Source organism: Phaenicophaeus curvirostris, chromosome 3, assembly GCF_032191515.1.
Source record: "Phaenicophaeus curvirostris isolate KB17595 chromosome 3, BPBGC_Pcur_1.0, whole genome shotgun sequence".
Lineage (NCBI taxonomy): Eukaryota > Metazoa > Chordata > Aves > Cuculiformes > Cuculidae > Phaenicophaeus > Phaenicophaeus curvirostris.
In genome coordinates, this window is record NC_091394.1 from 58,143,177 (window position 1) to 58,204,124 (window position 60,948).

Below are 60,948 nucleotides of genomic sequence, written 5' to 3' on the forward strand. Positions count from 1 at the left end.
GCACAATTGCAAAATTGTATTTTGCAGTAAAAGTCCAAATATGCATGAATCTTCATGTCTTTAGAAGTGATGAACAAAACAGTCACATTACAGGGTTCACACAAGAGTCCCAGATGAAAAGAAAAGATTAATTAAAATGTCCTGTTATAAAGTGATTATGATCTACTAAACTGCAAGCTTTATGGAATAAAAATTTTGCATTTATACTTGCTCTCCCACTTGGCCTCTCATCAGGTCTACTAAATGCTGCTACCCCATGACTAGAGACAATTATTAAATAAAATGTCCATATGATTTCATTGTTTCACTGTAGTTTTTCTGCTTTACTAGAAAATTATTTTCACATTAAGGTGTTTGTTTTCCTTCAGCAGGAGGGGAAAAAAAACCCCAACACTTCTTAGGAGCTTTGTTTTCTTTTTAAAATTACATATTTAAAACCAACAAGTTTAAAAGATGATTACAAATAACTATATTTTACTAAAATCACTCAGGTTCCTAGGTTCAGACCTATCATTTAAAAATACTGCTTTCATCTTTATGTAATTTTGAAACTGGGTCTTGTGCCATGAATCAGTGTTGTATCAGGAGAAGGCATATTTTAAAGTGACAAGTATAATTTCCAAACATAGCCTCATTGTTCTAAATTAAATAATTATAACCTAGCACTCTTTAATGCAATCTTGCTTGGTAAACTCTCTCAAGCTGTAAAGTCAACATCTAAGGAAAATCATTTTCATAGTGCCTTAAAATGTGTAGTGTGTATTTCACCTGGAATAGGTATTGAGGAATACATTGATAAACAAAAGAAGACTAATTCTAACATTTCCTCAGAGAGACTGTGCCGGTAGCACTCCAAAACCAGAAGGGTATGAGGGTTTCCTTTTCTGTAGCTGAGAGGCCAGTAGTCATGAGAGAAGTGATGGCTTGCTTCTCATGGGTTCTCTGCTCCTCACCTTTGGTTAGCTCCTCATATCAGAAACTTCTGAGATTATTTTTCCAGGTAATCATTTTCATAGTACAAAATTATACACTCTATCTTTCAATTTTTACTGACTGAAAAAGTAAGCGTGGTCCCTTTACTTCTAAATCAGTTTTCTTGTATTTCTTTTAGGAAACACCAGTCACTGTGACAACACCAGTCACTGTGACAACACCAGTCATGGCTGCTGTTGTGGTCAGGACACTGGTGGCCCTCTATCAGTTTTGTAGAGGTAGGAGGGATTTCCCTTGCAGATCAGATTTCTGCTCTCTTAAAGTATTCTCATAATTTTACTTGAAGTTAATTCCTAGGACAACAGTTCAAGTCGCCATTTATCAAGATCTGATGTGAGAATGCTTAGCAGAAAAAAAAAAAGCCACACAAAAGGAAAAAAAATTGTCATTGTGGGAGTTTTCTAAATGGGAACAAGTCTAATTGCATTCAAAGGACCCTGATGTATTGTAAATTTTCCTCATGTGCACTGGGTAGGGGAATGTATCCTGTCCTACAGCAGGTAATTTTGCATACAGCTAGTTTAGGAGATCCTTTAATATTTTGAATTGCCTGACGTCCTTAAGTTAACCTGGGAAACATGTAAACAGTATAAAAATAAGCACCTTGTTCAAGTTGATTAATAAAAGGGATGCTTGCAACGTAAACTCCTATAAAATTCAGTGTGAATTTGTTAAGTTCCTACCTTAAGTTATCAACTTTTATTTCTTAATGTTCATAATGTTTGTGACTGGCTTGAGAGAGGAGTGTTGAGTACTGAAGTATTATACTACTTGAAGACGGTGTTCAGCGTTGCTAAGTGAGAAAAGAGACTTGTCTTCTAATCCCAAAGGTGGGGATCTGGAAAAGAACAAGATTTTCCTTAGCTACATGATATGTGCAATATAAAGAAGACCTAATTAATTTCCTGGGGTATGCTAACATCACGAAAAGGAGTAAATGGCAGGGTTAGCATTTTCTAGCTATAAAAAATATTTATATTACCAGTCTGCATCAACCACTATATGTTATGGAATTGTTGTGTTTGCATAGGTGAGATATCCTATGTTTGACAGAGTTCTACGCCAATGTCTTTCTTCAAACTCATCCAAAGAAGAGAAATATATCTCACTTTCTTTCAGTGCCTGAAAGACTTAATAACTTAAGTATCTAAATTTTTAGCATAGAGTCTCAATGGCACATAGCACTACGCTTCATCTTGTTACAGTGTTGTGAAAACACTATTAAACCTTTTGACCTGTATCAGTTTTTATTGGTTTAAATATCTATTTTTCTATTGCTTAATTAAAAAAGAGAGCTCCTATAGGTCTTGTATAATTCCATGTGAAACTAACAAAAAATATCTCTTTACAGCAGAGTTGTAGGACAAGGAACTAGATTCCTTGTCATTGATTCTGGGATACTTACACTAAAGAAAGAAATTCTGCCCAGGATTATATCTTCACAAAGTACTATCCCATTTACTTTCATTATTATTATCTGCATTGATACAGAACTGTAGGGTAGGCAGTCTGTGCTATTCAGTTTAGCCTGCCATAAATGGGAGTAAGCTACCATGATGAAAAAAAGAACTGCTTTTTCCCTGTCAAAAAAAAAAAAAAACCAACAAACAAAAACAAAAGCTGAAAGCTGCAACATTTAGGATTAGGCCTTCATCATTCTGGTGGGCAGCAGTTGAATGTTTCTTTGAGAGTCAAGACGGCTGACACAAACTTGTGATTATTAGACACAACCTGCCAAAACTGGCTTTTTACTAAAGCAAGGTCAGAAGACTCGAGAAAGTAAGTAAATTATTCTTGTTCATTCTGACTAAACAGTAGTACCTGTGGAACTAATTTTTTAACTGTTTTTTTGTTGAGGTTTTTTATACAGTAATGCTTGTGATTTCATGTAATACAAACTCTAAGTCCCATTGACTTTCAGTGAAATTTGAATTCTGCAATGCCTAGGACACGGCTGAAAGTGGAAAGCAAGTTGTGAAATAATCTAGATAGTTTTGAAAGTGAGATCACCCAAAGTTTCAAAAGTGAAATTCAAATATGTTTCCTATTTTCAGTGTTGACTGAGATTCAAGAATTATATTTTGACACCAGAGAATCAGCCAGTCAGTGTCAAAGTTCAATTGAAAAAGTTGCCCCCCAGGGCAACTGAAAGTAGTTCAAATATTAGTTGATCCTAAAGTCACCAAGAACCTTTTTCTCCATGTAACACAGGAAGGCAAAACTTGTGTTGCTCTGGTTTTTTAATGTGTGTTGTTAATTGTTTTTTTTTAATATTGGAGAGGGTTTTGTGTGACTTCAGGTTTATTATAAAAAAGAAAATATTATATCACAAATGAAAAGAAGTCCAGCATTCTCTTTCCTATTTTACAGTAAACAGGAAACTAAAGTGGTATGGACTTAATGCGTACTGCTTCAAAGTGGAAAACATTACAAACCCTTGAAGAAGGATTGTAGTCAAGATGCTTTTCCAAATCAGCAGTTACTGAACATTCGCTGCATTTTGTCTTTGAAACTCCTGTTCTTTTTGTGTTTGGCTCAGGAGTGAAGCTATTCTAAGTATTTAGAAAGTCTTTTAAAAGTTCTCCTCAATTTGAGAAGCTGGTTCTTGATCAAGCAAGCAGAATCAATATATGAGATGTTTCTAAGATCCTGGAATGTAGCTTTAAGAAATTACAACAGCCACAAATCATGAGCCAAATCCCTGCCTTATACAAAATGTACTAGTGATAAATGAAGGTCTTACTGACCTAATAAAATGCTACAGATTGATATTCCTTTTGTTGAGCAGCCTGTAATTTCATTAATTTTATTGACAGTAATTATAACAAGTTGAATTTATGGCAGCCATAAAGAAAAGTTAGTCAACCACATGAAAATGTCAGCATGCTCACTTTGGTATGAAGGCTGAAGATTTTTTTTTTGGGTGGTGGCTGCTGATCTGCTGTCTTCTTCCTGCAGTTGTGTTTGATGGCAGTTTACAAAGGCTAGATAACAGTGCTTTCGGTGTCCCTCTCACATCTCTGTTTGTAAAATTGAAAATAGGCTCTTGTAGCCTTAGGACTTTGTTCCTGTGATCTCATTTTTTTCTTAAAATTGTTGAGACAGCAGCTGATAGACCTATATGACACATCAAGCTATCTGTTCAGCTGAATGAAAAAGCTGAGAATATAAGAACTAAACTTTAGATGCAGATTTTCAGTTCTTCTTTCTGTAAGTATCACTGTAAGAACGTAATGTAATCATGCATTTTTTCAGCCAGGCAAGTTGCTGGTTCACTGATTTGTTGGAGACTTGCCCATGCTGAGAATACAAGACCAGGCCTGCTAGTATGAAACATGTGCCAAAATTTCTGTACAGACCTGTGCAAAAATTAGCACAGGTTGCTACTGTTGAAAGATTGTACAAACAAGTAAGGGTAATGCTACTGGAAGTGCCTTTGCCTACACAGAGCAGCACCTGCTGTTAAGAATACCTGTGAATATGAAAATAGCACATAGGACTGTGTGCCTACTTCTTCAAAATGAGCATCTTTTCTAAATAAACCTTGCTTGGCATAAACTGGAAGGGGAGTGTGTGTTCTGTAGGCTGAAATTAAGAAAATAGAATTTTGTGCCTCTTAACAAGAAATTAGCTGTAGATAACAAATAACATTTTCTTTGAAAAAATCATAAATGTCCCAGTAGAAGATTGCTTCAAAGACAAAACTGCAATGAACATGTCCTGAGAAAAATGTAGGCAGAGACATGCAAGTTTGAGTTAAACTCCAGCAAGCTGAAGCCAATAAAATATTTTTGGTGAGATTTTAAAATTAAATTTTGTGAGAAAAATGCTTCTAAGACTGAAACATTGACAATGCCATTTATTAAATACAGGGAAAAAAAGAACAGTTACCCACTACCAGTTATAAGGTAAGAGACATGAAAATAGTGATAAATTAATATTAAGGGAATCAAAGATTTTGGGAAACTTCAAAATTACAAAATCTTTGTTCGATTTCCATATTTTACCTCCAGTACAAAACAAATATTTCTTGCTAATTAAGTTGGATAAATTCAGTCATTTCTTCTGCATTGAAACTTCCATCATGTACCACACCGTGCTATTTCAACATAAATATTGGAAAGGCACAGAAATCTCTAAGCTTACAGCTGAATTTTAGTGCATGAGGTCATTTGCAAGCAAGACTGTCTTTCCTGTGAAGACTTTTGGAATTTTATATGATCTAGCATATTCTACCAGCAAAATATTTGTGTCAAAAATGCTTTTTGAGAGTTTACAGATAAGCCATAAAGATATATAAGCCATAAATGAAAATCCAAGGGGAAAATTGTTACGATGGTAAAAGTTGTTATAAATCCTGGGAGTCCTGGCTTCCAGGTTGTTACTGGTTTCGAAGCCTCAGCTGAAATTGCCTGTCCTTCTACCCTTTTTCTGAATGGAAACTGTCTTTAAAGTTCCCTGATCAGCACCACAGAAAGAGACATTGTTCTTAACCTTCCTAACAGATATCAACATGAACCTGGCAGAGTTGAGCATGTTTTTTCTCTGTTCTATGCTCTCAGAGGAGAACTTGGGCAGAACTATGAATGTTATAACTGGGTCTTTCTGTAAAGGACTTTAATTTCTATTTTAACTTGATGAAGAGGAAAAAAAAAGACGTGTAGCGTCTCATTGCAGTAGCCATTCTCTTCCAGCTTTACCTCTCTGGATATGCATACATTGATGGTTCACCTGAAATACACCAGCCTTGTGCCTTCCTTGATGCAGTAGTACAGGGGGTTGCAACAGAAGAAGCAGTGATATAGGCAAGTGCCAATTTAATGACTAGTTTTCTAAGCTTTATATTATCAAATCTTAACAAGACTTTCCTAAAGAAGCCATCTTCCTGGTGGCCTGTCTTCACTGTTCCTACATTTTAATAAAATTAATTAATGGTACTAATTATTATTATTAAGTAACAGGTTGTCTTTAATCAGGAGGTTTAGTGCTGCAATGTAGTGCTCTTGGAAACTATAAAACCATAAGAAAGAGAGAAAATTTGCTTTGTACTTGCATTTTAATGTTTTCTGGGAGTCCTGAGGTGGCCATATTTATCCAAATATGCAACTCTTACTCCAAATTAAATATTAGCTGAATTTCAAAGGTTTTCGATGTGTCTTGCCAATAAGGCCTGTCCTGCACAGTCCTAACTTTTGAACTATAAAAAACATCTTAAGATGAAAAAACAATTTCTATAACTTGTTTCATAAAATCAAGCAAAACAGTATCCATAGACAAAACTTTAAAGTTGCTGTGCGAGTTCTCTACGGGGCATCTGTGTCTGAAAGTAGCATTTCTAAGCCTGAACTGCAGTAAGCTCTGACCTGTTGGTGTACTGTGTGAAGTGTGTGTTAATTCATATGCATCTGCAATCTGTTCATTATTTACTGCCTAAGGAGTTACCCCCAAGGATGGATGAAAACATGCTTAAAGGATGATATGCAGTTTATATCTGGCAAGTTAACTAAATGTGAATATTGTGGGGAAAAAAAAGGAATATTTTCTCTCAGAATCTTGCACATTCATTGTACAAGAAGAGTAAATTGGCACTGCCACATTATAGGTGCTGTTTAGGGCAATAGAACACTTGGAGCAGTGCCTTTAAAAAGATTTCAGTTAATCCTGCATTACTTTATTTCCTTACATTGTAATGCTGCAACGTCTATCAGCAAGTATGTGAGTCAGCCTCCCCCTCGCCTGATTTCATTGTACAGATAAGGTGTTTGAAAGTCAGTTAGTATTCAGTAGAAAGCAAGTGCATGTAGTACAGCTTCTCTAGCAAGATCCATATATATGAAAATATATGGTGCACATGGAGTGAAATCATCATCTGTTACAAACGTGATATTGTTTATTTCACTTTACACTAAGCAAGGATACGATCTATGTACAGAATTGTCATGGAATGTTGAAAAGCAGAAAATATGCATCCTCTAAGTGATTCTTTTTGCACTAAGACATGAAAAACTTTTTTACTCATGTAAACCATCATTCAAATTTGCATTCTTGCCATTCTGCCTCATTTAAAAAGAAGGATTATTTATCTTGTTTCATTTACCTTGTTATGCATGTGTGCTATTCTTTTGATTTTTATTAAACAAGACAATTTTCCACCAAAAATTTTCCTCCCAAATAGGGGAGGCAAAAAAGATAGGGGCAAATTTTTAATATATATCTATCTGTATTTGGCAAGAAAGCTTGAGATTTCCGTTGTTTGGAGGGAGGCAGAGAATTACCATGGCTCTACACCTTATACTTTTCATGAGAAATAAATAAGGAATTTTAGATGCTTGTAGTTTTCCCTCAATTTTAAGTTAACATTTAGTTAGAGTCTTTGCCACTACTGAGTGTGTGACAATATGCAGTAGCAGAGGGTAATGACGGCCTTTTTTTGCAACTAGTCTTGAGATATATAAGTTGGACAGAGAGAGTTCTTATGTTTTTCTTCTCCTTCTGTTATCCTAGAGAAAGAAAGGCAACTTAAAATGAAAATAATTGGGAAAAAAAAGAGTTGGCATAGGATGAGGGAGACCCTAATGTTGAGGGAGGAATAAAGGAGACTTATAAAAAGAGGAAAAGAATAAGAAATGCATTAAATTATTTAAGACTAGAAAGAGAATTTGTAGGAATTGTATGCTATGTAAGTGAAAAGCCTACAGAGTAACCAGAAAAGTCTGTAGTTGATGCAGCATGCCACTTTCTAGAACCTGGAAATATATCCAGTGTTGTCAAGGTTCTGCATTCTGCCTGCATATGGAAGGCGAATGATTTTTCCGTTCATCCTGCTCTCTGTGTCCCCATCATAACAGTCCACAAGAGGGCTTCATAGCTTGGGCTTTCTGAGGGTGATGCTGAACCTACTAGTGGGCAGATATGGAAGAGACAGTAGTACTACAGAAAAATATGGGGCACAGTGAATAGGGATGAGTGAGAAGGCAGCAGAAAGACTTGAGGGGATAGAGGAGCAGAGGAGTGCTTACAAAAGGAGGCAGACCAGGGGAACCTTGGGAACATGCAAAAGAAGGTACAGTTGTGACACTGATGTCAAGCTACAGTCTGAGAAATATTTTAGAAATGCATTTGATAAATTGCCTCGTGTAATCACAAAACATATTGAAGCTTTGATTCCCTACCTTTGCTCTGATTCCATTCTGTCATGTGCTTTATAGGGCTTTTTGTTCCTGATGAAGTGCCATGTGATCTTTGTTACTTGCAGATCTGAATATCGATTTCTGCTCTGTAGCATGTTATTTCCTGACAGTCTTAAACTGACCAACCACTGCAAGACATTGATCACAAAATTCCTTGCCAACCACTTTGGTCTAAAATTATCATTCAGGCTGTCACATCTGGACCCTGTGGTGGTCTAACAGACTCATGTGGGTGAAAGGCCAGAGAAGAAAGAATTCCAACTACATATTGTTCTAATGCTTCTTGAGCTGTTGACAAACATTTATTTTTACACCTGCTCTCTTACTTGACTATGGCTTCTTTTGATTAAAGAACGTTCTTTCTTTCACCATTCCAGCCCTCATCTCTTGGAAAACTACCTGTTTTGCTGAGGACTTTTTGTTTTCTTTCTGCATATTTTGGCAAGTCACTCGATAAATTCTGCAGAAGACGATAGAACATAATCTGGCTCTCACATTCCTTTGAATTCTGTACAAATATAGTCTGCATTGTCATGAGGGCTGCGCAATGTATTGTAATAAAATGGCTTTTTGGAGTTGTTCCAGTAGAGATCCAAATTTTGCCAAAAACTAAAAGGCTTTCACTGACATTTCACAAACCTGGGCTGTCTTTGCATCTAGCCTGGGCTGGGTTGTCTTCTTCGTCAAACTATGAAAATATCCATTTTACATAAATTAAATAAAGTGGGTAAAGAAAAGGATGGTATTTTCTGACCTCTTTCTGATGGTTCAGTTTCTTTTAACTTTTATTTCAAAACAAGACTAGTAGTTTAAAAATGTTAATATTAAGATATTTAGCAACGTGTATCCTTGGTGAAAAGTAGTATATGAGTAGATCGATATGAAACTGCATTCCAAAGTACTTTCTGCAGGAGGCTGCAGAAAAACTGGCGATTAAAGGTAATGTATTAGTTCTTAGTCAAAGAATTTTCAAGGTCAAGGTTTCAAGGCGTAATTCTTTTTGATCTCAGATTAGTTAGATAGGTTCTTGACTCTACAAAGTCATATTTTACTGTAAATTCGTGTACAGAGCTACTTCCCTTCAGCAAAATATATCCCATTATTTGAGTAAAGTATAATTTACTGAAACACAAGTTATTCTGCATTTGTTCAAAATGGATGTAGAACTCCAAAGCAGATGAGGAACCTGCAGTCTCTGAGAGAAAACATTGCCACTACTGTTTAAATAGGATACTTCCTGGATGGAAGAATAGATGCACATGATAAAATTTTTTTTCAGGCATTTCAATAAATTTAACTGCATTTTAATTTGTTCAGTGCCTAAGCTGATAGTGCCCCTTACTGCCTAGGAGTTGTAGGAGTTGACTCCTACAACTAATAGTAGATAGACTGTGTGCAACCCTCATGTTTGCCCTTGGATTGCAGGTTTTTGAGTTTGAGATCAATAGTTACATAGAAATATCTCATCTTCCATCATGTAGTTTCTATCGTGTCCGCATAAAGTGGTAAAAGGCATCAGGAAGAAACAGAGAGGAGGACCAATGAGATACCTTCAGGACTGGAGATCCCACAAGGCTACACTATGGGCAGCCACTGCTTAGTCTCTGCTTTCACAATGTAGATTGGAGTGTGATAAAGTGTGTAAGTCATGGTCATGAGTGCCTGAGTGCCAGCTGTTGCATGGAAGTTGATGTTCACCACTAGCAGCCACTGTTTGTTTTTCACTGTTGACACAGAGCCGAGATGTTGTGTCTTGTTACCAGCTCTATACGGAAAGTGCCACTACCTTACTCTGTGCGTGCAAATATTTACTGGATCTTTGGACAACCAGTTGGATCAGTCCAAAGAAGACAATCAGAGTAGTTCATACAGCAGGGTTACTACAGTGTCACGTCTAGGCTGCTACCAGGTTTTCTGTATTGTCACTGCATAGAAACAACAAGTGTAACAAAGGTTAAGACTCTGACACTTCATCTCTACTAAAACTTTTAGAGGAACCAAGAGAAACCTGTATGTTAGTTTCTTGTTGTCAATCATTCAAAAATAATGTCTTTTTTGCATTGATTGAGCAATCATCTCCAAAACCAAGACATTTAAGATGTCCCAAGTTGATGTCCAGAGTTACTCATCACACTTTTTTTTTAATTTTGGTACATCACTCTTTATAAGTTTTGAATGTGTTGATATATGCAACAAAATAATTGATTTAAAATTTTACCTCTTTTATAATGCGCACAATACCTGTATTGGCTTAGCTGAGAAATGTGAGATAGTTTTATTGCTATTATATTCTTGTAACATATATCTAAATTGTTTAATCAAAGCAAGCTTTAAATAAGTTATTTTCTTTTCCTTTGAAGTCTGAATGTAATGTGACTTAAAAATATGATATAATACTAAAGTATTCTCACTTTCTTGATTACAAAGCAGCTTGCAAATGCAAAACCTAGATGTTCAAAATTCAAAAGACAACTAAAAAATATTTTTTAAATAAGAAATTTAAAGTTAGAGGTATTTTTTATTTTTGAGATATGTGTCAAAATGTGAACTTACAAACTCAACCATAATGGTTTTAATCTGGGCATTTTTGCTACTGCACAATATATCAATTGTACCTCTCATGGACAAGGTCTTCGTTTAGACCACCCTTCTGTAGATCCATGTTAAGTGTAGTGCCTTAAATATAAGACTGCCTTTGCATTTGCTGTTTAGGAACTGAAGGCTTGCTGCTGCAGTGATTTAACTTGATAGACACATAAAAACAGTGATGTAGAAATAAAGTGAACTCCAGTTATGTTGTTAGCCAGAATTATTGCAGTATCAAATATTACTGCTATACCAATTAAATTAGTATTGCTTAATAATAATAGATTCTATAAGATATTTTTATAAAATCAGTATAGGAAGGTACTTCCCCTGTTGAGGTAATTGTTATAATAAAATTAAGTTATGAAGTACTGCATGCTGTTTGAGATTTTAATTCTTTCCAACTAAGGTAAAAACAGGAATAGATTTATTTAGTGCGGATACAGAAATCTGTTTCTAGATTCCACAGATCCACAGATTTTAATAAAAATCTGATATATTTGAAAAGGCAAATAATGGCATTCTCACTAATTAAATTTACCTACTGTTCTTCCATTTGCTGCCTTTTCAACAGAATAGTTAAGGAGAGCCTTAATTACAGCATTATAAGCATTTATGCCTATGCGTAAATATGTGTTCAGAAGGCATATGAGCGGTGCTGTTGGGGAAGCTACCTGGAGTGTAAAATGTTGCTTCTCTAGAGCAAAGGTAGCAGATGCTGGCTGTGCTATATCATGTTTATTTGTTGGCTGGTGGGTTTCTTCATACAGATTTTGTAAAAGGAAAGTTTTTATTCCACTTTTACTATCTTCAATCTACCATTACCAAAATATATAATTTAAAAATACCCTCAGCACAATACTTTCCCTGAGACTTGCATCATTTTTTTCAGACACTCTTAGCAACGCCAGAGCAAATGGTAGGGTGGTAACACACTGATGCCACATCCTTGAACTCCTTTGTGTGTTAAGAACAATGTCTTTTTTAAAAAAAAAACAGAATATATGTCCTAAGTAAGTCTGGTAGAAATAAAGAGGATAAAAAAAATAAATTGGAGAAGTTGCTCGTTGAAACAAATCTTTTATTCTGTTTGATGGGCGGCAGTGAGAGCAATTTGCCACTGTTTAAAAAGTGAGAGGAGTGTAATGTGCATTTTGGGGTAGCAAAGTATGACTTTTCCCAATAATCCTGTCACCAGCTCATTTATTGCTTGTGTCTTTAAATAGTTCCCTGAGAGCCCAGTGTGAATACCACTTGGGAGTGGAAAAAAAAAATATAAAAGGGGAAAAAAAATTAAAAAAAGAGAGGACTCGTAAAGAAGAAGTCATAAAGTCTGGAGCTCCGGCCAGATTTCCTCTGCAAGGTGAGGTGTGGCTCGGGCTGTGCAGCTCCCTCCCCACAGAGCCCATGGCCCGGGCTGGCTGGGGGCCAGGCAGCCAGACGCCAGGCTTTGGGCTCCCAGCGCTGGGAGAGGCTGCTCAGCTTGCTCATACAATGGTATTATCTCAGGCCAACCACCGCTGCAGAAACTCTCAATGTTTCCTGTCCTTAGAGCAGCAGCAACAAACTGTCTGCTTTCCAGCTGCTTGCTGAAACGCTCACCAGCGCTTGGTCACCAGACTAGCTGTGTATAAATGTCTAAAACTCCTTCTTTCCTGGGATTTACAGACAGTGCATGCAGTAATGTACTGTATTTTTAGTCTCTTCTGTCATGATTGACATGACATCCATCATGACTCACAAGGGAAAGAGAATAAACTTCTATTTCAGGTTCTGTAACACCAGCTGAGTCTGAGGAATATAAAATCTTTAATAAAATCTTTAAGAGTGTAATGCTGTGCAATAAATGTCAATTATAACTACATCTAAAGGAAGCAAGATATTGAAAATCAATTTTTCCTCTTTTTCGGCTTCATTGTAACTATAGTAAGGACAAGTTATGAAGCCAAATAACGTAAACTACATGATGGGTAGGAGACATAGAAAACTTACTAGGAAAGAACTTTTATTTTACACAATATCTTTAAAAAACCCCACATAGAACAGGTCTGATGTTGTCTGTCATGGCTGTTTCCAACTCCTTTTTCTCTTTTGCCCTTGCAGTATGTTATGTTCCCATTAGTGATGAGGAATAATAGAGTCTCAATTTCTGTAATATGTTCATGAGATACTAGCAACTGACTTACGAATATTTAACAAACATTCCAATTCATTTTAATTTAGGAAATGAATAGCTGCTTAGTGTAGATGTATTTTAACAACATACTTGATTTAGAAAATCTGAGTTATCATTGAGATATAGATATAGATATAGATATAGATATAGATATAGATATAGATATAGATATAGATATAGATATAGATATAGATATAGATATAGATATAGATATAGATATAGATATAGATATATACAGATATATTGTGGTATGATGGGCCAGATTCTTAGTTTCATTTGAACTTGGTATGTGTCCAGTAGAGTCTTCCTGGTGGAGTGAGGGAATAGGGTCTATCAGCAGCAGTTAAAAACCTTACTTTGATTTCTGTACAGTAACGAAATCTCATTGCAGGAACAAGGAAATATCTTTCAGGATAACTAGCACTTGTTCTTAAATACTCCCTTACATCAGTAAATAAAGAATTGCCCATTAGGGTTAGTGAAGTGCGGAGAGAGGGAATAATTCAGGTTTTATGAAGTGCAAAATTTTAAGACAGTAGCTGTAGCTTTAATAATGTCTATAACACCAGTGCTGGGGTTTATGCAACAGTGAGATTTCAAGATACAAGCCACAAGTTTTAAATTATTTGCCTTTTTCAGAAAAACTGTCCATTATGATCATCAATCATCTCAGTCAATCCTGTGTAAGCATCATGATGTGTCATAGTTTTGTCTACATAGTATAACTCAGACGGCATTCTTTGGAAGAAGGGCAGCTTTTTATTAACACAGGAATGTTTGCCAGATGACACCAAACACCTCAATTTGACATATCAGAGAAACAGAAAGAAATTCTCATATGAGTGTTTATACACTGCTTAATGTCCATTTGATTTTTTTTTTGATCTTCTGTACTTCTCTTTGCATTTTTTTTCTTCAAATTAATAAATGACTGACTGACTTGTATCTCAGGGAAGTTTTAATAGAATTTCAGGTGTAGAAAGTTTCCTGATAATCAGGAAAACATTGACTATTTGCCATATAGTTATCATTTGATCAATAAATCAATAGCTCCCTTTACAGAAAGGAGGGCTGCAATGCTTTTTCTATGATTCAGGGGTCTGAAATCTCCTCCCAGTACTGATGCTTGTAAATAAAAATATAAGATGCCGATGATGAAATCACCTGCATAGATGTACAGTAAAACCAGTGCACATAAGAATTAAAGCACAACCTAAAGAACTAAGTTAGTGCTTGTTCTAAATTGATAATGAAGATCCTGAGCTGTTATATCAGTTGGTTCAATGTGATATACCATATACTCCTTGCTCATCACTTTTATGAATGGGTTTTTCAGTAGTTTCTCTACTTGTCCTATAGTAGCTTATCAGATTTCAACAGATTTCAACATTTTTTTTTAGGTGCTAGAAAGGTAACTTGCATTTAATTTTCTGCAATCCTGTTGGCTGAATTGCTTAGAATGAATAAAGTACAGAAAAATATTTTCTTAGTTGGACATATCTTAGTTTTGCAATTGCCTTGATATGTATTTGTGCTCCACTTAAAACTCATTCCTGCAGTTGGATCTGTACATGTAGCTAGTAAGATCAGATCATTCAACTTGGCTTAAGTTAATTTTACCAGTAAAAGGAACCCATCCTCTCGCTCTACTATCATCACAGAAAAAGCTTATCAGAAAGTTGTTTCAACCTTTATGACCAGTGGAAGTATAGTTTCTGTACTGACATTTCTCCATCAGTCCCCCATTATGAAGTGCCAACTTGAATGTTACTTTTCTCTGTAGGTTTCATTACAAAATGGGGAGTTTTTATGACTGCCTGTATATTGGATATAAGCAAATATTTTCAGCAAATAATTTGTCCATAAAAAAATTTTATGTATTTCTATTTGTTTGCTGAAAATTGTTCAAAATAAAATTTGAAAATTGATGGGAAAACCATCATGTCACGTCCATGGATTCTTCCAGCTCACCAGATAACATGCAACATTTGTATGATTCTTACACTAGTTAAAATCTTTAGAAATGTGTAATATAAACGAACCTCAGACTATGATGTTAATGTCACTTTGAAGTGGAGTAGTAATTCATGAATATAAAAGCTCTTTGGGTTTTGTTTCTACACTTGTAGTTTAAACTCGTAAGTGATGCTAGTTAGTTTGATGACTGTATGTCTATCTGTCTTAAAAGAAAATCTCAGGAATTGATGGGTATTTAGTATGTTCATAGATTTACAGTTTTCCTGTCATAGTAGAGACCTTACAAAGGGGTCTTTTGGCCAGCTTCATGCAGACCTTTCTATAATGCTCAAATGTGCAAGACTGGTGACAGTGAAATAGCTTAGCTCTTTGCTGAAGTGTGCTAGCTGCCAAGTCTGCTCGGATGAGTGAGAAACTATAGCTACTACTTTCTAGCTTCACTGTCTAAATGAAAGACAGAGCTTATCTCATGGGAAGCCGTGGGCATTTCTCAGGAGACAAGTTACACCTAGACTTTATGACATCAGTAAAGCACTTTGGCATCATTTTGGTTTGATTTTTTTTTTTCAGTCTGAAGACTTATAATGCTTGTTTTCTTAAATGAAAACGTAAAGAGAGCTTTTTCACTGATCTATGAAATTCTTCCCTCTTGAATGTCCATCAGTATACTTAGCAGTGTTGTGTATGCGTAAACCCAAACTGTAAGTCTATAGATCTTTCTAGTCTTAATGCTTGGTCATACGTATGACATTCTGTAAGAATAAATTCGTATATGACTGACATGCCCATGAAGGTGTAAATCAAAATCAAAACCATATTTACAAGGTCTGTAGATAAATACTTGTGTAGCGCAAGAATGAAGCAGTACTTACCATCTGAATAATTAATCTACATTTACAGATAACGGAAAAATTAATTAATTAGTTTCATTAAAGGGGAAAAGTTTCTTTTTGTTCCTTCTGTATAGTCTGTTCTAAGGTATCAATTGTATTTGTGCCTACCTCCCTTTCTTCTACCCATATATGCCTTTAGTTTTTCCTGAAGATATCATGTTTGTTCATTTAAATGTACTGAAGCTTATTTTCATGTTGCCAGTTTGGAACTGGTAATACATGATCTAGGCACTCCTTCCCTGGTAGCTTGGTCAGACTTAGCAGCTGATGTGGACTTTTTGTTACTGGGCTGTGGTGTTGGTGGCCTGGGCTGCTTTAACTCAACCCTTGTCTGTCAACACAAGCTACAGTTACATTTTGATGGTAGAGCAGATGTATTTTGTGACTTTCTTTACCCTTGTATGATATTTACATGCAATATTTTCTAAATATAAGTGCATTTTTAGAAATCGGTTTAAATATTTAGCTAGAAACAAAGAGGAATCAGATTGGTTAGAACTGAAAGATCCATATGTTGTATTAAAACTGATCTGAGGCCTTTTAGCCATGAACACAAACTCAGTTTTTGCAGCACTGGATAAACAGAATTGGGAGAAAAAAGGAAGGGAGGGTAATGGACTAGGAGGCACCAGTGAAGACTTTGAAGTTCTGTCCTTAGCAAAACTGTGTACAATGTTGTGCTACAACTTTGTCCTGTACAGTTTGACAAATACTTGCACAGATGTGTTGAAATTGTTGCTTGTTAGGTTTATAACTTCTGTTTTTAAAGGAAAAGCTTGTATTATGCTGCTTAAATTAGAGATCCTCCCTTGAAATAGAATATCTTTCCAAGAGGGGAACAATAATTTCTACTGAATTCGAGTCATTGTTGAAATCTTTATAGATTGAGTATTATTCACCTCTAAAGTTTAGTCAGGAAGAGAAGTGGTCAGACTCATTACATTACTTTTCCTTTTCTAACCTTTGGGTTAGATTTTTTTCTTTTTTTTTTTTGTATAGTGATAAAAGAATGGTTGTATATTTTTGGGGAGATTTCATAATTACAGACAACTTAGGCTGGCAGTTTCATGGATAGTTTGACATCTGTCTGTGAGTCCTCCTGTTTTGGTGGTACCTCCCATGCCCAGGTCAAGGACAAGTGCAAAAGACAGGCTTCATGTGGCTGATGAAGTCATTTTCAGATGATTCCTGCTGTTTAACTAGTGTCTGTATCACTAAGTTATTATTATAAACACATGACTACAAATTAAGATAAGAAAGAATGAGGGAATAAAAGGAAAAGGAAATTACTGAGACCTCATATTTCTGAAAAGGCTCCAATAAAACAATTCTCTACGTGTGACGATGGAATATTTAAAACTACTTTAAAATCCCTACTCCACATTTATCTCTAGAGAAAATTTGAAGTCAGTAATGTCACGTCATATAAAAAATTGACCATTAGCTTTAAACAAACCCATTCTATGCCTCAACCCATTCCTCTTAAACATCCTTCCTTAAAATACACTTCTTGCAAAAGGCTCATGTCTAGTTGCCATGAAGAGATTTATTTGCCAGTTTAATAGTTCATCATCTAAATGTAGTACACTGCAAGTTTAAACATAAAAAAAAACCCATAGCACTTTAATATTATAGTATTTAGTAGTTTCCATTAAACTTCCCTGTACATATTTGGTTTTATGCCTTTCTTTACCTGTGCATGTACATACAATGTATATTGCAAAATTATTCATAGATGAACACTTAGGTGATAATATTTTGGGGCCAGCAATCTTGCTTCCACACAGTACAGCTTTATGAAGCATTAAATTATAGAATCATAGAATCACCTGGTTGGAAAATACCTTTGAGATCATTGAGTCAAACCATATCTTTCAGTACTAAACCACATCCATGAGCACTTCATCTACCCATCTTTTAAATACCTCCATGGACAGTGACTCAACCACCTCCCTGGGTGGCCGGTTCTAGTGCCTGATTGCCCTTTTGGTGAAGAAACTTTTCCTGACGTCTAATCTGAACCTCACCTGATGCAACTTGAGGCCATTTCCTCTCATCCTATCACTTATTACTTGGGAGAAGAGACCAACACCCACCTCACCTACAACCTCCTTTCAGGTAGTTGTATGTAGTGATAAGATCTTCCCTCAGCCTCCTTTTCTCTAGGCTAAACAACCCCAGTTCCTTCAGCCTGTCCTCATAAGACTTGTTCTCCAGCCTCTTCACCAGCCTCATTGCCCTTGAGGTGCATTGAGGTGCTCAATGCCTTTCTTGTAGTGAGGTGTCCCAAACTGACCACAGTATTCGAGGCGCAGCCTCACCAATGCCGAATACAGGGGCAGAATCACTTCCCTGGACCTGCTGGGCACGCTGTTTCTGTTGCAGGCCAAGATGCCACTGGTCTTCTTGGCCACCTGGGCACACTGCTGGCTCATAATAAGCTGACAGTCAGCCAGCTGAAATTAATATCAACTGAAATGATTTTAAAGAATGGTAAAAAGCTGTTTAAAAACTAAACAAAATTTTAACTACAAATAGGAGTTTTTATCTCATAAATTCCAAATTTTTCTTTCTTTAATCCTCAGAGCTTTTTTGCACAACATCCCAGATGAGAGTGAAGGAGCAGCTTGAAATCTCAGGCATCTTGTGCTAAAATTTGGGTACAACTGTCCTGTGCCCATGCAAAACATTGAACTGAGTTGCTTTAGTGAAGGAATGGAGAACTGTTTTATCATTCCAGTGCTGTCTAGATAATATTAAAGCAAGGGTAGTTGCGTTATATGCATGGGGTTATATTGCTGAAATAAAACACACTGGCAATTATTTAATCTAGGATATTTGAATGTCTGAGAGAAGTTGTGGATGTCCCATCCCTGGAAGTATTCAAGACCGGGCTAGATGAGGCTTTGAGCAACCTGATTTAGAGGAATGTGTCCCTGCCAATGGCAGTGGGCTTCCTGCTCCTTCTTAAATATGAGTCCAAACTGTTAGATCCATAGTCGATATGTTTGACAAATATGTTATTTAGCCAGGTACTGAGTGAAAATTAATCACTTATAGAGTGTCTGAATATCATTTTAAAAATATCTTTCCAGTTGTAATTGTTTAGCATAGATTTTGAATTAGGAAAGCTAGATTTTGTCTGTCTAGGTCTATAAACTTGTAGAAGCTCAAGCTACAAGCTGTTGTGATTAGCACTTGATACAGTTGCCTGCATATTGTAGTGATTACCATTTTTTAAGTGATTGTTTTAGATACTCCTGTGACAGAAAACTTGTATCAAACAGTTGCAGAAGATCAAAAGATAACTCAAAACATGACTGCATATTCGGATAAAAAAATATGTATTTGGGACTATGATGTACAAGGATTAAAACCTCAGGAAGAGATGGAGAAGTGCTACATGATTTAGATTGCAAATCTATGTTTTAGTTAGATGATCAACGTAGAGTCCAAATTAATACAGAAGTAAGTCTTGGTAATGCAATTACCCTAGTTATGCTCTTCATATCTCTTGTCTCCCAGATATTTTCAGAACATGAGATGGAGAACATATGAGAGAGGGAAGAGAAAGCAACTCAGAGCTGGATATTCTAATCCTCTGTTTTACATACAAACCAGAACATATTAAATATATTATTCAATTTCTGTCGAAAAATATCTAAAAAGAAGGATATGTGTCATATCAGAAAGAAATTTTATTCTTCTAGATGTACTGATTTTCATCTTTGTAAAATGCATTAGATCCTTAATTCAGTCTTTTAGTCATTATGAGATAGTATTTTTGGATCAGTATCAATAAGTGTTTGACTTCTGTAGTAGTTTTAATGGAAATAAACTATAAGTGTTTACATTAAAATTCAGTCTGTCAAGTAACCTAAAAGTTTTAAAAGAACAAAGCCTCATAAACATGCTCAGCTGCAACTTTAAATTAGTAATGCCATTTGTATGTTTAATCAAAAAGATGCATTTTCAGGTTTGTTGTTTGCATTATAACTGAAACCCAAATGTCTGTGTTTGGATGATACCTATTACATAATTGGTGTCATAGACTTTATTTTTTAAATTCAAGAAAATAATCAGTAGTTCAAAAGAATGAGTGTAAACCAGAATAATCTGGTAGAGTTAAATGTATTACTCTTTTTTTTTAAAGATCTAGATGGAAAAATAATATGTACATAGCAATGTATAATGTCTTATTTCATGCACAAATTATGGACACAAAATCTGGAGAGAGAATAATATTTTAATAAAGCTTTTTCTATTAATAGTATGTTTATCTCTTCTTACATGTCAGCTTTAAATAAGAATGTAGTAATAGGAAGTAATGAAAAAGCTAACCAGCCTCTTTGAAGAGCTTGTAGAATTGAGGTGGTGATGAGGCTTAAATAGATAAGAGGATTCAGCACCAGAACGAGACAGAGATGGACAAATGCCAAGATAAAGAAACTAGTAGCAGTATACAGAGATAATATATCATTTTGTTTTCATAGATTTACACTTTTTCACCTTGGGATACTCCCAATTATTTTTAGGGACCTTACTCATTTCCTAGATGACAGATTAGGGATGTTACATTGTCAAGTCCTTGTGATTAGTGAAAGAAAGTTATGGAAAACCCCTGTGTCCTTCTGCTTCCTTTAATATCCTAGAATATAACTGTGATGTCTCCAGAATTCTAGTCTGAGGCCAAGAGTTGTCCAGCATTTGGAATAAAATTAAGTGGGTTTGTCCATTTGAGGAGCCCTAATTAAAGTATTGAAGATCTTGCATTAAAGCATGATTTGGAAAAGGTCATGCAGATGCTCTTTACCAGTCTTAGTAAACAAGGTGACTGCATGTTTTAGCTTTCAGCATTAAACCAGAAATTGTAATATTCAACCTCAAGCAAAATAGTATCATCTCTAAGAATATGCTGCTGTAACAACACCTTTATCTTTCATTTTGTTGTTTGCAGCTAGAATAAAAAAAATCAGTTTCACTCAGATTAACATCATCTGCACCTCAATTTCTTTGCTGGAGCTCAATTAAGCTTTAAAAAGGAGTTAACATCTTTGGAAAGTAAATTTCTGCAAAAATATGAATAAGAATCCAAATGTGAAGTACCTTATTTTGCTGAACGGACAATGACTTTGGAAAGAGAGTGGTGCTAGTTAAGGAACCTCTACTGAAAACATGAGTGCATCTCAAAACAAAATCTCAGTCTGAATACAAAGTTTGCCTGCTTATTTTCAGTAGCATTCATGCAAGCAACTCAGCATCTTAAAACATTCTTCAGCACAGCTATCCTGCATAGCACAGGTGCTGTTATCTGATGTGGTTTGAAAGGGCTAGACATTTTACAGAAACTTACTGTCTGACTTTAGTTACCACAAAAAAGAAAGCAGAAAAAAAAATATGTTATGGGGAAGCCAAGACTAATGATGTGATTATAAGCTGTGGTAATGCAGGAAAGCTTGATCTTCATAGAATCTTAGAATCACAGACTCATAGAATCACCAGGTTGGAAAAGACCCATCGGATCATTGAGTCCAACCATTCCTATCAATCACTAAACCAAGTCCCTTAGCATCTCGTCCACCCGTCCCTTAAACACCTCCAGGGAAGATGACTCAACTACTTCCCTGGGCAGCCTCTGCCAGTGCCCAATCACCCTTTCCGTGAGAAATTTTTTTCCTAATGTTCAGCCTGAACCTCCCCTGGTGCAGCTTGAGGCCATTCCCTCTCATCCTGTCCCCTGTCACTTGGGAGAAGAGGCCAGCACCCTCCTCTTCGCAACTTCCTTTTAGGTAGTTGTAGAATGCAATGAGGTCTCCCTTCATCCTCCTCTTCTCCAGGCTAAACAACCCCAGCTCTCTCAGCCATTCCTCATAAGGAACTCTTGGCACTGAAGTAATCAAAATGCAAATAAAAGCTCATATCTGATGAATATGAACTTATTTTTAAATTAAAAGGCATCTTCAATGAAGTCGTAATGAGACTTCAGTTTTATTTTAAATAAAAAAGTCATTTTTGCTTTTTAATTGATTACTCTCCTGCATGCAAAATGACAGTTTAAAAAAAATAATCAGAAAGCTGCTTCCCAAATTAAAGTTAAATATGTTTTTAGTGAGATAGTCTGTTAAGGGGGATGAGGAGCAGAAACACATAATACCAACAGGGAGAAGGAGCTATTCGTCTTCATCTTCCCAGTAGACTTTTGTAATTTAATAACTGTGAAGCAAACCTTACAGACTTTTACAGACTCTGTTCAGTAGTCACATTGTCATTGTAAGGGTTATTTTCAATCCCTGGTAGAATTTCTTGTAAGGACTCTTCCTCAAGGAAGGCTTTGGTTCTCCTCTCTGAAGCAACAGTTGAAACAAAAGTTTTCCCACTCACTATTCAACCCCCCAAAAAATTACCTGCATCAATAATGATGCAGTAAAAAGTTATTAACATTTTATTCTGTTATTGTTTACAGATGGTGTTTTTTTCATATGAGAGAGTGAAAACTGACAGATTAATTTGTATTTTTCTTTTCCACATTCCTGTCAAGGAATGCATGTTGTCAGAATGCTGCAGGCACTTTGAGGGAATGAGGGTTTTAACTTATTCAGAAATAGTTTCTCTTGGTTTTGTGGAAACTCACTTTTACAGTATGTGCACTTTAGACCATACTTGTGGTCTATTAAAGGTTAAGAAAAACACAGTTCCTAAAAGCATTATTTTTCACCTTTTATGGATGAGCACCAGGCTTTAAGACATCAGTGTAAATAGAGTTTCCTGTTCCAGGGAAGTTTGGCTACTGCAGGAGCCCAAAGGTCCCTTGGGAAAAGCTTGATAGGAACTATGAGTTGAATGTGACCTGAGGCTCCAGGAACCAAAGAGCCAGAACTGAGGGAAACACATTTCACAGCCCTTTTGTGCAGTCTTAAGTCCCAAAAGCAGTTCTGGGAAAGTAAACCCTTCATCATACACACAATATTTATTGCTAAAGGAGAAGTCATGCTAATGGCTTTCAGAAATCATTCTGTTATCTGTAGATCAGTGACTTCTTTCCTTGAAGCTCGATGTAACTTCAAATAAATCTGCAGATTTGCAGAAATACTGAGCAGGAATATAAATGCTAAACACTTATTCATGGCTGGTAGGCACTGTACAGGATGCAGTCCAAAATGTAGTTTTTCATTCAACATTTCTAGGAATGTTCTAAGTAAAGTGTACTTGAATTGCTATGTCAATTCTGTTCCCTTAGCAATGCCACTTTATCAGAACAGTGTGATTATTCAGAAATCAGTGTTGATTCTTTCCTCTTCCTTTGCTCAGCCTCTCCCATTCACAGTTGTGCAAAACTTGTGCACGTGAATAATGAAGGAGGAAAGCAAGCTGGGTGTGTGAGACTACTTACTCTGATGCAAAGCAGCCACCATACACTTGTGTTAATGAGGTTACTTAATGAGTGTGAATATTGGCTGCTTTTTCTTCAGTTGATCAAGTTTTAATTGGACCACTGCTACAGATTTTCCAAAGTGACAGGAAGTGAACCATCTAACCTCTAACTCCATTCTACGTAATTTTAAAAGGACTAATAATATTTTGTGTATCTTCTGGTAAAGAAAGGTATTATGCTCTGTCTCTGAAGTTACTGCTGTAATGCAAGTAATTGAAATGATAAAATAACTAGGAATATTTGAAAAAAAACTAAATTGTTTCTTCAATGTTTCCATTTGTTTTTACTTAGCACTATTAAAAATAACAGTTCAAATAAATTAATTAATGATATTGAAAAGCCCTAAGTATGTTTTGAAAAACCAACGTAACTATTCTTTCTTTGTGTTGCAAGTAGTAGCCCTTTGGACGTACGAAGAATAGCTTTCTTAATTAGAAAGTAATTCTGTTAGATCACCTCGTTTGATAATGCTGAAATTAAACAAGTATCCCTTTTAATTACCTAAATTTTAAGAAGAAATCTTCTCTCTCATTCTCTGAATTTTGGGTATGCTAGGCAGATTATCTATAGGGATTATTCATATGAAGCAAAACATTGGGTGTGTGCTTTCTAAAGAGCTCTGTAAATCAACAAAGCTATACATAGCACTGTCTGATGTAGTTACCAGCTGATATTTCTGCAAAGACACTCCAACTGAGAGAGGAAATTCCAAACTTCCTTATTATTCCAACATGCTGAGCTTGCTAGTCAATAAAAGTTTTCCAAGTTTTCTTTAGTATATTGGTGGCATTTGGCTGGTTCCAGTGGCAGGTATCCTTTGTTTCCTACATTTCACTAGTGTTGCATTTCTGAAATGCTCCATTTTTATTATAGAAATTTTAACAATCAAGCTACTTCCATTTAAGCACCCCAACTGCATCTCCTTTTGACTAGCTGATTGTAAAAAGAGTATTACAATAAATAACCTCACAAAGACCATGCCACTTTTGCATATGAAATTTGAAGACCTCTGCTTTCAGGATTTTGATTTGTAAAATAATATTGCACATAGAAGGAGAAATTGAGCCCAAGTATTACACAGCTTTAGATTTCTCTTTTCAAACTTTGGTACCATTAATGTCAGTCAGCTTCTGGAAACCCAGGAAATCCAAGCTGAAGAATAATTAAAAATAAATAAATAACATTTAAAAAGGGAAACAAACCAGGTTGATAGGAAAAAGATGAGATTAGTAAATAAAGAACTTTACACTATAGTGGAAAAACTGTGATGCTGGAATAACAGTGGAAAAACAAAAGCAAAATCAGAGTAGTTGTGTTAGTGGTCTGAATTGATGAGAATGGATGCAGATTTAAACAAAATCAGAAATGTATGATCCTATGTCTAATACACAACAAGAACAGACTTGCAGAAAAATGCTAAATAATCTACATAGACCTGATCAGGACATCATAGGAAAGCATCAGTCAAAGAGTGATTAATAGACTGTGGAACAGACACCCTAAAAGACTTGTGTAGTTAAAGTCTGTCTCTCAACTGGAAAGCAGATGCATGTTCTAATTTTGGTATTCCCATCTCTGCTCTCCATGGTGCAATTTTCAGCTCTGTGCTAGTGTGGGTTATCAACCCATTGCCAACTTTATAGCTGTCAGCCAAGCAGATGTAACTTTTTCATCCTTTTTTTTTCCTGCTTAGTAGATGTGGCACATTTTAAAATGTACCTTGCCTTATTTAGTGCATAAAGGTGTTAACATCAGCTTGAAGTCAAATTAAGAAGGTGAGATGACAGGGTTAGGATGTATGAGAAGATGTGGTATGGTATAGACAGAATTTTCCTTTCAAAAGTGCAGGGGTAGTTTAATTTTTCAGACATGAAAACATCCTTAGTTGTTGTGGAGCTAAAAAATCAAGGTTCTGTAAGTTAGCTCTTAGTTTCTTTTTGTGAAGTTATCATAAGGATCTAATATGACACTAATTTTTCATTTCCTTTTATTTTATTCTTTCTGAGGTTTGCAAGCAAAACATTCCTTTTCAGTTTTGTAAGGCAGATGAGCAGTTATTTTGCTGTTATTGATATAGGTGCTCCAAAATAAACAGCTAATTTCTGAAGTTGGAAGTTTTTCAGGATTCTTTGTATGCATTGCAATCCCAGATAAAGGCATGTTTGGCTAAATCTGCTTATCTTTGACACAGATAGTCTGACTGGAATTGCCATACAGGATTGTTACCAGGCAATTCTCAAATAAGAATGTACATATATAGTTCATAAACTCTTTGGATTAAAATTCAGTGATCTGTCTCCTGAAGATAAATAAAAAAAAAATAAAGCTTGTCAGAGTTCAAGAAGGCAGCATTTCAACACAGGGGTCCAACTGAAAGGCTGATTTTCATAACAATGTGTGTGTTAGAGTATGTTTATTGAAGTTGGGCTGAGAGATTTCTGTGAAGTGTCTTGATTTGTCAGATTCCATGAATCCTGCAGAAATATATACTGTGTGCAAAGCTATGCAATTTCTGCTTAACAGGATTTTCAAGAAACATTTTAATATCTGTGTGAAAATAAATGTGGATTTTTGCTGTTTCATTTTCACACTATTTTTTTTAAGTTACTAAACATTCTACATTGTTCTTGAACACAGACACAGCTTCTCCAGGGAAAGGACGTTTAAGCATGACAGATTAGAATAAAACTATATCTGGACCCTACTCCAGGCCACAATGGTACTCCAAGTCCTACAACTTGAGAGAAATTAACCACGCCCTTTAAGAACTATTATTGTCTACTAATATTCTATAATACACTTCATTGTCTGGGATACTGAACTCCTTTCATTCCTTCAAAGATACAGTATGTTTCCTTATTCCCATACTGGTCTAAAATAAAGCTCCCCAAATGTACTGTTTCAGTATCAATTCCATGTCTATCTGTTTCAGTTATGTATTTTTACATATTGTCCCCAGTTAGATTTGTCACTGACTTGATTCCTAACACCTGAGGGCAGTAGACTGAAATAGAGTTACAAACATAAAGTCACAAGATTCTGCAGAAGCCACATTTTCATGTGGGTTTTGGCATTAGTCTCTTTAACAAGTGGAAAATGCAGTGGTTTATTCTATGAATATACATACCTAAGTATAGCAGTGAGTTATTAAATCTGTGAATACTCCCAGAAAGTTGTTTTTTTTTAAATCACTGTATTCACTTGTTCTTGGAAGCATTCTTGGTATGTGCTGGGAGAAAAAAAAAAAAAAACAAAAAACAAACAAACAAAAAAACCCCAAAAAACCCACAAGTTGCTTTTTTTTCTAAGAGAATTATAAATTGTCACTAGAAATTTCTGTGCAATGTTATCAAGTCGGTACCCTTTCTAAATGATCAACAACATCCTGAATGCCAATATATTCTTCTCTTGTATTCATTCCTATGCATCCACCTTTTGAAAAACATATAGCTTTTCCTAATTTAGAGTTACATCTTCACAGGACATTTTTTTTCCCTTTGACTTTTCTAATTATGGGAAGCATGAGAAAACCGACCTTCCCTTTCCTCACCCTCTTCATTGTACATCAGAAGCCAGTGTTCTTGTCTGCTGGAGTTCAGACAATGTCAAAGTGGAGGATTAAAAAACTGAAAAAGAAAAACAATAACTGGAGCTGTCTGCCCATCCTTACACTGTGTGAACAGGGAGAGTTTGAGACAGCATTTTTCATGGGGCACAATTACACCCAGACTTAACATATTAAAAAATTTTGTTTAGGTACCTCAGTAAAGGAAATTATTTTGGGAGGAGACTTCTAGAAACACACCTCAGTTATGGATTAGTGTACACAGACCTGATACTAATTAAATCTTTCTGTTCAAAGTGTAAATATGAATGCAAACCAGGCTTTAGATACTAATACTTAGATTCACAAGCCAAGTTTTAGTTCCTGCTTTAAAAGATCAACCAAAACATCTGAGCATAGTGTTTAGTGCTGCAAATTTCTCATTAATGGAGTTTCTGCAATATAATTTACATTGTTAGGTTAGGTTCTATAGTTAATGTGTGTTGCTGTTCATCTTGGAAAGACATGCTTGAGTGGAAAACTGATATCTATTTCCCAAAATCCTTAAAAAATGAAAAATAGTTTTACTGTTATTTCGCCATTTCATGATACTTGGGTTTTTGGGGTACCTATGTCCATGACTCAATATGATTGCATATTTTCATTACTGTGTTGGGAAATTCCTTTTCAATGTTTTAAGAAGTGTGACTAAAATGGTAGTTATACATTAAGGCATAAGGTAACTTCAAAGATAGCTTTTAGAAAGAAATACAAGTTTAAATTTTCTTTATCTATGTCACAAAGTTTATTTGTTGATTCTGAAGGAATTAAATTGATAAATGCAGTGCTCAGGTAGCACCCTGTGACATTTTAACCTGGGTTCAAAGCTTCTGTTGTAGTTCAGTTCCCTCAGAGAACCTTTGATGTTTTTACATTCATTCACCCCTCATTTACTATTGTCTTAAGTATTTACCTTCTGGAGTTTATTTAGGAAAGGTATCCTAGGGTGTAGCAGAATATCTTAAAGAATATGTTAAGACAGAGATGCTTGCAGAGATGTTAATCACATGTGATCTGTCATGTACTTAGATATAAATTGCAAGGTTGGTACCAACCATGTATGATTCTGGATTATTAAAAAGTGAGGGAGAAACTGTATGCTTTCTTGAAATATATCTCTGTCATTTTCTTTTTGTGGTGGTTTCAAACTTGAGTATTGATTTTATTATTTTTTAACTCCAACAATTAAGTTAAATTAGAAAAATCCTTGAAGCTTGCTTAAAAAATAAGATTTTCAACATATGGTAATTTTTGTATTGATTGTAATTTACATTATTACTTCTCCACATCTTTATGTGGGCAATTAGTGATATGTGCATGCAGAAGATTTGTTCTGCCCTGTTCCCTACAAGCATCACACAGCTCATAAGGCAGTGATATCTAATATTACTGGAACACCTCCATTCTCTTTGTCACAAGCCTGACCAATGGAACTAATGTACTTTATGCATGAGGCTGAAAACTAAACTGTGAAGAATAAGCATAATCTGAGAGTACGATGTGAAATCAGAATTTCATAGTTATAACTTCTTCTTGAGGGGAGCACTGCTGAGAGATTATTTGTTTGCATACTTCCTGGGTATAAGATTTGTTTATTGAACTTTATTTTAGAAATATTTTTTTTAATTCCATGGTAGAAACATTGCAGTCAGCTCAGTCAATTCACTGTTTTGGTTTAGGGACCTACAAAGGGGGACTATTAAATATTGTTGAGGACTGCGTGTAACGTAGGACATGATTTGTCTTCTCTGCAGTTTACGAATAGCAGTTCCTAAAGAAAAAAAACTGTACTACAAAATTGAAATGGTAAAACAAGGATTTAAGTATGGGATGAAGAAAAATCAGCAAGTTAGTTTTAAAGTCAAAACTGAATATTAGCATAATTTTTCATTAAAATTTAGAAAACCAAGGATAGAAGGAATGTCAGGGCTGACTAGTCTGCCCACTCACAGGTTGCCCAGAGATGTTGTTGAGAAAGGAAAGATTGCTTCATAAGGTGTAGAGAATATTCACATCAAAATAGGCCAGTGTGATGGGGATTTTCTCTTCTTTTCCACTCAGCAGTATGACGTTATTGATGAGTATTCAAACTGTCATCTATAATTGCACTCCAAATATTTTTCTTAAGTACTGCTTCTTACTTTTAAGTTCCTTATCTTTAACATAGATTATTCCTACCTCATTAAAATATTTTGCATTTGTCCATGTTGAATTTTATCCTAATATGTTTAGACCATTTGCATAATTTTCAAGATAATTTTAATTCCATTCTTTCTCTTGAAACTCCTTGATGACCCTCCTCACTTGCTGGAAGTTTGCAAGTTTAATAAATATATGCCCTCTTCCAACAATCAGCTTCATTAAAAGTTTATTTCTACTGGTAGCTGATCCATATAAAATGCCAGTCTATTTGTCCTTCCATTTTTATAGCAAGCCATTAACAATCTCAGATTCTCGTCTTTCAAGTAAAATACTTATGAAAAAATTACAGTGGAAAATCTTCTCAGTGTAAGTTTTACTAAAAGGAAAAAGGTATCTCTGAAACTTAGTGCAAGCAACGCGTATGTCTAATGACTAAACATTTATATAGGTTGATATCCTAAAGGAATCAAAATTTCTATGCGAAATATATATAAGGAAATCCTTATCATAAAAATTTAGTTGTTGATTGGAAGGAGTATACTTGTAGTTTAAAAATTCACAAATGGCACTGTCGAGAGTTTAAAAATGGAAAAAAAAATTCATCATTTTCTTCAAGGGGTTCTTTCTACTTATCTTTAGTAAGCTACCTCAAACCCCTAATCCAAGAGCCTGAAATTAGGCAGTATGAAATCACTGTGTAGACAAAAGAATCAACAAAAGCTACCCAAATTTGAATTTGACCTATGCTTATTCAGCAGAATCAATACCTTTTTTTAAATAAAAAGATAGAATTGTATTCTTACCAAATGACCAAGATGTTTTTAACTAACCAGATTTTAGTGTTTACATGCATAAATTAATTTTTCAATATTAATTTATTATTCCTAATAGTTTTGTACCTTGTGTATTTTGGCATCATATAGAATTTATAAAAGGAATAATTATATCTGATTTTATTATTTATCAGAGTAACTATATAAACTCAACTGACTATTAATTATTTGCTACTTTGTTTTTCATGTAGTCAGTGATGCTGGTACTCATTTAAAATCAAACTTCTGCTTGCCATTGCACTTCTAGTAGTGAAAATAATGAAAAAAATCATGTTGACTATTATTGGTAATGTGCACTATACAATAAGTGCTGATTTATATACAAATACAGCTGATTTTGTTTTATCTGTATGACTTGCCACTTTACAGTTTTCTAGAATTAACATGAAAAAGGATAATTAACTTTAGAAGAAAGGAGAGTGAAGCTGCTGTTCCAGATTAGCTCACAGAATGCACAGGAGAAGTGAAGGTTTAAGCTTGGCTTGGGTTCCAAACTATTAACTCTCTTTTAGATCACTTTTCCACTATAACTGACCATAATCAGTCTGTTGTTGCTAATCTCCCTGACTAATCATCCTACCAAAGATGAGTCTGCTTAAGAGTCCTAATAATGCTCTGATTCCCCTGGAGTTTTAGCAGGAACATGGGAGAAAGAGAAACTGAGGGCAATGTATTTGGTTTTGACACAGAACTACACTTAAAACTGGAAAGGGGAAAAGGAGAAGCACATGATCCATAGCCTTTTTCTGCCTTCCTGCAGCTTTAAATCACTTGGTTAGAATATATGTTTGTCCTGAGTTCTCAAAGGTCCAGAATAGTGTTACTAATATTAACATCTCTTTGCAAAGAATTTTTGGATGAAAAATAGCATATACATTCCCTTTGTAGTAAGATGGTATACAGAAGCTGGGCTTGGAAAAAATGTCAATTCTTTTTTTTCAGAATGTCCTCAATTACCAGCTAAGAGTAGTAGGTAGTGACCTGATAAGCACGACGTTTAGTTGATCATCTTCTGTTGCAGTCACACAGGAATTCTTGAGGGTGCTGTATCTCCTTACTATCTCGCTTTATTTCTTGATACAATGGCTGTTCAAAATGACAAAGGGGTGAAGTGGCAACTATGTATGTGATCTTGGTGTGCTGTCTCAGTTGTATACCCTTCAGAGTCTTCTGAAATGGAAGTGCTCATCTTCCTCCTTCCTCCTCTTCTGTTTAGACATGCAGTTATTCCATGGAACTGGGGTCTGGCCAGAGCCTCTCCTAAAAGGTTAGTTAAACACTTCGAGAAGTGTTTGGGGGCTTGGGGTTTGGTTTTTTTTGGTTAGTTGGTTGGTTGGTTCTTTGTTTGTTTGTTTGTTTGTTTTAATAATTCTTTGCTGTGAGATTTATACAATTGATTTTTAATTGTTTAATTTCTGGAAAATTGTCTTAATGCTACTAGCATTGCAACTGGCTCTTTTTCTAAAATTCAAGCTGGATGGCCATTTCTTCAATTATATTTAACGAAGCAGTGGATAATGATTGGTTCATGAAAGAAAACTTTTCCTAGTAAATGTCTCATGCTTGTAAAGTAACTAGGATAGATTTATTGATTCTGGCTAGGAATTTAAAATATAACCTTGAACGCTTTGTGATCTTCCTAGTGATATGTCCAATTTATTTGTGGTGCCATGTATTGCATTTAATTAATATTTTCATTTAATTTTCTTTCTGTAAAAATACATGTAACTAAGTTACATACTAAGATGCATTGCTGAAAAAAGTAATTTGTTCACAATATTTGCTGTCAAATTTTGTCATACAAATATGCCTTTCTATTCATGTCTTATTTCACTATTGCAGGATATTTTTTGACCTACGCTTCTATAAAAAGTGACCTTAACGTATGACTGTTCTGTGGATGAAATCACATTAAATATATGAGAACCAGTAAACTCTGCTTAAGTGGATAAAGGTGAATAATAATCTGTGCTTTGTAAAAGCAGCCGATAATCAGCAGTCTCTGTCCATAATATAATTGGCGATAATATAACATAATGTCCATTACAATCTCTATAGTAATATAATCTTTATCATAATATAATGTCCATTATAACCTTTATAATAATGGCTTTTTATTTCTAATGAAGTATATAGACATCTTAGGCAACTATGCAGTTCAATATTACGTGTTATTTGAAGTTGTTGTAAGCAGTGCCATCGTAGCTGTCTAATCACTCACTGCTGCAACACTATTAGTTTTTATTTGTAGTATTGTAAGAAGAAATGTGTTGTGTATCTCAGCACTATGGCTTTAATTCAATAAAGTCAACACATGCAAGTGCACATGTAGCAAGCTGGAAAAGGATTTCTGCAAGGGCTGTGCCAATAATCCTCTGCTTCTATTTGGGACAGCGTTAGAACATGTATCATGATATACTAGTTTTCAAATATAGATTTTTTTAAAACTTCTATTTTATTGAAAATCTCTAGCAAGGGAAAAAATAGCTTCATGGATTTTTTTTTCTTTTAATAAAAAAGGGATAATGCATGTTTATTAACCACTTGTAGGAAAATGAGCAGCGGTCATTGCTTTTGTTGCAGGAAATTTTGAAATTTCAAGCTGAGTCAATGACATAAATGACTATGGTTTATAAACATATGCAAAAGATCAGTAAGAATATTATCAAATGTTCTGTAAATTAGCTGTTTAGTGGGAAAAAATATATGTTGAGTATTTCACTATTTTGTGTGCCTAACAGTAAGAGCTCTCTTGAGACATAAGACTAAATTGTGTATTCATCTGTCAAAGAGATTCCCCAGATTCCATAGTCATGCCTGTATGTAATTTAGTAACTGAATAACTTTATCTTATCTCCTTGTTTCAATTTCAGATTAATTTCTTGTTCCTATAAAGTGAAGTCCTGATGGGCTAGTGTGTCGCTGGTGCTGTGTTCAGGTTCAATATCTAGTTAGGGAAAGCTGATGGACCAATGAGTCACCAATAATATGGAACTCTTCCAAAGAACAGGTAGCATATAAATATGTTCTGTAGCAACATGTTTAAATAAAACTAAGTTGACTGCATTTCAGAATGTTTCTGAAGCTACAAACTGCAAAGAAAATCCGAAGAAGTAGTTTTAGATAAGTCTTACAACTTTTGTACTACTATTACTTACTCAGGTAAAATTTTTGTTGCTTGGATTTTGGTGTTGAATTAGTCAACAAGTGGCAAAAATATGTGTTGCTGCACTATTGCAAACCTGAAAGGGAGATTTACACACACAACCCAACAAAAACTGCACTAATAGATTTACTTTTTATGGAAATGTGATAATCAATGTGGTCTGATTTTTAATTATCTCCAGTTAAGGTCTGTGTTGTGGCATCTACTGACTTCTGACTAGTAGTTTCTGAGAAAAGAAGGATGCTGAAGAAATGTATTAATCAGTAATTAAGGAAGAAACGTGAACAAAGAAGACACTAAAAGCAAATGTAGTAATTTAATCATATTTCACAATATTGAAGAAAAAAAAGGACAGATACCAGGAGGTATGCAGCTGTAGGCACATGAAACACATGGTTGCTGATGTAACTACAACTTCACTAACAAGGTTTTCCTGTTCAGGTAGTCAGCAAGGTGGTTTTACTGCTAAATGGATCTTGTGTTTAGCTGCCCTAAGATTAAAAACATAACAAAACAAAACAACTTTTGCAGCTCTGTCGGATTCTGAAAGCTGCCAAGAAAACTCTGTATTATGCCCTGTTCCAAACATTGATTGTGCACACACGATCTGGCACTGGAAGGAGCTGCAGGTCCTTCTTGAACAGGACGTGCTCTAGTGTTAGCTTAGAGCTCAGAATTTTTCTGTGCTTAGTTGCAATGCATGTTAGATTACTAGAGGTTTTCAGTTAGACTTTAAAAAATATAGAGAATTACTAGTAAATTAGAAGGGTAGTTCCTCTGGAGGAAAGATAAACTGAGAAATGTCTTTATTTGAAAAGTTTTTATTTTTCTATTGAAAAAGTAATACTTTTCTTACAAGAACCTAACTTAAAGTATTCAGTGGCAATATATCACAAATACAGTCTAACAAAAAGTCACAAGAAAGATACCTGGGACAATACAAAATGTTTACATCTGTCAGCGACACGCTGCAGATATATGACTGTTTTTCTTCAGAAATGTTCCATTTAAAAGGTAAATGTAACATCTTATTCATCAAAATGCCTTTTGTGATACAGAAAGTATTTAAGCCTTGTATCTTCCTGTTAATGGTATGTCTGTGTGGCTCCCTTGGCTGGCTACTGCTTTTCCCAGTAGCTGTAGAGTTTTCAGAGGGGTGGTTCTGAGGCCCCAGCAGGTACCAGGCTGGCTGTCCTGCAGATGTTGGCTTTTGGGGAAAATGGGCTCCCTCTGGTGAGTGGTTGAGTGGTTGTCAATTGAACTACCTAGGTGTTTTGGCTTTTCTTAGTTCAGATTTTCTTTTTACATGAACAATCACAGCACTTGAGCACTCACATGCACTGACATATAAAGTGTTGCTAGCAACTGTTAACACTCGTTGTCTTTGTTTCCTGAAGTGGCATAGGTCTTGCAATAGTAAACCTTTCAATTTCTCGCTGACTGGGAGGGAAGGCCAGGAGATTGACTGCTGGAAACAGATGCCTATGGAAAGTTAGGTCTTACAATTGTGTAAGATAATTTTTGAGTCCTTCACTTCTAACCCTGGTCTTTGAAAATCAGTAGTTGATTAATATTTCTTAGGCATTTTTCAGTTTACCCTGTCCTGAGTGACTTACCACCTTTACTTTTTGCAGGACGCTGGTCTGAAGAAAAAAAAGCACAAATACAGTTTTCTTTTGTAGCAAGTATATTTATACACATATAAACCCAGAAACTAGAGCTCTGTAGTCATCCACCTTGCTGCATTATTCAAATCTCTCCAGACTTTATTGGCAGAAGGGTTTTGCACGGTGAATCTATGTAATACATAAACTGACTCCTAAAAAAGAATTGACTGAATTTAAAAAAAAATGAAAAGGTCATTAAATTTATCATTGAAGCAAGGTTTCTAAATCAAATGTTCTTGAAAATCTTTAAATCTAGAGCCCAGTTAAAGAGGTGTCCTATCTTAATAGAACTGGTAAACTGGAGATAGCTGGGTAGAAATAGTCTTAGATCTTGCAGGTTGTTTGCGGTAGGAGTGAGGATCTCTAGTTCTTGATCTAGCTACAGACTAAGTTTATTGAAATTCCTGGGTTGGGGTTTCTTTTTTTTTAGAGTTTTCAGCTGGTGTGATAACTGCTCTCTCATCCTTTCAGCAAATACCCTTCAAAGGGTGTGTGAAGATAAAAAGGTGATGTTAAGGGGACAAAGGAGGAGGAAAGGGGACTTTTAGTTCTTAGGTTTTATTCAGACAGAAATAGACAACGCAAGTAAAATAGGTGTGACTGTCAAATCGAAAGCGAGATAATTCTAAAGATATCTCAAGCCCGAGTATTAATAGCTGGATCAAAAAAAACCCTGTGTTGCTCAACTTATTTTGGAGGTTTTTCCAAGCTTAGTTGTCCATTTTATTTAAAGTTGCTAACTGTGTTAGGCATAATACCATGAAGCGTTGAGTTCCCTTTTCTCACTGCTCAGTGGTAGTCAAAGGTGTTCAGAACACTGAATACTAATGGATTCTAAGCAGAGAAATTGTAGACTTCATTGTGCCCTGTGAAGCAGACAGATGTCTGCCATTGAAAATGCTGCGAGTTTCATAGAAGGTATTAGAAACATGATCAGATTGACTGCTTTGCATTTGGAAGATGTGCAGTTGTGTTTTTCTTATAATCTACAACTTCCTATGATGTTTCAATTGAACATTATTGGAATGTTAGTTAATATTCAAATAATTCATTAATATTAATTTAGTATTCAAATAATTACTTTAGAATTAAAATTCACTTTAAATGCTAAGAGTACCCAAGAAACATAAATATCAGAAACCCAAACGCTTACAGTTATCAAGGAATGAAACCAAATTCATTTCCCGAAACTCCCAACTGCCTAGGTCTTTTTTCATCATTTATTTATCTAGATAAATGTCAGATGTCAAAAGCTGCGGTGCACATAAGCACTGAATATAATTGCAAAGATACAATGACAATTCAGAGCATTTCCAATGGGGAAATTTTAAAATGACAACTTCAAACAATATAATACAGTGATTAGCAATATCAGCATCAAATTTTGCATTCACACATCTTGGTTATAAAGAATGCCCTTAAGCCACATAGGAACAGCTATTTTAAACAAGATTAACACTGCATTTACTATCAGGGAAGAGAAGGACAGCAGTCATTTTTTTTCCTGAATAATAACTGTATCATATTGTACATTGAGGAAAAAGGTTTTATTTATCTTGTTGAGGTTTTAAATCCATTCTTGATTTCTGTATGGTCCTTACTTGTTCGTCACTGCTGATTCATCAGAACTGCAGATGGCAAGCCATTGACTTTTGGATTTACTTATTATCATTACATAATTTTTTTAGTATCACTAACGTACTTCTGCTACACCTTATGCTAGCACAGGATTATTTCCATAGGCTAAAATCCCAGATCATCTCTTCTGAAACTGTAAGTAACTGGCATGATGGAAGAGTAACTGCCCAGCTCCAGGCTCAGCTGCTTTTTCATTGGTATAATGTAACAGTTTTATTCTGGCTAAAGACAAAGGAATTTACGCTTTGAGATCATTGTGAAATATTGCTACCTACTAAAGAAAACAATGGATAAATATGCACTACAAGATTCCAGTAGCATATTAAAAGATAGCATAGCCTATCTTCTAAAGAATGTCTTATTTACACTCATTCTTCTGACATTAATAAGGATGCTTTGGGAGCTGATTTGTGCCGAAGAAGAAATTTATTTCATGCCTGTATAACTGGGATCAGCTTTTTAATCATATATTTACATGACTAGCATCTGGCATGTCAGAATAAATCTTACACTAGTGCAAGTTTGCAGTAGATCTGCAGACATAAATCCAGCATAAATACAGAGGTTAGACCAAATTCTTTAATCCAGTTCCGATCCCTGATCTTTTGGAGTGGCTCCAGCATTGGGGTTTTTTTGGGGATTTTTGGGGTTTTTTTTTGGTGACTTGCATGTACTTAAGTATGAAAACTAACAAGATTTCTGTTCTTGGAAACTCAGGTGTAGGGAGGTGCAATCCAGCCCCGGCCCCACCTATTGTGCTGCTTCTATGCAGCTCATTCTCAAACCAAAGGGCAGTGAAAGCAAAATGAAGCTGGGAACTCCTATTGTAGTCAAACTGTTAGTATGTTATTTATTGTTGGAACGCAACAAGTCTGTGATCTTAGCCTCATTATTTAATCTTTATATTAAAGGAGTAGATCGATTTATTAATATAATGGGTGGTGAGCCTTGGAACTAGACTATGTTTTTAGCAGTTTGAATGCCATTTCTAGGCCTCCTTTCAATGTCGTTTAAACCGAGCAGCATTTGCCACTGTCTTCATTGGAATTTGTTTGGGTCCACGTATTATCTACCTGGAACAGATATTGCAGGAGTACCTAGCACTCGTGTTAGTTCAACATGTCATTTCCCGTTGATTCCCATACATCTGATTTACGGCTTCAGACGGGGATAGGAAAGGCACTACAGCTACTTTAAAGCCAAGCCCAAGCCATCCCGTGGGCAGCAGAGTTAACTCCTTCCTAGGAGAAGGCGCGGAGGAGGCTAAGTCCCGCACCTCCATACCTCACACCGCCAAAATAAAGCATTAATGCAAACCTTCAATAGCATCTATTTGTATGTGTATAAAGTATGTATTTCCCAGCACCGAGAAGAAAGGATGAGAGAAACGGGGAGGTTATCCAGGGCTCTCCCTCCTCCTGTGCGCTCGCCAGACTCAGGGCTGCTCCCGGCGAAAGGAGGCAACACCGCAAACTCTAAGAAATGAATGACACCCCTCGACGGCTCCTTTCAGACTCCTAGTCCGATGGCTCCCGGAGCTGGGGACCCCGCTCTTTTCATCCGGGAGGCGAGAGCGCTCTTATCTCGGGAGTGGGAGCCGCGCACGTCCCACACCCCCCCACCCCGCGCCGGACACGCTTCAGTCCTAAAAAGCGGGGTGACAGCTGCTTTACACACCCCGCAGCGGCAGCGCAGGGTGCGCGCAGAGGCTGCCGTGCGGGACCGCGCTGCCCCCGCAGCCCAGCGGTCCCCGCTGCGGGTTCCCACCGAGGGGGTTCCGCGCTGCGCGCTGCGCGCACAGAGATTTTTGCGGGTTTGGGTGTTTGTGTGTGTTTGCTAGAAAGCAATTTGCAGATGAAACTGACGTAGGCGAAGAAGTAACTTTTAAAATGTTGGGGACTATTACTTTGCTGTCAAGTACTTAATGCTGTTTCTATGGTTATACTTAGAATTTCTGAAAGGGACATTTTTTCCCTTTTTTTTCTTTTTTCTAATATTATTTTTTTCTCCTCCAATAGTGGGTCATTCCCGACATGTCTCCCTGCGACCCACACACTTTCCTAACGCAAATTCCTAAAAAGTCTTAATTCGTGGAGATTTCTTGCACTATACACAGCGTTGTCGGGCTGCTCTGCTTTCATTTAGTGGGTTTGAAACTGCTGTAAAGAGGCAAAGCGTGTTGCCTTTAAACACACGTTAAAAAAAAAAAAAAAAAAAAAAAGACTCTTGTCTTGAGAAACTGCTCGATTTGCAGGAAACCCTCCGGATGTTTGCTGCTTTTCATGTGGCATTTGTGGTCGGCTCTGATAACGCTGGGAGCACCACTTCCAACACCGCATTCTGTAATGGACCCGAAATAGAAACATCTCTCGCCGGAGGATCCCCGCTCCGCGCCCCCGCGCTCTGCACCGGCGGGTTTAAAAGGTCAATAAATCAGAAGGATGAACTCCCGGCGGCATTGTTAGGTTGGGAAAGTTAACGAATGACCCCAGGAGTCGTGCGACCACGAAGGTTTCAGAGGCGTCAGAAGAAGCTCTTTAGTAAACGCTTCAGGGAAGGGAGGTATGAGTAGAGAGAGCAACTTGAGTCAGAGTCAGTGCTGTGCACTGTGCTTTAAAGTTACAATCCTAAAGTACCTAAATAGTCAAAACAGAAAGCGAGGAAAGAGGTGAGATAATCTACCCATGGTGCCAGGGGCACTGGAAGGGTCACAAACTGCCAACATTTTCTGTACAAACCAGGGAGCTTTTACTTTCTCGGCTTAGATTCAAAACACACCATTCTTTCTTTGATCCCAGATCAATGAGCTGTAGAAATAGCTTGCACAAATCTCCCAAACAAAGTCAGCGGCAGTTTGCTTAGTTTATTACCTCATGTTCATTATATAGAAAAACATTTTCTTTTCTGCTGGAAGCGACAGCCCCAAAATTTCCGCAAAGTGTATTTGTCAGCTGTCCCTCTACTCGCTGAACATTTTCAGCGCAAACTCTTGCAGGATTTGTTCCCTTGGCTGACGAAAATGTTTCTGCTAAATAGAGTAAAGGGGACGCTTTGACGTTTTAACGAGATCAGCTCGTAGAAGCAGGTAATACTCTCTCCTGCGTGTTAAACCCCTAGGCGGTCAGTTTTCCCTGAGCCAGTAATACGGTGTGAGCCGGGAACTGGTGTGGGAGTCGCTGGAAATCACAGAATTCCTTAAGGCAGTGCATTGTTGCCTTCTTGATTTTTGCTTTGCTTGGAGGTTACCTTGCTTTCTCCCGTCAGCTAGACGTTCTCTTCTCTGAGAGGAAAAATATACACAATTTCCTTCTGCCTGACTTTGCTACAGATACGATTCGAATCGTGTTTCATTCCGAATCGTCTCTGGGTATCAGCCGTGCTCCAGTGCGTGACTTGTCCCCGGGCAGCTGGCCTAGGATTAAGGGCTCTGTGTCCCAGCACGTCGGGTCGGGAAATGTCACAACCTCAGCCATAAAACCAAAGTCAGGGGCACAGCAACCTTAGAAAGGTGCGCCCTGGGGTAACGTCCCAGAGGCACTGGACTGAAAACGATCGAAAAAAGCACTGAATTCCTGGTTACTGTCGCCAGTTCTGTGATGACGGTCCGCTTTCCAAGCGGAAAAAGTCCCCGGGCTCCTCTTTTACAAACAGTTGTAAACGCGTTATGCTTTTGCAAGAACGGCATTATTCTATGCTAGTATGAGATCAATGTACACGCACACACGTGTAGGAACATCGCTTTCCCCTCCGTTGCTTTTTGCAGCACTTGATACAAGCCTTTGCTTGGTTTTAGGCAGATACTAGTCTTTCGGCAATAATTCCCACTCCTCGCAATAAGGATAAATATAAATATAGGATACCATTAGTCTGGAAAGGTGTTACTTGCTTACTGTCTCTAACAAACAGAGGGGAGCAGAAAGAAGTGCCTCAAGAATTACCTTTCCCGGTCTTAGTCCTGGGCAGCTACGGGCTCGGCATTGCGTTTTCTTCTTTTTAGGATGTCTACTGGCTGTCAAGTGTAAAGGAGCAGGTTTTGTGTTGCACTAAAGAGGAAATACAATATTAGGATAAGTTAATAGTGATGTTGGCTTCATTCATTAAATTTCAGCGAGAATACTTACAATATTGGTTTATTTGGTCGAAGTGGTTACCCAAACAAAGGTGTCCTTAACCAAATAAACCTCTTTGATCTTCAGTTTGAAGTTCAGCGCTTTCTCAAATAAGCATTGATGCATTTAATAGCAGCACATAACAGTGCAAATATTAATCAGAGCTCGCTAGAAAACGCCGTATGCCAAAGAAGAACATAAACGGTAGTGAGACAGATTTTATTCTGCAAGTGACGGTCTTTTTACATCTGTTGGTATTTACAGTTCAGTTATTCAGGCAAATCAGACAAATCCTGAACAAAATAGTGCGATAACCCATGCGTACTGCAAAGCTCGACTGAAATCATAACTGACACAATTTACTTCACATACAATAAATATTTGCGCGTCTGGCAGGTACTGAATAGCTTTATTACGAAGCATAAGAAGTGAGCTAAGATATATTTCATACGCTTTTCTGAGGATTCAGTAACCTCATATCTCAAGCACTTTCCATCTTTCACGGCAAAACACGCTAAGGAAGCATTAGGAGGTTGGAAGCTGAAGCGGGAGATACAGCTGACGACTTGACTTATTCTACCCAAGTTACTTTCCAGGTTTGCCTAAAAAATAAGCCCCCTGCATCCCTCCGGGTGCAATAGGGCGTCTAGGAGATAATGTGTCCCCTCCACCTCTTGCGTGACTCCCTCACGGACGGTCTCCGCGGCCGTTGCGGCGAGCCGGGACGGAGCCCGAGGGCCGCTTAGGAACGCGCTCTCGGCTCCCCCGAAGGGACCGCGAGGGCGGGGCGAGAGTTTCCCGAGACGGACCCCGCGACCCGGTCGTGGGCCGGGCCGGGAGGAGCCCCGGGGCCGCCCCGCGCCGCAGCGGGAGCCGCCGCCGTCCCGCGCCCGCCCCCGCGGCCCCATTGGCCGCGCCGCAGCTGAAATAGGGCCGGGCGCGGGCGGCCGCCGGCAGCGAGCGGGGCCCGAGCGCCGAGCGCGTCCCGCCGGAGCCGTCGGCCTCGGCGCGCCCCGACATGAGCAGCCCCGATGCGGGCTACGCCAGCAGCGACGACCAGGCGCAGGGGCGGTGCTCGCTGCCCGTCATGATGCCGGCCGTGGGCCCGTGCCCGTGGGCAGAGGCGCTGAGCCCGCGGGGCGAGGGCAAGGGGAAGGGCGAGGCGGCGCCGTCGGGCGGGCGGAGCAAGAGCGAGGCGCGGATCCGCCGGCCCATGAACGCCTTCATGGTGTGGGCCAAGGACGAGCGCAAGCGGCTGGCGCAGCAGAACCCGGACCTGCACAACGCCGAGCTCAGCAAGATGCTGGGTGAGCGCGGGGGCCCGGCGGGCGGGGGGGCGAGGACCCCCGGGGGGCGTCGGGGCCGGGAGGCCGCCGGGGGTGGGGGGTGCGGTCGGTCGGGGCTGCGGGCTGCGGGCTGACGGCTTCGTGCGTGCGCGCAGGTAAATCGTGGAAGGCGCTGTCGCTGTCGGAGAAGCGTCCGTTCGTGGAGGAGGCGGAGCGGCTGCGGGTGCAGCACATGCAGGATCACCCCAACTACAAGTACCGCCCGCGGCGTCGGAAGCAGGTGAAGCGGCCGAAGCGGGCGGAGAGCGGCTTCCCGCAGCACGGGCTGGCGGCGGCGGCGGCCGGTGTGGGCGGCGAGGCCGGCGGCGTCGGGATGTGCGCGGAGGGGCTGGGGCCGCCCTACGGCGAGCGGGGCTACGCGCCGGGCCGGTACCGGGAGCAGCGGCCGCCGCCGGGCGCCGCCTTCGACGGGTACGGGCTGCCGACGCCGGACCCGTCGCCGCTGGACGCGGCGGAGAGCGAGGCGCCGTTCCTGGCGGCGGGGCTGCGGGAGGAGTGCGCGCTGGCGCCCTACGGCTACGCGCCGCACCCGGCATCCGAGTACCCGGCGGCGGCGGCGGGGGGCGAGGGCCCGGGCGGGGCGCTGCAGGCGCTGCTGGGCTGCCCGGCGCCGCCGCACGCCTACTACGGGCAGGCGTGCCAGCCGCCGGGCCCGGGCCGCGGGCCGCCGCCTCCCGGGGCGCTCGGGCAGCCGTCGCCCCCGCCCGAGGCGGCGCCGTGCCGGGAGCCGCTGGAGCACCTGCCGCAGGAGGAGCTGCTGGGCGAGGTGGACCGCGCCGAGTTCGAGCAGTACCTGCGCTTCGCCTGCAAGCCCGAGCTGGGGCTGCCCTTCGCGGGCCACGACGCCGCCGGGCTGCCGGCGCCCGAGCCCGCGGGGCCGCTCTCCTCGGCCGTGTCGGACGCCGGCGGCGCCGTCTACTACTGCGGCTACCCCGGCGTCTGAGGGACCGGCCCGGGGCAACGACGGACTGGCGGGGGGCGCCCGGCCCCGCTCCTATTTATGTAATTTATTGGACGCTTGAGAACTGACGGGGTTTCCGTGACCTGCTCGAGGTTTAAGAGGAGACGCGCCGTCTGACTGTCCGGCTGGTGCGGCTCTTGCCGTCGCGGTCCGGCGGTGGCTCGTAAAACTGTTCCTGCTGTGGAATCGTGATGCTTTTTACCCACGTGGAATACGGTTTCTGAGATCTTGTTAGAGATCCGTGTGCTTTTGTAATTTGTACAGAGTGCTGGTTTTTATATGTTGGGTTTGTACAGAATAATTTTGCACTTTTACAAATAAACGGAAAATAATAAAACTTGTCGCTGATATCTCCTGAAAGAGAAGTTATCGTGCTTTGTAATCGATTATTATTTCTTTTGAAAGTACTTTTACTAATGTCACTTCCACTAAACATTAGGTCTTCTCACTCTTTCTGTAGACACAGCCTTCTTCCTTCTCTCCTGCTCAAATTAGAAACAAAATGTAAGCGTTCAGAGACTGTCTACTCCACTCCGTTCTTTAATTTGTTGTTTATTTTTCTGGGTTTTTTAACTTCATTGTTGTTTTTTAGACGTGTATGGAATGGAGAAAGAAAAAAAAAAAAAAGGCGACATATTTTATGTCTGAAGTGTAAAAAGACTCTGAGATAGTTCTTGACCCAAAGGGGTTAAGGCCTGGATCTGTTTTTAGTGCAATCGTGGACACATTGGATGTCGTTAAGAATAACGCCTGGTTGAAATGGACCGATAAGCGCTAGTTACAGCACCTCCCGGGAGAGAACGTGTCTCTCGTGTCCCAGGAGCTGCGCCGGAATAGGGGACGGTACTGGGGGGTGTCAGGTCTCCGCTGAGGAGAACGAGAGCAGTTAAACGCGCTTCAAAGTAGGTGAAAAACTTCGATACGAGCCTCTAATGGGGAAGGCCGGCCGGGAGCAGTCTCCTCGGTCACCCAGCCGCGGCGGCACGTCAGAGAATCTTCTTTTTTCTTTCCTAAAGAGGTTCCTCATACTACGTAATCGCGACTCAATATAGAAATAGTTTTGTGACTGACAAATGTACGCCTTCCAGTTAAATTTTCATGGAAAAAAGAGCGTTTTCGTTTAGATGGTAGGACTGAGTCCAGCTGTCGGGTGGGACTGATAAATTCATTAAGGTTTATTACTTAAATCAGAGGGAGGGGGGGACGGGACAGTCATCTGGGTCGTTTGCTTCCTTAGATAAAGCTGTGGAACTGAGCCCTGGGGAGGAGGGGACCAAGGCCGAAGTGGCAGACTTGCCCACTGATTAACCTGCCTTCCGTGAGGATGGGAGGGTAAACTGGGTACATTGTCAAATTACATTTAAAGAGGCTTATGTTTGTACCTGTGAAAGATAAAACAGTGTACACGCACTCAGATGCAAACTGCCTTGATCAGTAAGTTTCTACCATAGCCTCGTTGGCAAAATTTGACTATGTAATTGCATACTATTAGTTCACCTGGAATTAAAATGCTTTCAGACCCTTAGTATTCTATGAAATAGACCACTCTCTAGTTTCTTAATCTTCCCATTTTGCTTTTCAAGCAGCCTTCAGGTCTCTTAGGCATACTTAAAATACCCACCCTGCTACTCTCTCTCACTCCTTTTCCACGTGTGCAGGAGAAAAATGATGTATTCCTGAATGAGGTGGGACCTCAGAACAAGGACATTAAATGTCTTATCGATATTTTAATTTGGAAAGATTCATAACGTGTTCCTAAGCATAAATACATAAACCCAGTAAAGAAATATGAATGAAAATTATGGGTTTGTACAGCCTGAGTTTTTGTTTTATTACACGGTTTCAAACTACAGGATCAAATTAAATGAGTTTTGTCCTTTTCACACATGTTCACTGCTTTCTGGAGGAAAATGACAGTACTTGGTTTTGGCAATAAATCATTATTATACTTTTGATAAATTTGGCAACACTTTCTTGTCATTTTTAAATTAGGTGCAGGTCTTAATCCCTTCCTCTCACCTTCACCTCAGCGAGCCAGGCAGTTGAAAGCTGAGGTGAACATGAAACTGTAAGTGTGTTCATGACAAAGGTGCAAAACAGTCTACTTACTAGTTATATTCAGCCAGGAAGCGATGGGCAATAAATTGTGTTAAATAAATATATATATATATTTAAAAAAAAAAAAAGATCGGCCAGCATAGCAGTCCTGGACGCCAAACAGTGTGTGGTGATGGCATATAGGCAGATCTTACAACAACTCATTGCATACAGCTTTTTTTGGCTCAAATCTAAGAAGCATTGTTTTCCTGTATGTATACAGATGCGCAGCTTTCCCTCTTTCCCCCCTAACCCTCACCCCCTCCTGCAGGAAGAACTGTCTGGACCTTCTTCAATATGTCTAATATGTAGCAGCCTTATGTACTGCCAATATACTTCGAGCAAAATTCTCTGAAGCTCCATCCAAGCCCTATTTTCCATAGAGCGTGTCTTAGATTCCCACTTTTAACTGACATATACCCAAATCTGTCCTGTAGCCCTTTTGAAAACATTTAATCTTCCTCATGTCCCGTGAGTGCCTGTGGCAAGTGGGTATTAAAACAGAGATCCAAATGTGATCGATTAAATAGCTTTCTCAAGTGTTTTCTATGGCACGGTTCTGGCTGTCAAGCAGTAGAAGTGGTGGCTACCTGCCTCGGAAGGCTGTGGAGAAGGCTGCAAGTACCTCCCACAGACCAAGGTGCCTCTTGGCATTGTCACTCTGCTGTACTTTTCACACAGAGTCAGGGTCTGCCACTGCCACCCTGTTCCAGGCACTGCACCCAAGGCAATTCGCTCCCTGGAAACCGCATTTGCTCTGAGCAGTTCTAGTTTACTCCAAGAAGTAAGCAAAAAAAGACAGAGTGACATCTTTAAACACTTCTCCAACCTTGCCAAAACAGCCACTCTCCAGTTAAACATAGAATCATAGAATCATAGAATAACCAGGTTGGAAGAGACCCACCGGATCATCGAGTCCAACCATTCCTATCAAACACTAAACCATGCCCCTTAGCACCTCGTCCACCCGTGCCTTAAACACCTCCAGGGAAGGTGACTCAACCACCTCCCTGGGCAGCCTGTTCCAGTGCCCAATGACCCTTTCTGTGAAAAATTTTTTCCTAACGTCCAGCCTAAACCTCCCCTGGCGGAGCTTGAGGCCATTCCCTCTTGTCCTGTCCCCTGTCACTTGGGAGAAGAGGCCAGCACCCTCCTCTCTACAACGTCCTTTCAGGTAGTTGTAGAGAGCAATGAGGTCTCCCCTCAGCCTCCTCTTCTCCAGGCTAAACAACCCCAGCTCTCTCAGCCGCTCCTCATAAGGCCTGTTCTCCAGCCCCCTCACCAGCTTTGTTGCTCTTCTCTGGACTCGCTCCAGAGCCTCAACATCCTTCTTGTGGTGAGGGGCCCAGAACTGAACACAGGATTCGAGGAGTGGTCTCACCAGTGCCAAGTACAGAGGGAGAATAACCTCCCTGGACCTGCTGGTCACACCGTTTCTGATCCAAGCCAAGATGCCATTGGCCTTTTTGGCCACCTGGGCACACTGCTGGCTCATGTTCAGTTGGTTGTCAACCAACACCCCCAGGTCCCTCTCCTCCAGAATTCTATGATTCTATGATTCTATGATATGCCTGCAAGATCAGAGCTCAATCTCCCTGCTCCAGGTTCTGGTCTACAAAGAGAGGACGGTTTATTTCAATGAGCCTTTGAATAGAGGTTCTCAGATGTGGCAACTGTCTCTGCATCTGACACTGACCCATCAGGGCCTTTTGCAGGCTGCTCCTTTCTGATACTTCTTTTTCACCCTGAATGATGTGCACTTGTTGCACTCTGAATGTTGTGTACTTGTTGTACCCTGAACGATGTATTCAGGAGCCCACGGGAGGTCCATAGCATAGAGAGATTTCAACTAAGATGTGAATCCCTTTCCAGAGCAAATGCTATGTAATTCTCGTTGCTCCTATTAACAGCTGGGTGAGTTCTCTCTAGTTTGGATGCTGCTGAATCTTTCCTCGGTTTTATTCTTTGGGCAGGAAAAGAAGTCTCAAAGCCCACACCTTCAGAGGAGGGTAAAAGAAAAATGAAGAGAAAGTAGAAAGAAAAAAGCGAAGTCTTGTTATCGGGAGTGAGCAATTTCTATCCCGTAAAATGACTGGTTATGAACACGTTGCAATTCGTGCAGGAAAAGGGTAAGTTACTTGTTTCCTCTGCCTGTCTTGAGGGGTGCAGAGCCGCCCCGCCCCCGCTGCTGCCCACCCCTGCTCATCCCAGGCTGCAGTGTCCCAGAGGCGCATGTGGTGTCCCAAGGATGAAGATCGCGTGGAGTTACAGGGTTATATATATTTTTTTTTCGAAACTCATTTCAAAGCCGCCCTTTTTTGAGGAGTATGCGATTTATTTGTAGTTGCTCCTAACGTCCTCTCTGTATGCTGCTGCATCTTCTTTTATTTAGGCACTCCGAGCTGCTAATGGAGATGATGACCTGTAGAACCGCTTTATGGGACGAGCCCTGTCACCGCACGCTGTCAAGTTTTTAGGTGCGCGAAGTGACCCCAGCTCGCCAGACGGTGCCGTGACCTTTTGGGCTGGGATTTCACCCCTCTGCAAGCTCTGGAGATTGCATGCGCCCTGCTTAAATATTCTGTAGCCATCTCTCTCTTCAGCGTGCTCCAAACAGGGACAGCGGGAGCCAATTCCTAGGGTACCCGGAGTGGCGCAGGGGAGAGGGAGACCGAGGGGTGAAAGAAGAGGACGGGGCCGCCGTCGGAGGAGAGCAGCGGGGCGGCTGGGTGCTCGGGGACGCCCACTAAAAGCAAGGCGGAGTTGTAAGATAGGCCCTCTCTGCTTGCCCCTGTCCTTGAGGATGTCATTTCTTTTTCCTTAAAAAAAATCGGCTCCCGATTAGAGCAGGGAATGGGGCAACTGCATATTTCTGTACGAGGGAAATTCAAAACGTGTGTGTAAGGAATACAAGTGATATTTTTGTGTGCGCTTGTGATATAAGAATGGAGCGGAGAAACTATTTTTTCCTGCAGTTTAAGGACTTTTATCATAAATGTATGCAGCTAATTTCTGTCCGAGCAGATTTCTATAAAACTTAAGTTGACATCGTTATCAGTACTATCATTATTATCATTAAACGGCCTCGTGATTGTTCCTTGAGATGTATTCCGACCTTCGGGCCCTTCCCAGCCTGCAGGCATTTACATTCGCTTCCTAATTCGGTTCCTAATTCCATACTTGCTATGAAAAATGAGGACTAAACAACTCAGGCCAGCGGTGCGCTTTGTGAAGATCTAACACAAAGTCATTTACTCTCGACTTCAAGCGAAATACGAACACAGAGGCACAGGGCAAGAAAATGTAAAATGCCTTAAAAAGTTTCCGTGTCGATCGCAGGAGAGAAGGCGAAGTTCCTCCAGGGCAGCGAGGGGGGTGCTCCCACCCCCGCTCCCGGCAGAGAGACTTGACTTTTTTTTTTTTTTTTTAACCCTGTAACTGCACAGCCTTTTTATTTAAATAAGAAGCCGTAATTTGATGTATATGAAGGCACGGCTGTTTTCGGCTTGCATAGTTGCACTGCGTAACAAAACGGTCCAATAAATCCACTACAGGTGATGCCGAGGCTGAAGATGCCCCGGCAGGTCCTTTACGGGCACACCTGTTACGCATTCACCCCGTATGAAACCAGCAGTAATAAAATACCTTCCGCGGAACGGAATGAAGAAACGGGGTTATTGGTACGACCGAAAATACGATCAAATACTAGAAAGCTTCAAAAGGAAGAGTTATCACAGCTGATGAGCATGTCCCACTTATCAAGACCACGCTCAAGTGCCGGTGGCAGTCGGACAGTAATAAAAATAATTCGGCAACTCACCGCCCCCAAAAGAGCTTTTTAGGGAAAACAAAGAGTATTATCCCCGCCCATGGCAGGGGGGTTGGAACAGGATGATCTTTAAGGTCCCTTTCAACCCAAACTATCCTATGAGTCTATGAGTCTATGATCTTCACAGGCTTTCCAAATATTCCGACGAACTTTCGAGGATCTGGCTTAATTTTGAACATGCCGCGATTCGATGAAACCAACGTGCCAAGGAGGAAAAGCGCAGAGGGGAAAAGGAGAGGGTCCCTCGGAGCAGCGGCGGTGACAGCCGGCAGGGAAGAAATCTCCCCCCGGCGAGCGCTACGCGGCCGCGGCCGGGAGCGCGGAGGCACCGGAGCATCTCGGCGTCGGCCCCGCGGGGCGGCCGGCTGCGGGGGGGAACGGGGCGCCGAGGGCAGCCCCGCGACCCGGTCGTGGGCCGGGCCGGGAGGAGCCCCGGGGCCGCCCCGCGCCGCAGCGGGAGCCGCCGCCGTCCCGCGCCCGCCCCCGCGGCCCCATTGGCCGCGCCGCTGCTGAAATAGGGCCGGGCGCGGGCGGCCGCCGGCAGCGAGCGGGGTCCGAGCGCCGAGCGCGTCCCGCCGGAGCCGTCGGCCTCGGCGCGCCCCGACATGAGCAGCCCCGATGCGGGCTACGCCAGCAGCGACGACCAGGCGCAGGGGCGGTGCTCGCTGCCCGTCATGATGCCGGCCGTGGGCCCGTGCCCGTGGGCAGAGGCGCTGAGCCCGCGGGGCGAGGGCAAGGGGAAGGGCGAGGCGGCGCCGTCGGTCGGGCGGAGCAAGAGCGAGGCGCGGATCCGCCGGCCCATGAACGCCTTCATGGTGTGGGCCAAGGACGAGCGCAAGCGGCTGGCGCAGCAGAACCCGGACCTGCACAACGCCGAGCTCAGCAAGATGCTGGGTGAGCGCGGGGGCCCGGCGGGCGGGGGGGCGGGGGGGCGAGGAGCCCCGGGGGGCGTCGGGGCCGGGAGGCCGCCGGGGGGGCGGGGGTGCGGTCGGTCGGGGGTGCGGGCTGCGGTCTGACGGCTTCGTGCGTGCGCGCAGGTAAATCGTGGAAGGCGCTGTCGCTGTCGGAGAAGCGTCCGTTCGTGGAGGAGGCGGAGCGGCTGCGGGTGCAGCACATGCAGGATCACCCCAACTACAAGTACCGCCCGCGGCGTCGGAAGCAGGTGAAGCGGCCGAAGCGGGCGGAGAGCGGCTTCCCGCAGCACGGGCTGGCGGCGGCGGCGGCCGGTGTGGGCGGCGAGGCCGGCGGCGTCGGGATGTGCGCGGAGGGGCTGGGGCCGCCCTACGGCGAGCGGGGCTACGCGCCGGGCCGGTACCGGGAGCAGCGGCCGCCGCCGGGCGCCGCCTTCGACGGGTACGGGCTGCCGACGCCGGACCCGTCGCCGCTGGACGCGGCGGAGAGCGAGGCGCCGTTCCTGGCGGCGGGGCTGCGGGAGGAGTGCGCGCTGGCGCCCTACGGCTACGCGCCGCACCCGGCATCCGAGTACCCGGCGGCGGCGGCGGGGGGCGAGGGCCCGGGCGGGGCGCTGCAGGCGCTGCTGGGCTGCCCGGCGCCGCCGCACGCCTACTACGGGCAGGCGTGCCAGCCGCCGGGCCCGGGCCGCGGGCCGCCGCCTCCCGGGGCGCTCGGGCAGCCGTCGCCCCCGCCCGAGGCGGCGCCGTGCCGGGAGCCGCTGGAGCACCTGCCGCAGGAGGAGCTGCTGGGCGAGGTGGACCGCGCCGAGTTCGAGCAGTACCTGCGCTTCGCCTGCAAGCCCGAGCTGGGGCTGCCCTTCGCGGGCCACGACGCCGCCGGGCTGCCGGCGCCCGAGCCCGCGGGGCCGCTCTCCTCGGCCGTGTCGGACGCCGGCGGCGCCGTCTACTACTGCGGCTACCCCGGCGTCTGAGGGACCGGCCCGGGGCAACGACGGACTGGCGGGGGGCGCCCGGCCCCGCTCCTATTTATGTAATTTATTGGAGGCTCGTCGGGAAGAGTTTCGGGAAGCCCGTCGGGGCGGAACTACGGGACTGCGGTGCAGCTTAAGAGCACGGTTCGAACTGGTTTTGGACTGGTGTGCCAGCGTGTTTACAGCTGTTTTTTACATCCGTGCTCCAAATTAACCTCGTTCTTGAAAGAACGACGGTACTTACTTGCCCAGGACACGTTTTTATTATCTTTTCAACTATGCTTTATTTATCTTCTTTTTTTCTTTTGTACTTGAGTAAAATAAATCCATGTACTTATGTTTTTGTCATTGTTCTTGGCCACGTGGCTCTTTGGGGAGACTAATCTGAAGTTTAATCAGCCGTGCCCTAAGGTGGAGTGAAGCAAATGCAGATACCCTGTGACACTTTCACCATGACAGTGGCTCTAAAGGATCTCCAGGACGAAAGAAGTTTGTTCCTAGAGATGTGGCTGTATTCCTGTTACGTAGCTGATCCTGTGCTGCTGTCTGTCGCTTGGAGCGCACACAGAACACATGACTGTGTTTAACTGTGGTTTTTTTAGGGCTTTTTTTCTGGTTTGTGGGTGCCAGCTGGAATTTGCAATTGCTATTTATGCATTGGGAAAAACCTTCTCCCTGAAAATATAGTCTCTCTATGATCCGGTGGGTCTTTTCCAACCTAGTGATTCTATGATTCTATGAAAAGAAGCTAGGTAAGTTTGAGATGCTACTTTTTAAGTGTGCCTGGAACCCCACTGAATTTGGATACTTATTGATGTGTGAAGGTAATTTGCTTTACTTCGTGATTTCTATCTGAATCAATTGATTCACAGGTAGCATTAGTCCTATATTTACAAGTTCTTTTACTTCCTGCCACCTACCTTCAAGTAGGTTTACACCATTTTTTTGTCATGGGTTTCAAGCTTTTGTTAGTAGGGAGAAAAAAACAGTGCTGCCCAGAAAAAAACAATACTGATCTCCATTGCTCTCAATCAACTGAAAGTATCAATGAGTCATTAAAACAGAAGGGGTTTTAGCATGTTCAGCAGTACTGCTCTATGACGTTTCTGCCAGTGCTAGAGCCTAACTGTATCTCATTCTCCTCATAACACTGTCAGGTAAGCACAAAGCCAGCAATACTTCTGATGTCTCTCCTGTTTGGAAGAGGCTTTATTCAAACTGCAATAATTAATTATAGTAGAGAATTCAAATATTGTAACTTGCAAATGACAGTGCAAAAGTGATATAACAAATTCTTAATATATGTACAGTCATACATATATTCCTGTATATTTGTAGGTAAGTGTACTTTATCTGGCACTAGATCCTTATTCTGCTGAGTCACGGATGAAGAAATCTTGCAAAAACTGTTTGTGTACTTCATGCTTTGTTTTATGAAAACTATATGATGACCATTTTCTGAACACCTGTTTTGTACACAGAGCTAGCTGCATTATTTTCAGACAAATAATCTAGTAGCAATATACTTGAGCAGATAACGTTTTATTTATTAATTCAGAAAATGTTATTTTACTTAGCTCAGAAGAAATCCTGATTACTTCTACTGATTTCAGTGACATTTTTTTAACTATATGTAAATGTAATATTGAAAACTTTCTGTTGAAATCGTGGCTGCCTCAGGCTGTTGAAACATCTTTTTTCCCCTCAGATTTACAATAAGGAAAGTACAAAGGACAATGTTGAGTTTCTAATATTAGGGGGTTGGGTGCAAAATGGGAAATAAGACTGTATGTTTGTCAGTGTTTAACAGATGTTCTTATTTTAATACAATATATTTGTCTTAGAAGAACATCGAATGTGTTACAAATATAAACTAGTCCAAGTTTAAAACCAGTGAAAACTCTGTAGTTGAACAGGCTGGATTAGTCCAGTTGTGACTCCTAGATGATTAGTCCTGGTAGTGACCATTGTGGTAGTCATACTTCTTCAGTTAGACTGCTAAAGCCATTGGAGGTGTTCTTGCTCATGGCATTGCATGAAAATTCTTGTTCTAAGAAACCCAAAAGAAGAGTGAAGAAAAACATTAGATACGTTCTGAATAGATGTTTAGGTATACTGAAATAATAATTTTATCTGTATTGTTTTTCCCTTATATTGATGTTACAGATGTCCTAAGACTACCTGTTTTTCTATAATACAATAGTGTTATAGCCACAGTAACTAGCTGAATTATGTTATTAAATTTAGAAGCAGTTCTCCAGTAGAAGAAAGTAAATAAGGAAAGTGAGCTTAATTTAGGAAATCCCAAAGTAAAGTTAAGCAAAGAACTTCCAGGATTAACATTAGCAGTACAGCTCTAATAACTTTTAGTGAGTGATGTTATGATATATAATTGTATAACATACATGTACAATGCATGTTTTACACAGAAATGATACATGAAGATAGAAACCAAAATGCCCCATATATAGCACTTGACAGTGTGTTTTTCTTCCCAAGCTGAATTCTTCTTGCTTTCAGTTGCAGTTATGAGCGCTGAACACTTTTTTTTGCATCATCCCAAACCGATTGGTGAAATGAGAGACACTGATGCAATGCGATCAATCTCAAAAAAAATCTGTTATTATGTAGAACTTTAACTGTACTGTTTACAATACGCAGCTCTCCAAAGTATTGTTAAGGTGCCTTAACCCTTAGGTGACCATATTCCTGCCTCATTTGACCTCTCCTCTTGCTGACCACCTCTTCATTTGCAGTCTGCCTTCTGATGCTGCTTTCTTCTTAGAACTTCATGCACCACCTTCATGAAATGAAGCAGCAGCTGAGGAATGCCTTATCAAATTTATCCTCTCCTGCTTCGTGAGCCTGAATTTTGACTTGTCACAAGGTGAAGACTGAGGAGTAAACATTGATAGTGAGTTTTTGAAGTAGTAGTGCAGGACAACAAAATTATGCCAGGCCTGTGGAATAATTGGTTGCTTTGCTTCTGTCTTTTCTGTACCTTTCCTTTTGCTACAGTTTCCTTATACTGTACTCTTTGCCTAGTTTATGTTCCTTTTGTTGCTCACGTTAGTATTTTTCTTTTTCTGTAACAGTCAAAACACTCCTACCTGGTTTGTTTATCCTCCTTCCATTCTCAAAATACCAAGCTTTTTCACTTTGTCTGAGATCTGCCCATATTCTGAACTCTATTACTATAATTGCTTTGCTCTTTTTTTTTACTCCCCTTTTCATTCCATTTCATAGTTCCCTACTCTCTTTATCTTTACTCCTGCTCCTCAGTATCTCCTGATTCTGTTCCTGCCTAAACTGTACCCTTTTTCCTACCTCATTGCAAACCTTTCCTCTTTTCTCTCTCCTTCCACTGTTGGTGCCAGCTCTTAGTCCATGAGGGAGCTCCATCTTTATGATGGAGCATCCTTATGCCTTTTAGCATTTCAGCTTTAGAACTTGGGCAGCTTTTCACAGAGGACAATGGTAGTCACACCTCTCATGCTGAGGCAATGCCTATTCCAGGCTAAATATTATAACTGTTCTACAAAAGGGTCCTAAGATGGGTTTAGTACAGTTGAAATAACTTTTTTTCATAGCCTTATTTTCTGAAATATCTGACCATTTGTAGCTGAAACTTCTGTACTCTGCTAGAGCCAGCTGTCTGGGATGAAAAGTTTTTGGTCCAAATGTGTCACTTATGCTATAGAAAACTGACTTCATATTCTTGAAATGGAAAATCTGAGATTACCTTAGTTGCAAGTGTCACTGTACCACATTTGTTACCATCTAAGTATAATACTTGGTGGGCATTTAGGCTGTTTACCAGAGGTGGCCACTGATTTGGGAACATAATTTAATTATTGTGTTAGTTCAACCATAGACTACCTATTTTTTTAAAAAAAAAAAATCATATGTAGGGATAACCTAATTTTTCCTATGTTCATAGGCTACACCAAGCACTTTCTCAATTGTGTGTAGTGTGGTTAAGAGCTTCCCTTGTGTGCTCGGGTACCAAGCTAGTTTGGGTGGCTGCCTGGCTCCTTGTTGGCTGGCTGGGGCTTGCCTGTGCAGCGCCTACTTTGGCATTCATGTCTAAGTGTGGGCAGTGCAGATTGAGGTGGTATTCCTCTACCTGATTAATTGTGGGTTTCCTGGAGCTGCTGCATGAGGAGTTTATGAGCTGGTAATTGTTGTGTCAGTCTGTGATGCTTCTGGCTGTCCTGATTAAGTCAGGTTATCAGAGCACCTTGACAGAACTTTTAAAGGGACAGTGTTTTCTTTGTCATGATAAATCAAGGGTCATTGTACATCCAAGCCCAACAGTATGGTAAGTTGGAAATCAGGTGTAAATACTCTTAAGTATTTTAATATTTTGGTTTATTTTTGTTTTGTTCCTTAGAGCTGTTCTACAGAAGGCCACATGGCTTTGATTAGTTTCCATATTAACATACTAAGATATTGTTCTCTTTATGGATTTTCTTAAAATTATTGATTTACTTACTAAAAAACCTGAATCTTCCTTAAATGAATATGGATTTTCAGACAAGGGAAATATATTAATTGTTTTAGCAACCAATAAATTTGTCTGTAGGTGGAGTAATTACTACATTAATGTAAATTGATACATAGATTTTAAATTCTAGGATACAGATTCCAATATTAAGTGAAGGAGTCCAGAATATTTAATGGAGGAAAACCAATTTAACTATGACGGCATAGCCCTAAATAATGGCTAACTTATGCTTCTTGTCAGTTAAATTATGAATAAGCACCTTTGCTTACTCCAATGATTTAAAAATGTAATTAATTAAATAGGTACATGATTGTGTAGAGATGGGGCATTTCTCATTGTGTGTATTACTGTCCATGGAAGAACTTGCAGACGAAAATCAGCTAGTACATTGTAGCGTACTCTCATTATTTCTTTTATTTTTTTGTATTTTTTGAGATTAAATTTGGTTCTAAGGTGTCTGTCTTAGATTTAATTAAAGCATGAATATAATGCATATGTATGTCTACATTTTGAAAATGACACAGCTCTTAGAGTATTGATGCTATAAGTTTCAGAGTTTTGAGGAAAAGAAACTGAAATACCCAAAGGTTATCATAGAATCATAGAATAACCAGGTTGGAAGAGACCCACCGGATCATTGAGTCCAACCATTCCTATCAAACACTAAACCATGCCCCTTAGCACCTCATCCACCCGTGCCTTAAACACCTCCAGGGAAGGTGAATCAACCACCTCCCTGGGCAGCCTCTGCCAGTGCCCAATGACCCTTTCTGTGAAAAATTTTTTCCTAATGTCCAGCCTAAACCTCCCCTGGCGGAGCTTGAGGCCATTCCCTCTTGTCCTGTCCCCTGTCACTTGGAAGAAGAGGCCAGCACCCTCCTCTCTACAATGTCCTTTCAGGTAGTTGTAGAGAGCAATGAGGTCTCCCCTCAGCCTCCTCTTCTCCAGGCTAAACAACCCCAGCTCTCTCTGCCGTTCCTCGTAAGACCTGCTCTCCAGCCCCCTCACCAGCTTTGTTGCTCTTCTCTGGACTCGCTCCAGAGCCTCAACATCCTTCTTGTGGTGAGGGGCCCAGAACTGAACACAGTACTCGAGGAGCGGTCTCACCAGTGCCAAGTACAGAGGGAGAATAACCTCCCTGGACCTGCTGGTCACACCGTTTCTGATCCAAGCCAAGATGCCATTGGCCTTTTTGGCCACCTGGGCACACTGCTGGCTCATGTTCAGTTGGTTGTCAACCACCACCGCCAGGTCCTTATCCTCCAGGCAGCTTTCTAGACAGACTTCTCCTAGTCTGTAGCACTGCACAGGGTTGTTGTGCCCCAAGTGCAGGACCCGGCATTTGGCCTTGTTAAACCTCATGCCATTGGACTCTGCCCAGTGGTCCAGCCTGTTCAGATCCCTTTGCAGAGCCTCCCTACCCTCCAGCAGATCAACACTTCCACCCAGCTTAGTGTCATCCGCAAACTTGCTAAGGGTGCACTCGATGCCTTCATCCAGGTCATTGATGAAGACATTGAACAGGGCTGGACCCAGCACTGAGCCCTGGGGAACACCACTTGTCACTGGCCTCCAGCTGGATTTCACACCGTTTACCACCATTCTCTGGGCCCAGCCATCCAACCAGTTTTCCACCCAGGAGAGTGTGCGCATGTCACCTGACACAGGTAAAACAAACATTATCATGACCTCCTGAGACCTTTAGTAAAAAGAATCTCAAGATGAAGAACACTAGAAAAAATACAGAATGGTTAAATGCACATGCAGAAATACATTTTGAGACATTAATAAATTTTAAAAAAACCCCACAGATTGTCCTGAAACTTGATGCAGTCTCCAGGAATTTCACAATGAAATAAATTCTAAGTTTCTGTTTCCAGCTGTTTTCAGACTATTTCAGAACAGTTGTTATAGGAATGGATTTCCCCTACAATGAAACAGTAACAAGCAAAGTAAAAATGTTTGAGATGTTGAGGCTCTTTTGTTATGGTTATCTCATTATTAAATAATTAATTTGTAGATCATAGCTGTGCTGTGGAATTATTTTGTACCATGTACCTGACACTGAAAAAATGCTGAAGTAAGGTTTTAGAAACAAAATTCATTAAAATAAAATTTTACCATGTACTTATTTGAAGTAGGATTCTAATATCTTCTGCATTTTTAATAAGCGATGGGTCAGAGAAAATAAACTTCCATGTTTTCCTTATCAGAGAAAACTCATTTAATGGATTATTCTGTGGAATATAGTTATTGTTCACATTCAGGGTGGCCACTCAATTTACCTATAAAGAATGTATTTAGTTACCAGCGAGCCTTGGGTTCTTTCCGAGGCATTGTGGAATTACTTTACGATGTCTGATTTACTTTAAAGCTTCTCGTTATTGCCATTTACAAACCAAATTTATCCTGCACACATCCTGTTTGAAACAAAAATTTGTCCTCTGTTGAACAAAGATAAAGAATATAGAATATGTTTTGGTGGTTAAAGGTTGTGATAAAATTAGCTGGAAAGTAAAACCAATATTTGTTAATTTATGGATTTAGATTGATTGATAAATACAAATTTTGGTTTCAAATGCCCAAACTCGTGTTACTGGAGAACAGTCTAGGGTACAGTCAGTTATGTAGTCTTGATTTTCATTTATGCTTTGATAATTTTGATGAAAAATACTACTTCTGTAAGTCACTGTGAGCTAAACTACATATATTTCCTTGATTATTTGCATGTTCTTTCAAGATATCAATGTATTTTGCTCATTTAAAATCAGCAGTGAAAATAGTGAGTGGTTTCCATGAGCAAAGTGGAGCAGATTTGGCATCAGATGAATGCAATATATATAACTTTTTCATACTTTTGAATTGGGTATGATGTCTGAAAGTGTAATATAACAAAATTACTCTTTAATATTGATGTGAGAACTTTGATTCAAAATGCCTTAGGGTTTTAAAAGAATGGACTTAATTCACCATTGATTTGGAATTTCAGTTAAACCTGTAGAGAGCTATTTATGCGTGGAAAACTTGCTAGGATTTGTCAAGATACAAACGCTATTGCTTCTATTCTCAGCTAAGATTTCCTATCTTTATTTCACTACAAATATTCTTGGAAAGCAGAATGAGAAACCCACATGCAAAGCTGAGGTAAAAACAAAAGATCTATTCCACTGTTCGTTAATGGATCTGGGAAATGTCTTGGGGAATAATGTGCTGTTTTTTACCTACTCATTTATAGTCTGGATATCCCCACGGGAGTCGTGAAAAATAACAAGGCTGTTATTTTATTGCCATAAACTGAAGTGTTTGAAAAATATCTTCTTCAGCCTTTTCCTAGTATCCTGCAAAGAGTCTTAGAGAGACAGGTGTGTTTCATCTGTGTGAAAAGTCTGATTTGCAATTAGAGCACCTAGAGAATTTGTTACTAACTTCCCAGCAGCATCTATGCTCTGTGTCATTAGTGTGTGGGATGGCTAATCTAGATGGGTTTGTTGTACAGAGTGGGTTGGTGTATTTATGTAAGTAAACTTACCTAGTCACTTACAGACTGTTCAATATAGTCTGTTGTGTAGTCATTCACCACCTGTTCTGGTTACAAGATGTAGAGAAATAGGCTTTGTCTTTCAAAACCTGCAAAAATTTCATCCAGATGAATCTAATCTCAGGAAAGAGAGTTTTCCAAACAGCCTGTCACTCAATGAAACATTTTCTTTAGAAATTTAAGAACGTTGACAAGATGGAAAGTAAGAGATCTGAACAAGAATTTGCTTTAAGGAGATGAAGCTCAGAGCACCACTTTGAAGAAAACACTCAGTTTGAAAATTCTCCGGAAGGGCTTTACCCTGTGTGACAAATCTGAGGATGTAGTTCCACAAACAATTTTTATAGTGACAAAACCAGTAACACCGATCCAAGTTAAATTACTACTGTTTTTTTGGGGGGTTTTTTGGGTTTTTTATCAATCTAGTTTTGCTCTGTCAGTAGTGTGTGTGGGACCGGAGCTGGAGCAACTTATCCATGTCAACACTGGAAGCTTTGTTTGTGGCTCGAGGTAGACTTGGAAGTGCCCAACCCTTCAGGCAGCTGTGAGGGGTTGAAGGGTATCTTTCAGCACCTCAGTGTTGACAAAACTGTCAGACAAGCTGCTAAGTGCTGTTGAGGGTTTGGGTCTATGCAGCATTTCCCTCTGGTTGTAATACCAGTGTAGTAATGCTGCAGCACCTTAACTTTTTCAGAAGTTACCGTTTCTGATTTGGCTTCAAGTTTTTCCCCTCTTAAAAATGTAGAGCGGAGTTCACAACTAATCTATCATATTTTTTTCATTAGAAAAAAAATCAAATATGCATAATGGAACAAATAGCTGCTATCCCTCAATAAGCTTCCTGCTGAGAATGTAGTTAGGTTGGTGCAAACTGCCTTCAGGGGCAGTATTGCCAGGGAATGTGACCACTAGATGGCTAAGAAGGGGTAAATATGACTTGATAACAAGTTGTAGTAGCTTAATCTTCATTTCTGTACTTTATGAAAACAGTTGCAAAGTGTTGTTTGTAATCTATGTTTAGAAATGCAGCAAATCATTTGCTTGTATTTATAGGTAATTCTTTAGTTTTAGTAGATTTTGAAAAATCTGATGTGACAGGCAGATCTTTAGGGATAAATCAGACACGAGTATTTTTGCATTCCTGACACCTTTAATGTTTTGCCAGTCAGGATGGGCTAGTTGGATTGACTTGCTATACATAAAGTAATTCAGCATGACTACTTAGTGCTATCAAAATATAATTCCTGTTAATAGTGCAGTCAATGTGAACTTATTGCTGTAGGGAACCCCTCTACTGCAGTAACACAATACAGCATGTTAAGGCTTGTTCTGTTGCCCGACAACCTTGACAGAATAGTGCTGTTTCCTCTATTTGTGTAACAGTCCCTGGCTACAACACACATCCTCGGGCAAGAATTTTCATTTTACTATTCCCAAATGGCCTTCATATAATTTGCTGTGTGTGCATCGCCTGGGTATTGCAGAAATAACTACACAGATCCTAAGCTTTAGCAGAGCAGGTAGCTGCCCTTCGTAATCCAGGACCTTTTATTGTGCTTTGATTTGGATTTGAGTAATACCATAGCTTTTCACCTTACACAACACTAAACCACTACTGCTAAGAATTTATTTTACATAGGAAAAGTGGTGGCTGCTTTTAATTCCCTTTGATTGTGATCTGCTGATGGCAAGCGTGGCTAGCAGTGCATCTAAGATTAGAATTTTCCCATAAATATTTGAAGTTCCAATGATTCCTTCTGCAGTGTAACCTACACTGTTCCCCACCTCTGCAGTGTGGCAGCTAAGCAGTGACAGTAAGATTGCCTTTAACTTTGTCTTGTAATTTACATCAGCAATAAGGCAATAGCATATCCCTGAGTTCTGGAGTTATTTGTAGTCATTCTTGTGTGCTATGTTCTCATCTGTCTCCTAAGACATATTTTCTCAAAGTTTCCAATTATCTTCATCAATGGATCTTGTGATCCAAATGCCCTCAGAATAATACTTGCCTAATATACTTGCCTAAACTTCAAGGTCTGATGCAATTTGAGATGTCCTAGGGATATTCAAGACAGTAACACAAGACTGGCAGATACATCATAAGACCTGTTGAAGACTTGCATCCTTGTGGAACAGCACCCAGGCTGAGACCAGGGTCTTGACTGGAATATGTGATTGCTCATATAGTGTAAGTAGATCCTTTTGGAGCTGAATTCATCATAGACCTAAAGTGTTCTTAAATTGACACCTGGGAGTGAATCTCAGTGTCTGCGATAGATAAAAACCCATTTCTGGTGCTACCTCTTCAGCTGTTGCAAGTGTTATGTGAATTTACTCCGGTTCATAGTTTGTCTGGAAAGACTCCAAGCTTCCTTTTGT

At 40.0% G+C, this 60,948-nt stretch overlaps 2 protein-coding genes across 2 annotated transcripts; both read left to right on the forward strand.

The window, feature by feature from the left end:
- Window positions 1–41,330: 41,330 nt before the first annotated feature.
- Window positions 41,331–44,611, forward strand: LOC138719128 (transcription factor SOX-17-like). Its single transcript, XM_069854111.1, has 2 exons — window positions 41,331–41,713; window positions 41,848–44,611. The coding sequence occupies exons 1-2, from the start codon at window positions 41,425–41,427 to the stop codon at window positions 42,693–42,695; spliced, it is 1,137 nt and encodes a 378-aa protein (XP_069710212.1). The 5' UTR covers window positions 41,331–41,424; the 3' UTR covers window positions 42,696–44,611.
- Window positions 44,612–49,195: 4,584 nt separating this feature from the next.
- Window positions 49,196–50,607, forward strand: LOC138718601 (transcription factor SOX-17-like). Its single transcript, XM_069853107.1, has 2 exons — window positions 49,196–49,533; window positions 49,677–50,607. Exons 1-2 carry the CDS (start codon window positions 49,245–49,247, stop codon window positions 50,522–50,524), a joined length of 1,137 nt encoding a protein of 378 aa, XP_069709208.1. The 5' UTR covers window positions 49,196–49,244; the 3' UTR covers window positions 50,525–50,607.
- The last annotated feature ends 10,341 nt before the right edge of the window (window positions 50,608–60,948 follow it).

Excerpts from the sequence above, each read along its gene's own strand:
- LOC138719128 (XM_069854111.1), top strand. The coding sequence starts at position 41,425 with ATGAGCAGCCCCGATGCGGGCTACGCCAGCAGCGACGACCAGGCGCAG. Across the intron at positions 41,714-41,847 it reads CGAGCTCAGCAAGATGCTGG|GTAAATCGTGGAAGGCGCTG; the intron begins GTGAGCGCGGGG and ends GCGTGCGCGCAG.
- LOC138718601 (XM_069853107.1), top strand. The coding sequence starts at position 49,245 with ATGAGCAGCCCCGATGCGGGCTACGCCAGCAGCGACGACCAGGCGCAG. Across the intron at positions 49,534-49,676 it reads CGAGCTCAGCAAGATGCTGG|GTAAATCGTGGAAGGCGCTG; the intron begins GTGAGCGCGGGG and ends GCGTGCGCGCAG.